This window comes from Pseudonaja textilis, chromosome 1, assembly GCF_049901715.1.
Source record: "Pseudonaja textilis isolate UNSWEBS1 chromosome 1, rPseTex1.2, whole genome shotgun sequence".
NCBI classification, from domain to species: Eukaryota; Metazoa; Chordata; class Lepidosauria; order Squamata; family Elapidae; genus Pseudonaja; species Pseudonaja textilis.
Window position 1 is genome coordinate 224,524,502 of NC_141990.1, and position 72,089 is coordinate 224,596,590.

General features: G+C 37.1%; 9 protein-coding genes and 1 pseudogene across 9 annotated transcripts; 9 read left to right on the plus strand and 1 right to left on the minus strand.

The window, feature by feature from the left end:
• Nucleotides 1–3,127: 3,127 nt before the first annotated feature.
• Nucleotides 3,128–4,032, plus strand: LOC113448817 (olfactory receptor 9G19-like). Its single transcript, XM_087936364.1, is given in 4 exon segments — nucleotides 3,128–3,223; nucleotides 3,226–3,269; nucleotides 3,271–3,599; nucleotides 3,602–4,032. Coding segments are annotated over 4 exon segments (900 nt in total).
• Nucleotides 4,033–16,367: 12,335 nt separating this feature from the next.
• LOC113448818 (olfactory receptor 5J3-like) lies at nucleotides 16,368–17,309 on the plus strand. Its single transcript, XM_026719626.2, has one exon. It carries the CDS (start codon nucleotides 16,377–16,379, stop codon nucleotides 17,307–17,309), a length of 933 nt encoding a protein of 310 aa, XP_026575411.2. The 5' UTR covers nucleotides 16,368–16,376.
• An 8,952-nt stretch (nucleotides 17,310–26,261) lies between these two features.
• Nucleotides 26,262–27,224, plus strand: LOC148128050 (olfactory receptor 5J3-like). Its single transcript, XM_087926757.1, has one exon. The coding sequence runs from the start codon at nucleotides 26,262–26,264 to the stop codon at nucleotides 27,222–27,224; it is 963 nt and encodes a 320-aa protein (XP_087782883.1).
• Nucleotides 27,225–31,878: 4,654 nt separating this feature from the next.
• LOC113448849 (olfactory receptor 5J3-like) lies at nucleotides 31,879–32,826 on the plus strand. The gene has a single exon (XM_026719663.2). It carries the CDS (start codon nucleotides 31,888–31,890, stop codon nucleotides 32,824–32,826), a length of 939 nt encoding a protein of 312 aa, XP_026575448.2. The 5' UTR covers nucleotides 31,879–31,887.
• A 6,181-nt stretch (nucleotides 32,827–39,007) lies between these two features.
• On the plus strand, nucleotides 39,008–39,940 carry LOC113448815 (olfactory receptor 8D4-like). The gene has a single exon (XM_026719622.1). It carries the CDS (start codon nucleotides 39,008–39,010, stop codon nucleotides 39,938–39,940), a length of 933 nt encoding a protein of 310 aa, XP_026575407.1.
• A 4,218-nt stretch (nucleotides 39,941–44,158) lies between these two features.
• On the plus strand, nucleotides 44,159–45,097 carry LOC113448850 (olfactory receptor 5J3-like). Its single transcript, XM_026719664.1, has one exon. It carries the CDS (start codon nucleotides 44,165–44,167, stop codon nucleotides 45,095–45,097), a length of 933 nt encoding a protein of 310 aa, XP_026575449.1. The 5' UTR covers nucleotides 44,159–44,164.
• Nucleotides 45,098–51,697: 6,600 nt separating this feature from the next.
• Nucleotides 51,698–52,636, plus strand: LOC113448851 (olfactory receptor 5J3-like). The gene has a single exon (XM_026719665.2). The coding sequence runs from the start codon at nucleotides 51,698–51,700 to the stop codon at nucleotides 52,634–52,636; it is 939 nt and encodes a 312-aa protein (XP_026575450.1).
• Nucleotides 52,637–53,301: 665 nt separating this feature from the next.
• On the plus strand, nucleotides 53,302–54,100 carry LOC113448852 (olfactory receptor 5G9-like; annotated as a pseudogene).
• Nucleotides 54,101–58,081: 3,981 nt separating this feature from the next.
• Nucleotides 58,082–59,121, minus strand: LOC113448854 (olfactory receptor 5AP2-like). The gene has a single exon (XM_026719666.2). The coding sequence runs from the start codon at nucleotides 59,119–59,121 to the stop codon at nucleotides 58,180–58,182; it is 942 nt and encodes a 313-aa protein (XP_026575451.2). The 3' UTR covers nucleotides 58,082–58,179.
• Nucleotides 59,122–68,309: 9,188 nt separating this feature from the next.
• On the plus strand, nucleotides 68,310–69,254 carry LOC113448813 (olfactory receptor 5AS1-like). The gene has a single exon (XM_026719620.1). It carries the CDS (start codon nucleotides 68,310–68,312, stop codon nucleotides 69,252–69,254), a length of 945 nt encoding a protein of 314 aa, XP_026575405.1.
• The last annotated feature ends 2,835 nt before the right edge of the window (nucleotides 69,255–72,089 follow it).

The following is a 72,089-nucleotide window of genomic DNA, read 5'->3' on the forward strand; positions in this document are numbered from 1 at the left end:
TTTGTATGTAAATAATACATTTTTGTATGTAAATAATACATTTTTATATGTAAATAATACATTTAATCCATTTCAAAATAAGATTTAAAAAAGGATGGTTGCTTTTTTTATAAATTCCTCCAAAACCAGGGACAGATTTTATAAAAATATATATTTTTCAAAATAAAAGTAAACATTTTCTGTAAATTTTTCAGAACAGTGTTTTGTTTCTAGACAAGATCACATATCAGGAAAGTTTGACACACAGAAGGTCAGAATGGGGCTAGCTGAAACCTACAGAGATTGTCCTGCACTCCGGTTTTGCCTTAGCCAGCCCTGCGTCAGAGCAGTTTGGAAGCTAAAAGTTGAGCTGGTCTCTAGGAGCCAAAAGTCTGGTGATCTTCTACCTGTTTGGCTGAATCTATGTCTATTGCTTATTGGGGAGTAAAGGGGGGGAAGGTTTTCTAAATTAATTGATTCAAACTATGGAGATATCATAGCTATTAAGACTACAGTATAATTATATTGACTTCCATTTTGACATAAAGTTCCAGTCATATGGACAAGGCAGACTCTTTGCCGCCCCTTGGAGACATGGAATCATAGAACTGGGAAGGACATTGGAGGTCTTCTAGTTCAATGCGTTGCCCCCAAGGTGTGAGTCTTTATACTATCCTAGAAAAATGGTTGTTCAATCTTTCCTTGAAAGCCTCCAGCGATGGAGCACCCATAACTCCAGGAGGCAAGCTATTCCATTGATTAATCATTCTCAATTCCCGAAAATTCCTTGTTTCCAGGTTAGATCTCCCTCTGATGAGCTTCCCCATTGCTTCTTGTCCTGTCCTCAAGTGCTATGGAGAGTAAATTTACACTCTCTTCCACGTTAGCCCTTTCATGTATTGGAAGACTGCTGCCTTGTCACCCCTAGGCCTTTTCTTCACTTAGCCATTCATCATATGATTTAGCTTCCAGGCTCCTTATATTTGTTGTTCTTTGCATACTTTCTAAGGCTTCAATATCATTTTTTTGTATCATGGTGGCCTGAACTGCTTGCAGTATTCCAAAGGCAACTTCACCAGTGTGGTGTAGAATAGTACTATCACTTCTCATGATCTTGATACTATTTCTCTGTTGTCGGAGGACTGTGTTGACTTCTTTGGCAGCTGCAGCATACTCCTGACTTAAGTCACCAGGACACCTAGACCCTTTCATAGGCACTACTGTTTAGCAAGGCACTGCCTGTTCTGTACCTGCACAGCTGGTTTTTCCTAATTGCAGGACCTTACTTTTCTCACCACTGAATTGCATCTTGTTGAATAGGGCCCAATGCTCAAGTCAGTCAAGAGCCTTCTGCATCTTGAGACTATCTTCTGAAGTATTAGCAATTGCCCCCAGCTTTGTGTCATCCCCAAATGCAATGAATACCCCTTTAATCCTCTCATCTAAGTCATTTATGAAGATGCTGAAGAGCACTGGACCCAAGACAGAACCTTGAGGTACCCCACTGCATGCTTCCCTCCATGTATATGTAGTTCCATTGAGGACTACACACTGAGTGAAGTTGATCAGCCATCTGCAAATCCATTAGGTGGTTTACCTCACATTGTTTCATCATATCAAAAAGTAGAATGTAGTCTACTTTGACAAATGCTGTACTGAAGTCCAAGTAATAGTATATCCACAGCAATGGTGGGATTCAAATATTTTTACTACAGGTTCTGTGGGCATGGCTTGGTGGGTGTGGCAGGGGAAAGATACTGTAAAATCACCATTCCCTCCCCACTCCTGCGAGAAGATTACTGCAAAATCCTATTCCCTCCCCACCCCACTAACCTGCTTTCCAGCTCCATTCTCCTGTGCAGGGCAACAAAAGAAGACCCAGCCAATCAGCTGGGACTCAGGAGGCAGAGAATATATGGGGGCAGGGCCAGTCAGAGGGGGTATTTCCCGGTTCTCCGAACTACTCGAAATTTCTGCTACTGGTTCTCCAGAACTGGTCAGAACCTGCTGAATACCACCTCTGATCCACAGTATTTCTTTGGTCCATTCATTTACTCACTTTATCAAAGAAGGCAATAAGGTTTGTCTGGCATGATCTGTTTTTAACAAACCCATGTGGCTTCTACTAATCCCCTTATTTCTTGGCAAATCTTATTTTTTCTCGGTTTTTCCAAGTAATGATGTTAACTTCTCTCTCTCTTTCCCTCCCCTCATCTCTCTCTCTGATGTATTGTTTTGTTTGGGCCTTTATTAACAGATAATCAGAGTTGGAAGGCACCTTGTAGAGTGTAGATCATCTAGTCCAACCCCCCACCCAAGCGGGAGACCCTACACCATTTCTGACAAATGGCAGTCCAATCTCTTCTTGAAAGTCTCAAGTGATGGCGCTCCCACAATTTCCAAGGGCCAGCTGTTCCATTGCTTGATTGTTCTCACTGTCAGAAAGTTTCTCCTTGTTTCTAGGTTAAATCTCTCCTTGTTCAGTTACCATCCATTATTCCTTGTCTGGCCTACAGGCGCTTTAGAAAATAGCTTGACCCCTTCCTCTCTGTGATCCCCTCCTCTCTGTGGCAGCCCCTCAAATACTGGAAGACTGCTATCATTATCTCGTGTATCAGTTTCCCAGGCATCCTAAACAGTTTTTCCCTCTAGAATTTCCATCCAAGGAATCCTTTCTATTCTCTCTTAGTTTGTGGAAGTCACTTCTCTTCAAGTCTGAAGCACTAATATAACTTTGTTCAGTTGCCTGTGCCTGCATTATGGTGAATTCTCTACATTATGGTGAATTCTAGTATGACTTGTTCACCCACCCGCAAAGTTCTTACCACTGAAATGTCCAAACTCCAGGAATCCTGAAGAGAAAAAAATGTACTAGTTGTTGAGAAGAAAGTAAGTTTCACTAAGCAGAAACAGAAATAACAGAAATGTTCAATTTTCCTTATTCAAATATTAATTGTATTCTTAGGATATAATCAAACATAGATGATTCCACCCCCCCGCCCCAACATTTTTGTGTGTGTTTTTAAGGAAAATGTGTAATCTTTGCAATTTGCATGTTAAAGTTTCTGTAGTATAGTACTTGGAGAATTTATGCTAACCTGATGAAATAACTGCAGCATATTTTTTTAACAATTAATCCTAATATTTCATGGAGAAAGAAAATCACACTATGTTGATGAAATTTATCCTTTTGGGATTCACAGACAACCAAAAGCTACAACTGATTCTATTTGTAACATTTCTATTAATATATATATAGCCAGCCTCACAGGGAACATTACATTAATGGCACAACCTCCATACGCCTGTGTATTTTTCCATTGGAAACGTATCTTTCCTGGATCTCTGGTATTCCTCTGTCTATTCCCCAAAGATCCTGGTAAATAGCATCTCTGAAGACAAGAGCATTTCCTTTGGAGGTTGTGCTGTTCAGTTCTTCTCTGCTGGTCTTGCCTACAGTGAATGCTATCTTCTTGCAGCCATGGCCTATGACCGATACGTGGCCATTACAAACCCACTCCTGTATGCCACTTATATGTCCAGAAAGTTATGCACAGGACTGGTGACACTCTCATATCTCAGTGGTTTCATCAATGCTACAATAATAACTATCAAAACCTTCATGTAGAACTCTGTAATAGAAAGATAATTGATTACTTCTTCTGTGACCTACCTCCATTAGTCAAACTTTCTTGTAATGTGCCTGAGAGCTACCAATCAGTGCTGTTCTTTATTCTTTTCTCTAATGTAATTAAACCCCTGGCACTTATTCTTGCTTCATATGTCCTCATTCTGGCAGCCATCTTGAAGATACGTTCTACTGAAGGGAGACTGAAGGCCTTCTCAACTTGTGCCTCTCGCTTAACTGCTGTCACTTTGTATTATGGCTCCATCCTCTTCATCTACTCACGCCCAAGTTCCAGCTATGCTTTGAAGAGAGACAAAGTTGTATCTGTCTTCTATACAGTTGTGATTCCTATGATAAATCCTCTCATCTATAGTCTCAGGAATGAGGAGGTAAAGAAAACTCTGAAAAAGAAAGAAATGAAATAGAAGATACCCTAAGAAAATATGAATGAAAACGAATGCTTACATTCATGTAAATTGTATATATTTGTAAATAATGCACAAAATAGTAGTATAAGATGAATGCCACAAACAGTTAGTGTCAAGATATTTACACTTTTTACTCTGAAAATATTAATATAGATTTATTCTCAGAATTCCTTCTACATTAATTGCCTTTTCTTTTTTTCTGTTTTTCTTTTAATTTTTTCCCCCAAATAAGCTGTTCTCACATAGAATATATTTCTTTTTTATCCTTTAGCTAGCCTGGATAATCTTAACATTCAGGGAGCTCTGTTATCTAAAGTCTTACTGCATGGTTCAAGTATGGCAAAATAATTGTTTCCATCATCTTCTCACTAAAACCCCAACTATTTTTCAGCACCAATGTTAACAACATGGTACTTCAACAGTAGATTAAGAGGACAGGAGCATATTGGATTTATAGGTCTATGGAGACTCTCAGTCATCTGCTCATGGTTGTCCTAAAGGTGCTTTTTTTCTGGACGTCCAGAAAATCCAGTTGCCTCTTGAAAAAGCACTTTGGGACATTGGATTTATATCTTCTCCTGCACCAATTCACTTCCCCATTCCCAGATGGCCTCTTTTTATTATTTTCTGAAAAGGAAATAAGCAGACTCAGAAGCTCTTAGGAGAAAGTATCTAATTTCCTGTCCATCACTGTATTTTTAAATTCAGGACACACACATACACACACACACACACACTTTTATAAACCTTTTCTTTTCTGCAGTTGTATAGTTCACTGACCTTTTGGTTCATTTTGGGGGTCCAGAAAAACACATGTTTACATGCTTGAAATTAAAAAGTTTGAAAATGAAAGTTACATTAAATTATTTTTGAATAGATTTGGTTAAAAAGCAGGTGACTTGATGTCAGCTGTGTGAAAAGCAGCCGTTCTTGGACCGCCCCATCTTCCCACCAGCTGGAAAAGGAGTCAGGTCAGGGCTTCCACGCAGAGGGATGACTTCCAGGGTCATGCAGAGGACTCCGCCATCCCATGGGGGTTCCTGATCCTCAGGTTTCATGTCCTCGCTAGACAAAGAGAGGACATGAAATTGCCCAAGCTGTTCTCCTAACAGTTGTTCCTCAGGATGGAATAAGAATTGGAAGACAAGAGAATTCATCATCACTGCTCCAGTTCACATTTTCTCTGCTACTACTTTCAATGATTTCCTATTAACTGCTTCAAATAAGTTAGATACTTTCTAAGAAACAAAATCACAAACACTGGGTGAGTGCCTTTAATCCTTAATATAAGAAAATGAATATCTATCTTTATAATCCTTAAATAATTAAAATAAACAGCAAAAATAAGACAAGGCTTTGGCTACAGAAAGTTTTAAAAGGACTAATGACTCAGAAACCATTGGAATTTTGGATTTGGAATATTAAGACTTTGAAATTAATCTTAAAGAATAAATTTGTTTGTGGGAAAAACTCTCTTTTATATCATAAACATAACAAGAAAAAATGAATATGGTTAGCAATATGGTTAATGGCCTATGGCCAAGGTCATGGGCCAATCACAAATTATTTCAAATTACTTTTTATCCATTTCATATTTTTCTACTAATATTTATTAATATGCTGGACTGTTATATTCTTTTTGGTTACCACAGCAGAATTTAATTATTCTTGCAGAATAATTATAGCTATCTTTTATTTCAGCTAATATATTTTTGCAACAGGATAGGAATATAAATTCAATGTCACCTATGTACTTGTAACTGTAATATCCAGTAAATATGAATCATTGTAGAGGCTAAAATGATAATAAAATGATAAAAATAAAAACAAAGGAGTTCTTATCTTCCTTGAACAAAACAATGTTTCTTAGCTCACTTTTCTTCTCTTTCCTCCCTCCCTCCCTCCTGCTTCCCCTTCTTACACCCCGCAGGATTCAGAACAAAGTTCTGCCCAGGTTCTTGCCAGTGGGGTGAAAATTTATGAACCCACAATAAGAGCATACATCACCATGGATGATTGGAGAAAAGGCAATGGGTATTGGCCTCTAGTATCAAACTTAACTGGATAAAGTTAAGGTTCCTGTGTCAGAAATCTAATGGGCTGAGTTTTGGATTGTGGAATGCTTGGTGTGCTGTCAGCTTGTTCTTGCTTGCAGCTGCTTCATTACGAACCCAGACAGTGTTTGAGTGCATTTTGGGTACTGCAGAACCTGGGGCTCCATGACCAAGCAAATGAAGTCTACCGAGAAGATTTAAAAGACTTTTGAATTGGATTATACTACCAAAAGTAGGTTGTGATTTTCATGGATCCTGCTCCAAAATGGAGGACATGGCAAGGAACATCTTTGCCTTGATTTGGCTGGTGCATCACATGCAATCATTCCAAGAGCAGGCTGTTCTGGCATCAGTTACTCAATTCCTTGGCAAGCCCAGAAGACTGCTAGGAAGGTGGGCAGACCAATCACAGCTCTGGCCACTGGAAATGCAGAAACTCGGGCCTGTCAAGGCTGTTGGAAGCCCAGTAGATCACTATGACCAAGAAGCAGTAGACCAGTCCCTCCAAGCTGGGCATCAGAGGTCTGGTAGACTAGTCCTTGCTTAGACTATCAGATGCCCCATTGACTTGTCCTACCTGGCTGTCTGAAGCCCAGTAGAACATCTGGTCAGCATCTCTGTGAGCCTACTAGACCAGGCTCTATTTGGGGAGGGGGGGGGTCAGGGATGCAGTGGACCAGACTAACCCTGGTTTCGGGGAGCCCAACAGACTGGCCCTTCTTGAGTCTCCCTGGATAACTGTACATCGAGCACTTTAAGTTCTTCAGCCTGGTAGAAGGAACCTTTCCATCAACTGACATAATGGTAGACCGCCATCTCTTGACCTCCCGTCCGTACATGGGTACCCGCTCTGGGTCCAAGGTGCTCACAGTGGTTTGGGTTGGCTGCTGGAAACCTCCCTCAAAGGACCCTGATCCGCCCTTCTGGACCACACAAAAGGACTAAGTTCTTGGGGAACCTACCCAACCTCACCTCCCCATCCGGGCCATCGCTGTGGACCATGGAGCTATTTCTGCCCGGTTCCGATAGAAAGCCGTTCTGGTGCCACCCATTGTACCCGCGAACACACCCGAAGAGGAGGACGGCCCTTTGCCGGAGTCCTACTTCGGGTACGTGCGGTCGTCGAGGGATACCTGGCTTCGACGGACCTTCCGCAAGGACGGGGTTGAGAACCTCTTGAGAGCGCCGATAAGGCAACCGTGCTCCCGCGTTTGGTATGACACGCAGGGTCCGTGGGGCAGGCAAATGTCGACGGACGCGCCCTTTAGAGCAAGCGCCGCCCCATTCTCATAAGGAATGGATGGGCAGGTGTTTGGTGTGGAGATCCAGTGAAGGGAGCTCCGCGGAGGTCGTTCTCGGACCGTCCCGTCTTCCCACCAGCCGCAGTGGCGCCCACGGGAAAGGAGTCAGGTCGGGGCTTCCCCGCAGAGGGATGACTTCCGGGTTTGTGCGGAGGACCCCGCCATCCCGCGGGGATTCCTGACCCTCGGATGGTAGGTGGGAGGGCTTTCCCCGACCCCGCCGTGAGCAGAAGCAAGGCACCTGCGGCCAGCCGCCCGCCCTGTGCACCCTTCCCTTCGCGCTTTCGGAGCGGCGGCAATCGCTTTGACTTTCTCTGGTCCTTCCTGTGGGGTGGGATCCCCGGGGTGGGGTGGGGGTTCCCCACCGGTGGTTGGGAGAAGCCCGGCTTCAGTTCGGAAGGCGTCTCCGATGTGGATCCGCCACGGCCTCAGTTGGCGGGCCGGGGCAATCGTTCTACTGGCTGATGCGACCCATTGTTGGGGAAGAGCCGCCGGTATGACAACCGATCACCCCCGGGTCGGTGTTTAGGCGGGGCGGGCTCCTCCCGGACTCTGCGACCATCTGCACTAACGAAGTGATAAGATCTTCCGCCCTGGGATCCGTGCCCGCCTTATCTCGGCTGGGGGCGTGAATCTGCCGTTGGCCCATAACCTCCTGCCCAGGGTGCAGCCACCCTTCTTCATGGGGTGGCTCGTGAGTCCCTGTGCGCTCGGCCATTCCAGGCTAATTTTGGGTGAGCAGCAGCAGTAGTGTGACCGTCCTGAATACCGCAGTCTCCTCTTCGGGTTCCCCCCTCCCAGAATTGGTGCATTCCTTTCAAATATCCTCTGCTTGTTGCAATACTAACAGATCGTTTTTTCTTTATTTTCAATCACTATATGTTTGTGATGGGTAAAATACCACGTTTATTTCCAGTAAACGTCTGTGGAGATTCTCAGTCATCCAGGTCATGGTTGTTTTTCAGGAGGCAACTGCACTTTCGGGTTATTATTTGAAGGTTATTATTATTTGGCTTCTCATCCAAGAAGCTTCTTCAGCTCTTCCTTATTTTCAGTAGTTCTGCAGCTGCTGAGTCTGGTTGCTCAGCCAACAGTCCTGAGTCCTATAGCCCATTTTTCATCAGAGGTCCAGGAATTCCAACACCTAACCTGGGAGACAATGGAGCCAGTATGAATTTCATTAATTTAAGTCTTACCATATTTTTTTTATGGGGAGACACTTTTTGTCTGACTCCTCTGATGAGACCTGTCCAGTTTGTTTGAATCTCTGGCATAGCTCTCACCTTCCTCAGAGTGCACTAGTTACACAACCATGTCAAGTGGGAAAGAATAATAATAATAATAATAATAATAATAATAATAATAATAATAATAATAATAATAATAGTAATAATAGTAATGATGATGATGATAGCAACAACCTTAACCCATTGGTGAGAAATGGAGATGAAATGTTCATCAAAATGAATCTAATCAGGGTCAGAAATCTGCACATGAGCAAGCTTTGTCATCTGCATGCAAACATTGAACCAAACCTTCAGTTTTTGGCAACAGACCATACCTTGCTGGCTAGTAAAACAAGCTTGGTGAATATGAAAGGGGGAAAGTGACTAGCTTAAGCAATTGTAATTGGCAATGCTTAATGCTTCGCAGAGACAGGCTGGTATTTTCATATCAAGTTCTTCATTCACTCAAAGTTCCTGTAGGAAACATTAGCATACAGAGTGTGAATCAAGTATTCCCTAATTCACTTCAATGAAAATCTTTAAGAACATTCTGCTCCATTCTGCTTTCCACGCAATATTGGAAAAGCTGTTTTTGAAGCATAGAACAGCAGGGCAGCTGAATATGGTTTCCTGGCAATATTTCAAGCTTACAGGGATGATAGGCAGAAGCATCGTTCTAGTCAAGCCTGTGTAATCATAAGATCTTGCAAAGGCAGGTTTACTGATGTAGTCTCGGGTCTTGGTGCTTTAATTGCACTTTGCCATGTCAATCAGAAGGCAAGAAAGAAGACATTTAAGCTACCTACAGTAACCTTATAGGAAAGACAAGCAGCATAAAAAGTTTATAAACAAACAAACTTTGAGAAGATCTCCAGCCATAACTCTTATTCATGAAGCACATAGAGACAAATGTAGCTTTACCCAGGTTAATATTCTACACCTACGATGGCGAACCTATGGCACATCTGCCACAGATGGCACACAGAGTCATTTGTGCAGACAAGTGAGCCCCAGCCAAACTTACCTGCACTGCACATGCATGCGCCTCCCAGCTGATTTATGGCCCGTTTGAGGCCGTTTTGCCCTTCCCGAGACTCGAGGGAAGCCTCTGCAACCTTGCAAGGGTAAAAAACAGGCCTTCCAGAAATACTGGAAGTGCCAAAACAGGTTCATTTTCAGCCTCCTGAGGCTGCAGAAGCTTCCCTCGAGCCTTCGGGAGGGTGAAAACAGCATCCCCTGGGCTCCAGAGGCCCTCCGAAGGCTGAAAATGGGCACTTCTGGTGGAGGATTCAGAACAAAATTCTACCCAGGAAGGTTTTTGACAATGAAATTAAACTTTTGGATCCACAATAAGTCCATACACCACCATGACTGTTTGGAGAAAAACACGACAGTGTGGAAACTATCTTTGGGTCTGTGTGCAACGTGTCTCTTTATTGAAATGCCCCACTCTTGTCGCTCAGATTTGTACACGACAGTCCCCATATCGTTAGTGGCAAAGTCATGAGCCAATGAATAATTTCAAATTCATTTTATATTTTTGCTTATAACATTAATTAACACGCTCATTTTGGTTACCAGAGCAGAATTTAATTATTCTTACAGAAATTTACTCGTACTTATTTTTTATTTCGGCTGTTATTGTAACAGGATTGCCATATAAATTCAGTGGTGCGTATGTATTTTTAGTACCCAGTAAATATGAATAATCATAAAGAAGCTAAAATGATAATAAAATGATTAAAATGAAAAAAGTTGTTCTTTTCTTCCTTCTAAAAAACAATGTTGCATAGCTTTCTTTTTCTACTCCTCCCTCCTTCCCTCCTTCCCTCCCTCCCTCCTGCCTTGCTTCCCTACACCCAGCAGGAAGGTTCAGAACAACATTCTGTCCAGGGAAATTCTTATAAGGGGAATTAAACTTCTGAACCCACCACAAGATTATATACCACCATGACTGATTGGAGTAAAGTTACTCCACTCTCCTTAAATTTATAAAAAGATCGCCACAATTTACTTTATTTAGGATTATCTCTGAAAATTACTTGGATATTCAATTTGGTTAACAATGCAAAGGCTAGCTTGTTAATCATCCAGGGCTGGCCTAGCTTTAGAAAAACTGTATCACAGGAACAACCTGGTTACCAACAGATTTCTAGGTGCAAGTGAAATCTTTGTTAACTCCAGAACTGTAGAGACCATCCGCTTTCTCAAGACTCCCTGCGCTAGGTATTCAAACCAGGAGGAAAAGTTCCTCCACTTCAGGTGTTCTGGCATATGACCCAAAGAAGGAAGCCTATTTTGCAGCCATCCTAACCTTAGGGAGATTCCCCGCCACCATCATGTTAGGATCACCCACCTTAAGTTGAGGGCCACCCACTGTCAATGGTCAAGAAAGTGTGAAGATACAGTGAAGGAATATATGAATAAAAGGATGATGGATAGAAGGACAGAAAGAGGAGTTCAATGCAGTTTTAGGCTGCATGAAAAGAGGAATAGCATCAAAATCATGAGAAGTGACGATACCACTCTATACTGCACCAGTGAGGCCATACTGAGTCTATACAAAAAGAATAATAGAAGCTCATGAAAGACAGATCCAACCTGGAACTAAGGAGAAATTCCTGACAGTAAGAACACTTAATCAATGGAAGCCTGATTCCAACTCCAGCTCCAGCTTGCTTCCTGGAGTTGTGCTGCTCCATTGTTGAATTATTCAAGAAAAGTTTGTGTTGGAATACATGTTAGAATGTATTTTGTATTGCAACAATTAGAGAAGTATTCAGCCAGTAGATGGCTGAATTTGAGTTTGTAAGTTTATTAGGTATAATCTATAATGAACAGTATAGCCTATGGTCCTTTAGTTCTTTTTTTTTTTTGGTAAATTTTATTTGAGTTTTCACAAAAAATACAAATAAAACATCTTTTTTGAAAGTAGCGTAATCCTGGGTTACATTTCTTCGTACAGGCACAAATTCAATTTCATGCTCATTTTTATGTTCTATTCCATATCTTATTACTGTTTTACATTTTCTGCATAGCTTCTCCCCTCTTTTAATTTTCTTAATTTTATTTTAATTATCACATCTCAATTCAAATCATTATATTTATATTTTTTGTCTGTCCTGTTTCAATTATTTATTATCTTTTCTCATTAAACAAAGTTTCTCCTGTAGTTACTGATTGGAGTATGACGCCTTTATATCTTTTAAATTTATCCATTTAACTCTTATTTAGGCTTCATTATATACCCTAAAGTTATAACATTCAATATAATACATAACGTCCATTTGGATTCTGCTTGGTACATTCTTAAAATACACACTATATTCTTAAAAAAAGAAAAAATTATAAATATATGTAATTAAAACAACACATTCCATTCCAATTCAATTCTATCATTAATGTTAATATTCATTAAAAACTTAACTTCTTTAACATTACTTTTCAATTAAATATCATACTTCTATGGGAACAATTATAAGCTTTCCATAATTAATTCCCCCCCTTCACTTATATTTTATAAAACATTAACTAATTAAAATGTTCCCATCCCTTCCAAATTCAATTTTCTCATTTATTTTATTTCACTTATTTTATTAACAAACATTTCACTAAATTACACTAACTATTTTATCCCTCATTTTAATTATACATTGTTTCCAATTTTCTAAAGTTATTTCTATTACTAATATAACAATACAATCTTATGTACCTTTACAGAATCCCTGTTTCAGTTAAATTTTCACCCATAGGTCCTGTTTCTCTATATCTTGTTCCGGTCCCTTGTAACTTCTTTTCCTTTCCTTCTTCCCTCTCTTCTTCTCTCTCCCCATTTTACCCCCTTGTCTCTCTACCTCTATTTCTCTCTTCTGTATTCCCCTCTTCTGTTGCTTTCCAGTATTATACTTATTTTTTGAATTATTTTTCTTTTCTTTGGTTGTTTTTTTAAGTCTTAAATTCTCCATTCTCTTTCTCCCCTTTCCTTTTTCTTCCCCACATAGAATTACTTGTTCATTAAAGATGGCTTCTTCTTTGTCCCAGTCTTCTTGTTTTGCAGATGTTTCTTGTTGTTTCTTATAGTTCCAAATCTCCATTTCTAAGAATTGAAAAATGAAGCCAAAAGAACCTCTCCCTTCTTGTGCATCTTCTTTATACCTTTTAAGTTCCATTTTCAATTCATCCAGAAGTAGTGCAATTGTATAAAATTTTAAACAACCACCCGATTAATTTTAGTCATTCAAATGCAATAACCAAGAATCCAAAGATCACCAAGTAATCCAAATACACACAAGCTGTTTCTTTTTGCTCTTTTTTTTTTCATTTTCTCTTCCTGGGGTTCTACTGTTTAGTTAGAAAGTTTCAGTTAAAATGTATCTTTTAGAAACCAGTCAGCCAAAACTTTCACTTCTTATCTTCCTCCTGCACATTCTTTTCTGGTCAAGTTCTTCTTTGAGGTGGCCATTTCTGACCACCGCTGCAACCGCCTTTGGGAAAGGGAGTAATGGCCAGCTGAGGAGGAGAGATGCGGTTCTCCTCAACCCTGCTGGCAGTCTCCCCCCTCTTCACCACCTCTATGGGGTGGCTTAGCCCCAAAACCAGCCGGCTCGGTGCGCTCCAGTGGTGAGCCCAGACCGAAACAGCGCACGATCACGGATTTCTGTCTATCGCCGAAGGAACTCAAACCAGAAGACCTCGGTTCTTTAGTTTTGAGTAGAGTTTCCTTTTACAGTTAAAACAAGCAGCAATGCCCATGGTAACTACATTTTATTTGATCTGTATGCAGGGGTGGGGTTCTACCAGTTCTATCCTATTCTATAGAACACCTTGTTAACTTTCAAAGCAGTTCGGAGAACCGGCAGTTAGACATAATCTCCTTTTGTTTTTTTCCACCCTTATTACAATATGCTTAGACTTCCTGTCTCCAGAGTTTCTGAGGCTTGACTTTTTTAAAGGAGAAGGGTTGTTTTAAGATTTTTACACTGCTGTTGGGAGGAAATACTTCCCTGGACAATCAGCACTTTGAAGAAATAATTGAATAACCAAAAAGGAGCTTTTAATGACAAGGAACCAAGATGAGTGACATTCAGCAAGGCTTGACTAGCTAGAAAGATTTACATTCAAGTGTGAGTTTACATACCCTTTCTGAGTTTTGGCCTAAAACTGGTTTTTGGTGAAGTTTAATCACCAAAAGTTTTAATGTGCTTGGTGATGTTTAATCCTGTGTTTATTGATAGGATAATTTTCCCTATTCAGCTTCAACAAGCAACAGCTACTCTTGTGATTTAATTATTTGTATTGTGTTTGAATTTTTTCCTGCCTCATGGATTCTTTTTCTATCTGGGGCGAGGGTCTTCCTTCACTGCTTTATCTGGGTGAGTGAGACCAGCTGGTATCTTTAAGTGGTGCAAATGGATCTAAGGATTGCTTTTCCTGGGTGTACTTTTTCTGGAGACCTCTCTGCTAAAAAGATTCACTTTATGAGCAAGACTTGGCTGCTTGATAATTATCACTGCATTTTAGCTATTTTAATTCCTCAAGGTGCTCTGGCACCTTGCCTGATCTGTAACTCCAACTTGCAGTTAATTTTAGTCTAATGTTTGGTATTTAGGGCAGCTTTTTGCAAGCAAATAAGCTTTTTATATTTTTCTACAAGTAATCCTTGATGTACAAAAGTTCATTTAGTGACCATTCAAAGTTACAATGGCACTGAAAAAAGTGACTTATTACCATTTTTCGCACTTATGACCATTGCAGCATCCCCACTGTCATGAGAGGCCGGGCAAGGAGAAGCGCCCCTTAACATGAGTGATGTTGAATTGGCCATGCCCACCCAGTCACATGACCACCAAGCCACACCCACCAACTAAGCCACACCCACAGAACCAATTGTTTAAAAAATTGAATCCACCCCTGTCTGTAGGGCTATACAATCAACAGAATTTCTAACAGGTTGAACAGACATTTGTCTGGAATGAAATAAGGTCTCTTGCCTTCGGCAGAGAGTTGCACTAGAAGACCTCCAATGTCCCTTCCAGCCCTATGATTCTATTTTTCTAAAAGAAGTTCAGATATGCAATCACTCATAAATAAAGATAATCCTCAACTTACAACAATCCATTTAGTGACTGTTCAAAGTTACAATGGCATTGAAAAAAGTGAATTATGATGCTTGGCAACTGACTCATAACTGAAATATCAGTGTTATATTACAGAAAGTGTAGAATATACTAGACAACCTACAACCTGCTGGGTTCTCAATGACATTTGGTGGCAGTTCTTAAAAATGATCTCCTCTCCCCACCCCCACTGTCTTTTCACAAGGCAAAATTAGGTTGACCACATATGTTATATCCCATTACCAGATGGGATATAATGGTCATCTAAAATAACTATGTATCATCAATAGAAAAATAACTGCAGTGGCAAATGAATTTCAATAATAAGTCTATATTTAATTTCCTAAGCAGATAAATAAAAAGCATGTGTGTAGGCAAAAAGAATTGACTTTCAACTTCCTGCTGAATTTCCCATTGACTCTGCTTGTGGGAAGCTGGCAAGAAACATGGAAAACACGTTTGCATGACCGCAAAGATGCTGCCGCAGCCACTATGAATAAAACTGAACATGTTGATGTTGTAGGTCCCAGATATTTTATGCATTCCTTAAATTAATGGATTTTCTATACCTTGTTTGTAAAATTGTGCTCTAATTCATCTTGGGCTAATTTGAGAGTACAAACAGATAAACACAATGAGAGCTTTAGTAATATGTCCACTTGCACACCCACCTGATAGTATTAATTACTTCAACTGTATTTTAACTTCTAAAATTTAGAATAAAAGTTTCAAGAAAAATCTATTAATTCAACGTCTACTCTTAGGAGCTTCCAGGTGAGGATATAAAAGTTACCATGCAGCTGCTGTTTCTAAAAAGCATTTATCTAAGAATAGAACTACCGAGGGAATACCAAGGTTTCCCAGTAGAAAATATTCCCTTGCAGAGACAGCCAAGAAAATGCTGCAACCAAATTAATAAGAAGACCTAGAGACAGCTGTAGCTGAATACATCTGGATTTCTACCCACGCAGAAAGGATTTCCTAAAGAAGCAACCCACCCACAATCAGCAAAGAAGGAATGCTTTAACCAATGAAGATGTGGTTGAGATCAGAGCAATTGGGTAAGCTGAGGATGTTTGGGGGCTTTGGGGTTTATCAGGATAATGTAAGAATCTCAAAATTGTTCTGTGTTAATGGTGGAGTAGCTATTCTTTATAGATGTAACTCCAAGTCTTCACTGTAAGGTCTTATTGTGGATCACAAATATTAGCTCCCTATTTTTATGGTATTTCATTTGGTCATTCTTCAATAATAATCACAAAGAAACATTAATGTTATAATAGGCTCTATCTCAGTGGGGGGATTCAAACTTCTTTGCTACCAGTTCTGTGGGAGTGGCTTGGTGGGCAACGTAGGGAAGGATACTGTAAAATCTTCAGTCAGAGGTGGTGTTTGCTGGTTCTGCGAACTACTCAAAATATCCTCTACCAGTTCTCCAGAACTGGTCAGAACCTGCTGAATACCACCTCTGCTGTATCAGAATATTGACAATGGCATACCCAGTTTTATCTTTTTAGAACTTAATTATTTATTCTATCTTCCAAGATCCTATTTCAGATTACAGAAAATAGCTTCTTATGTAGTTCAAATGTTAAGAGAACATGTAACATTGAGTGCTGCATTTCTTTTATTTTCACAGTGTTAATGGGAAATAGCACAAGGGTGACAGAATTCATACTCACTGGGTTGACAGAGGAGCCACACTTGCAGCTGATCCTTTTTGTGATATTTTTGGCTGTTTATGCCATCACCTTGATGGGAAATGTGGGCATGATTGTCTTAATCAGAACCAGTCCTCAACTCCACACACCAATGTACTTTTTCCTTACCGGCTTATCTTTCCTGGATACCTGTTATTCAACAACGGTGACCCCAAACTTTCTATCCAATCTTTTAAAAGAGAAGAAGTCCATTTCCTTTGCAGGTTGCTTTATTCAGCTTTACTTTTACGCTGTATTTGCCACCACAGAGAGCTATCTCCTAGCTGTAATGGCCTATGATCGCTACATGGCAATCTGCAATCCACTACTCTACTTCATCACAATGTCCCAAAGGAAGTGTGTTCAGCTGATAGCAATTTCCTACCTTGCTGGGACCATTAATGCTTCCATTCACACAATGGCTGCATCTAGACTGTCCTTCTGTGGCCCAAACATTGTTAAGAATTTTTATTGTGAGGCCCCTCCCCTTCTTGCTCTTTCCTGCTCAGATGTCAGTCTTAACGATCTACTGTTATTTGTATTTGTAGGGCTCAATATAACAGTAACAATCCTGACTGTCCTCGCTTCCTACACTTATATACTGGTCACCATTTTTAAGCTCCATTCTACTGCAACCCGTAGGAAAGCCTTCTCTACTTGTACATCTCACCTCATGGTCATCACCATTTTCTATGGATGCGGTAGCTTTATGTATGCACGGCCAAGCTCTAGGCAGAGTTATCACCTAGATCAAATGGCCTCTGTGTTCTATGTAGTGGTGACCCCCATGCTCAACCCATTAATCTACAGCATGAGGAACCAGGAAGTAAGAGGTGCCTTCAGAAATATCCTAGAAAGAAAATTTCAACACTTTTAAGAGCCAGTTGTTTTTTGTCAAAATTTAGTTCTACATAAAAGCTGCTCTAGTAGCAAATTGTTAGCATTGTGTCTCATTAAACAATAAATCACTCAACTGTATTTTTTTCCTATAGTTCTAGTGTTCATTATATATTTGCTTTTACTTCAAAATAATGTGATAAATACATTTAACATTTCTTTAAATATTATAAAATCATTGTGTCTTAAATGTTAAAACACAACAGTTTTATAATATAGGAAAATCTAGTTCTCTCTTCCAAAGTTCTTTTATATGATTAATTTTTCTTTTTCATTGTATATGAAATGATATTGTTGTCTTTTTCTGTAAAAATGTTTTGATCTAGCACATTCAAATCCATAGAAATTTCCAAGGCAGTTGATTTCACATAGCATGACTGTGACAAATACTGTAGCTGTATAAATTGCTATTTAGACATAGTTTTTTTAATCCTTCAAAATTCTAAGTTTGATGATCCATTTTTATAACATGTTCCAGAAATTTAATTTGTACTGTATCAGTGACTTTTCCTATAACTAATGGGGCCACAATGCCCATTATATATTTTTCCGAATGTATTATTTAATCCTATCTAGCAGTGGTGGGATTCAAAATTTTTTACTACCGGTTCTGTGAGCGTGGCTTGGCGGGATTGGTATGGGAAGGATACTGTGAAATCTCCAGTCAGAGGTGATATTTGCCAGTTCTCCAAACTACTCAAAATTTCCACTATCGGTAGAAAATATTGGACTAAAATCCGCATGTGGTTGGAAAAAATGACAAAGAAACACATAGATTTGAAACCGGAGGTTTTTTTATTGGGAATCTTACCAGATACATACAGTAAAGACTTGAAATATCTGATTGTAAATGTATTAACAGCGGCTAGGTTTGTATTTGCTAAAAATTGGAAAAATGAGAAAATACCATCATTACCATTATTAAGAAAATATTGGAACGTGCTGAGATGAGTAGATTGACATTTGAAATTAGAGAGCAAGAGGATAAACAATTTTATAAAATTTGGGACCTTTTCTATCAATGGTTGGATGATAAAATACAATAATAGAATATTTAGAAAAGATATCTTTGGTTTTTGGTTTTTTTTTTTCTTTTGTTACTTGACTTCACATCTATAAAGTGTTTTTAGGATAGATTTGGTATGATTATATGATTCGTTAAAGAATAAACTACTTAAATTATAGTTATCTTATAAAGTATGAATGAATAAAATCATAGTCAAATGATTTTCTAATAGTGATACTAGGATATATAAGTTTGGATTGATAATACGAGCTATTATGTAATGTAACTGTAATTGAGACTACGAAATGAATGCACAAAACTGATGAACCAACCGACACACTGCTTGTATATATGTATGGAAGAGAGCTGATGTTTTTATGTTTTGTTTGTTTTTAAAAAACCAATAAAATTGTTTCCAAAAAAAAAATCCACTATTGGTTCTCCAGAACTGGTCAGAACCTGCTCAATACCACCTCTGCTATCTACCAGTTGTTTGGTATTATTAGAAGCTTCACAAAGCTAGCATTTAAAGGACAAATATTTACAGCAATACTTTCAACAATATTTGTGTCACAGTTGCAATCAAAATTATTTTATCTATGATCCTGGGCAATCCATTTCTGGGTTTTAGACTAGCTATAGTACAAACCTTAGAAAATAAATCATTCCCAAGTAAAAGATAGCGGTATATTCATTAATTACAAAAGTCACAAATTTCAATTCAGCTCCCAGGTCAGTGACTTGTAGGATAACTCTACATAATCGGTGAACTGTCCTTAAATATCACATTTCAATTCTTACTATGTTACAGAGCCCCTGATTATGACATTGAACATGTAAACAAGCTAAATTCACTACTAACATGGGCAACATCCTGCCCACATGCTTTTATCTTTCTTGGTGACTTCAATCTACCTCATATTAACTGGATGCAATAATGTAGAAGACCATTACAACATATTTTTACTTGAAGTCAAAAGTGTCATCAAACTGTATGTACCAATAACAACTCCCAAAACCAGAAAAAACAAATTACCCAAAACAATAAGGAAGCTTCAATCCAAAAAGAAATCACTTTGATGCAAAACCAAATCTGGTCACGTTGCCAACTTCAAAAGCCGATACAAAAATTTATGCCACCAGATAAAGACTGAATGCACCAATTATCACATTAAACAAGAGGAAAACTTTCTATGCACCAATTCCACCCGCGCTTTCTACAATTTTGTAAACAACAAACTAAAAGACTCAAGGTCCATCCCACCCCTGAAAGGACCTAATGGTAAAGACTGCAACGACAACACCATTAAAGCCAACCTCTTTAACACATTCTTTGGCTCAGTATTTGTAAAAAATGGATCATGCCCAGTATTTCCTAGTTGAACCACAGACAACTACAAAGATCCAGTACACATCGATTTTACAGAAGACAATGTTGAAAAAGCACTACGCAATCTAAAACCATCTCTATCTATTGGACCGGACAGAATATGTGCGTACTTCTTAAAAAAGCTATCCACTGCCATAGCCGAACCTCTAAGCATAATCTTTGAAAAATCTTTCAGGACCAGCTCCTTGCCAAAACTATGGTAACAAGCCACAGTCATCCCCATCCTCAAAAAGTGAGAAACCAGCCTAGTTGAAAATTACAGACCAATCTCTTTATGCTACATCACCTGTAAAATCATGGAATCAATTATTAACCAATCCATTTTCCTCCACTGAGAGACAAACAACCTACTCTCTAATAAACAATTTGGTTTCAGGAAAAAAACAACTATCCTGTAATCTGCAACTCTTACACTCCAAAAACATATGGAGTACACAACTCGACCAGAGCAAAGCAATAGACGCAATCTACATAGACTTCTGTAAAGCCTTTGATTCAGTGATACAAGACAAACTACTACTAAAACTAAAATCTTATGGTATCTCTGGACACCTGCATAACTGGATAGAAGCATTCCTGTCAAACAGACAACAAATGGTCAAAATTGGGAGCGTCCTATCAAATTCTGTACCTGTCAACAGTGGTGTCCCCCAAGGCAGTGTTCTAGGACCAACTCTCTTCATACTCTACATAAATGACATCTGTGATCATATTAAGAGCAACTGCATTCTCTTCGCTGATGATGTAAAGCTATTTAACACCACAGACAATACTGCTACCCTTCAAACAGAACTATGTATCAGAATGGTCAAACAAATGGCAACTTCAAATCTCAACAAATAAATGCTCTGTCTTACATATTGGCAAAAAAAGTCATAAAATAAAATACAAGCTGAATAGTCAAGACCTTGTTGATGATCCAAACTCTGTCAAGGTCCTTGGAGTACTCATCTCTAATGATCTAAGTGCTAGAGCCCACTGTAACTACATAGCCAAGAAGGCATTAAGAATTGTTAACCTAACCATACATAGCTTTTTCTCTGGTAATATCACACTTCTAACTAGAGCATACAAAACATTTGCTAGACCAGTACTCGAATAGAGCTCATCAGTCTATAACCCACGTTATGTATCTGATATTAACACAGTTGAGAAAGTCCAGAAATATTTCACAAAAAGAGTTCTCCACTCCTCTACTCATTGCAGAATACCATATGCCACCAGACTTGAAATTCTAGACCTAGAAAATCTAGAACTACGCCGCCTTTGGTCTGATCTAAGTATGGTATATAAAATCATACATTGCAATGTCCTACCTGTCAATGAATACTTCAGCTTCAACCATACAAGAGCACACAATAGATACAAACTCAAGGTAAACTGCAACAAACGTGATTACAGGAAATACGACTTCAGCAACAGAGTGGTCGATGTCTGGAATACTCTGCCTGACTCTGTGGTTTCAGAGACCCACGCAGGTCAAATGTACATTTTTCAAGTTTGGCAAAAAGGTTGTTGTCCCATAATTTTTACAATACATTTCTGGCATGGGTGATATGCAAGAAGAGATCTTTGAAGTAAACTAATCTGTCACCTAAGTTCACTACAACAAACTTGGCTAGAATTTTTGAAAATGTGTCATTCATGCACCTACAAAAACAAGCTCCAAGTCAAAAGGCATAAGTGTATATTCAAACCTGTATCTTGTATAGAAGGCTGTTTAATACTCATATCTTTCTTTCATTCTGATTAGGTTGTAAACACTGCTCAAGTCTAGTTTTGTAAAGATGTGTGCCTTTGGTAGCCACTCAAGATCTGAGATAAGTGGCAGTGGATAAGGGTCTTTAATTATTACCCTATTTAGGTCTTTGTAGTCATGAATGGTATGCATTGCCCTCTCTCCCTCTCCCCCCGCTTGTGTGTGTGTATCTGTGTGTTTGAATGTGTGTGAGAGAGAGTTGGTAGGTGTCAGTGGTTCTGTGAGCATGGTTTGGTGGGCGTGGCATGGCTTGGGGGCATGGCGTGGCTTGGTGGGCATGTCAGGGGAAGGAATCCCCATTCCCTCCCCATCCCATAACCTGCTTTCCAGCTCCGTTCTCCTGTGCAGGGCAACAAAAGAAGACCCAGCCAATCAGCTGGGACTCAAGAGGCAGAGATGGGGGTGGGGCCAGTCAGAGGTGGTATTTCCTGGTTCTCCAGAACTGGTTAGAACCTGCTGAATACCACCTCTGAATCATTGTAAAGAAGTTAAAAACATAATAAAAAATATAACAATGAAAAAATGTTGTTCTTTTCTTCCTTCAACAAACAATGTTTCATTGTTTTCTTTTTCCCCTCCTCCTCCTCTACCACCCATCTCTCTCTGTCTCCCCCATACAAGCACGCCCAGCAGAGGGGTTCAGAACAAATTTCTACCCAGGAAGGTTTTTGACAGTGGAATTAAACTTTTGGATCCACAGTAAGTCCATACACCACCATGACTGATTGGAGAAAAGGCAATGGACTGGTCTTTATTATCAGACCTAATAAGATAAAAAAAAATGGGGTTGGGGTTCCTGTGTCAGAAATCTAGTGGGCTGAGTTTTGGATTGTGGATACTTGGTGCTTTCTCAGCTTGGTTCTTGCTTGCAGCCATTTCATTATGAGACTGCAGTCCATTTTAGGTACTGCAGAACCTGGGGTTCCATGACCAGGGAGATGAAATCCTCCTAGGTGCTTCAAAAGACTTCTAAATTGTATTATACCATTGAAAAAGGAGCAGGTTATGATCTTGGTTTTTCAAGAACCCTGCTTCAAAATGGAAGCCATGGCCAGGAGCATCTTTGCCTAGCTTTGGCTGATGGATCAGATGCAACTATTGCAAGAGCAGGCTGTTCTGACATCAGTTACTCAACTCTCATTAATTTGTAAAAAAATATTAACTAATGAGGATTACTTGGAAATTCAATTTGCAATGCATAGGCTTGCTTGCTAACCATCCAGGACTGGCTTAGATTTAGAAAAAAACTATATCACAGGAACAATCTGGTCATCCATACCGTTCTACGTAGAAGTCAAACTTTTGTTAGCTCCCAAATTGTAGAGTCCCCCTCCACTAGGTATTCCAGGAAGGAAAGTTAAAGATTCCTCCACTCCAGCTGCTCTGGTAGATGACCCAGAGAAGGAAGTATTTTTCATGGCCATTCAAATGTTTTCTCCTCCATCATGTTAGGATAACCCATCCAAGCTTGAGAGTCAATGATCAGGAAGGTGTGAAAATACAGTGATGAATATATGAAAAACAATAGATGAAGGATGGAAGGTTAGAAGGATAGTAAAAAGAGGATAAGTCCAAGAAATGGATTTCAAGGCAAGAAAAATACATACTGGTAGAATTCTTTCTTTTTGGTCTCTTGTAAAGTAAGGGATCTATAGCTATTATTCCAGGAAAAGGCATCTTAAAAATCCCTTTTCCAGGAAAGTGTTTATCTTAGACATGGGGACATTAGAGAATCTCATGATGTCATCAGATAAAGGATCATTCAACTGTTACAAGAATCAACTTTAATCAATTATTACCTTTACTATTATTCTTATCTTATGATGAGAAGTGGAGATGAGAAAACAGGTGGTCCACGTTCACTAAACAGTTCATTTAGTGACCATTCAAATTTACAATGGCACTGAAAAAAGTGACTTATGACCAATTTTCATACTCATCACCGTTTGTGACATCCCCATGGTCAAATGATCAAAATTCAGATGCTTAGCAACTGGTTCATATTTATGATGGTTGCAGTATCCCATGGTCCTATGATTACCTTTGGTGACCTTCTGACAAGCATATTCAATAGGGAAGCCAGATTCACTTAACCACTTTGTTACTAATTTAACAACTGTGATGATTCATTTAACAACTGTGACAAGAAAGGTCATAAAATGGGGCAAAACTCATTTAATGAATGTCTCACAACCACAGAAATGTTGGGCTCAATTTTGGTCATAAGTCAAGGGCTACCAAGAACTTTAAATAGAGTAAATATCTGAGATAATAAGAGATAATAAGAAACAAACAAATACAAACAAACATATACAATCACTAATAACACTGGGAACAAGCTGATGGTTGAAATCACTATGTCATAAAAGGAAAATTGTAGATGTCCATTGGCATATCTCAACTAACAATATTTCAAATGTATTGCAACTTCTCAAAAATAAGCTAAAATTTTCAATCAGAGTTGTTAATGGAACATTAAAAAGTTGCAATGTAGGTAAGAGCTACTTAGGGAATAGCAAGGTTTCCCAAAAGATTTAGGAACTCTTGCACAAACTAAGATCAAAAGACAACCAAGGAAATGCTGTGACCAAATTAAGATAACCTGGTGCTAGAAGATACATGCATTTCTTCCCAGAAGCAAAGGATTTCCTAAATCATTTCATATAGAAGTTTTCCACCTACGTCGAGAAAAGAAGAAATGCTATTGTAGATGTCACTGAGATCAGAGTCAATAGGTCAGTTCAGGCTGCTTGGGATTTTCTGGGTTTTATCAGACTAATCTGAATATTTAAAACTGCTAAAACTGCTAAAAATGCAGAAAACGTCCTTTATAAATATAATTCTAATAGAAACTACTCAGAAACCATTATAGCATGATTGGGAAATGGAATTATCTTCTTTTTCACTATTTTTCAGCTATTGTATATTCTATTCCTTCTCCTATATCCACACTGGAGGACGATTATTAAGCTGAATTTTAATCAGGTTCGATTTTATTTTCATTGAAATCATGATTCATTGGCCATGATAAATATCTTACTCTTGTTTGCATCTTTCCATTGGTCAGATACCGTATGATTCTGATTACTGCCTTCTTTCAGTTTCTAGAGAGCTTCTGTTCCAATGGGAAACAGTTCACAGGTGACAGAATTCATAATCAGAGGGTTGACTGACGATCCGCGTTTGCAACTCGTCCTCTTTGTGATTTTTTTTATCATTCATGCTATCACTTTGTTGGGGAATATGGGCATGATTGTCTTAATATGGATCAGTCTTCAACTCCACACACCAATGTAAAAACTGGTTAGGTCCAGCTTTGGACTCCATACATTTTCTTCTGTACATTTCTGCTTTCCTTTTAAGTTTGGTGAGGTTGCAGTATCATATGGGCTTTACTTAGAGGCAACTAATCAAAATATTTTCTTTCTTTCTTTCTTTCTTTCTTTCTTTCTTTCTTTCTTTCTTTCTTTCTTTCTTTCTTTCTTTCTCTTTCCTTCTTTCTTCTCCTTCATCAATAAATAGCCTTTAGTCAGTCTCAGGTACGTCATCTTTAATATATGACCATTCAAATTTCCATTATAACCCTTGAGAGATAATAAGAAACAAACAAATACAAACAAACATATACAATCACTAATAACACTGGGAACAAATTGATGGTTGAAATCTCTGTGTCATATAAGGAAACTTGCAGATGTCCATCGGCATACCTCAACTAACATTATTTCAAATGTATTGCAACTTCTCAAAAATAAGCTGAAATTTTCAATCAGAATTTTAAATTGAACATTGAAAGTTGCAATGCCGCTTCAATTTCTGTTAATGAAAATTAATAGAAAGTATTTGTCTAACATAGGGTCTACTTAGGGAATAGCAAGTTTCTCAATAGTTTTAGGAGGATCTCTTGCACAAACTAAGATCAGCCAAAGAAATGCTGTGATCAAATTAAGAAGACTTGGAACCTGGAGCTAGAAGATATCTGCATTTCTTCCCAGAAGCAAAGAATTTCCTAACTCACTTCATATAGAAGTAATCTTTTTTACATCCAGAAAAGAAGGAATGCTATTGTGGATGTCACAGAGATGAGAGTCAATAGGTAAATTCAGGCTGCTTGGGATTTTCTGGGTTTTATCAGACTAGTCTGAATAGTTTAAAACTGCTGGGTGTTAAAACCACAAAAAACTTTCTTTATAAACATAATTCTAATAGAAATTATTCATAAACCATTATACCATGATTGGGAAAGGGAATTATTTTTTTCTTTTTCACGATTTTTCAGGTATTTGAGGAACAGATTTCACTTTAAACATTCCATTGGTCACAGGACCAAATTTTTAGTTTTCCTTCATTGATATCCCTTTACATCACAAACTAGCCTCCCATCTTTTACTCCATGAAATTTGCTTGTTATTCAGTAATAATACGGAAGAAGAAATAATGTTATTGTCACACCATGGGAAAGTGGCTTTTCATTCCTCGTCCATGTATTTTTTCAGCATGTCAATTTCAATGCTTTGTATCTTTCGTCACATACAGAGTGAAGAAATCTACCCTGCGTGGATGTTCTATTCTATATTCTCATCCTTCTCCTGCATCCACACTGCGTGACCATGATTCTTAAGCTGAATTTTAATCAGGTTCTATTTTATTTTGATTGAAATCATAACTCATTTGTCATGATAAACATCTTACTCTTGTTTGCATCTTTCCATTGGTCAGATACTGTATGACTCTGATTACTGCCTTCTTTCAGTTTCCACAGAGCTCCTCTGTTTCAATGGGAAACAGTTCACAGGTGACAGAATTCATACTCAGAGGGTTGACTGATGATCCACAGTGGCAACTCATCCTCTTTGTGATTTTTTTAATCATTTATGCTATCACTTTGTTGGGGAATGCGGGCATGATTGTCTTAATATGGATCAGTCCGCAACTCCACACACCAATGTACTTTTTCCTCACTCACTTATCATTTATGGATATCTGCTGTTCATCAGCTATCACCCCACAGTTCCTATGCCATCTTTTAAAAGAGAAAAAAGTTATTTCTTTTGCAGGTTGTTTTACTCAAATTTACTTTTATGGTGCACTTTCCACTGCAGAGTGTTTCCTCCTAGCTATCATGGCCTATGACCGATATGTGGCCATCTGTCACCCTCTACTATACTTGGTCACCATGACCCAAGTAAAATGTTTTCAACTAGTAGTCATTTCCTACATTATTGGCCTCCTAAATTCTTTAGTGCATATCATTCCTGCATCTCGGTTGCTCTTTTCTGGATCAAACATCATTAAGAATTTTTTCTGTGAGGGTCCTGCACTATTACAAATTGCCTGTTCAAATATTAGTTTAAATTATCTATTGATAGTGATATTTATTGGCTTCAATTCATTAGCAACAAGCCTGGTGATTCTCACATCTTACACTTATGTCCTGATCACCATTTTAAAGATGCACTCTGCCAAGGCTCAGAGGAAAGCTTTCTCTACGTGTACATCTCACCTCATGGTCATCACTATTTTTTATGGATGTGGTACCTTTGTTTATGCACAACCTGGAAAGTCTCATTACACAAATCAAATAGCTTCTGTGTTGTATGTAATAGTGACTCCAATGTTCAACCCCTTGATCTACAGCCTGAGGAACCAGGAGGTAAAAGTTGCCTTCAGAAAAATTCTGGAAAAAAAGATTGCATTCCTTTTTTATACCAAACACCAAATACCCTTAGAACTACAGTGACATATATAAATATAGAGGAATATTTGTGTACATTAATAATTACCTGACACGTTTCTACTTGGAAGGTTACTTGAATGAATTTGTCTTGCTTTCATTTAAGGGAGTACTGGATTCATACAATTGAACATTTATGCAAGATACCATTGTTTTTTTCCTAAAATCAATTAATGGCATCCAACTGCTAAATGTTAATGATGCAACCTCAGTGAGCTGCCTGGGCCTATGTATACATGCAGTATACATGTCTGTATGTGTTTGTTTGTTTGTTTGTTTGTGTTTTTCTGTGTGCTCTGAATTGAAATTCCCATGATGATCACTCCGATTGGTACACAATATGGTTATGGACCATCAAGACAGAACTGCAAATTATTTCTTAGCCATTTCATATATGAATGTTTTGCCAATAACCATAGCTGTTTCTTTAATAAGCTGAAGGATTATGTTTTGTTTATTTTGGTTAGTAGAACAGAATTTAATTATTCTTCCAATATTTCACCTATACAATTAATTACTTTTATTTCAGCTAATGGATTGTTACAACAGGGTAGGAATTCAATGACACCTATATACTTTTTAATACCCAGTAATGATGTATCATATTAAAGAAGCAACTATTATGACAAAGATGATGTCCTTTTTTCTTCGTCTTCAACAAAAATATGTTGTATAACTTTCTTTTTCTCTTCCTTTCCCCCCTTCCAACAATCTCCCCTCCCCACCCCCAGCAGGCAGGTTTATGAACAAAATTTTAATGTGAGAGAAATTGTTGTAAAATGGAAGGGATCTATAACTGATTTTCCTCAGTACAATTCTGCTGTGCTCCTCACTTCAGTAAGCTTACCATCTTTGTAGTCTTTGTGGCAGCTATTCTGGATTTTTTCCCTATGCAGAAAAATAAAAACCAATCACCACTAGCATCCCTTTGAATCAGTCTTAAAATTGGACTATTTATAACTTTCTTATAATAATAACAGAAATACATGATAAATAATAACATCAATCAGGAAAATCAAACCAAGTGGAGGATATAGATGAACTCTTTGCTAATCAGTTAGCTGAGATGTGCAGAAATACCTGTGTAATAATGGTGGACTTTAACTACCTTGTATTAACTGGAAAACAAACTTAAAGCAAGTGAGAGATTGAACAGGTTTCTGAAATGCCTAGCTAACAACTTTGTCAACTAAAACGTGGAGGTGGGTACTAAGGGTGAGCTATACTTCATAGGGATGAAATGATGGAGGGAATGGAAGCTGTAGGAACTCTTGAGGAAAATGACCATGTTGTATTAGAATTTGCCAAAATGCAGGCACAGGTAATTGAACAAACTCAGAATAGTATTGTAGACTTTAAGAGAGTTGACTCCAGGAAACTAAGATTGAGAATAAGAAGGATTCCATGGATGGAAATACTAGAAGGAAACTTTTTTCAGGATGCATGGCAAACTCTGAAAACAAACAAACAAAACCAATATCACAGAGGAAGAAAAACAAAGGAGAAATAAAAACAAAGGAATGGTTGCACGGAGAGCTCTCTGACAAACTGAGGAATGAAAAGGACAAGCATGAAAGTGAGAAGAGGGATATATAACTAAAAAGAATACTAGCAAATAGCCCGAATTTGCATGGTTGAAATCAGGATGGCTGAGGTTAGGAAAGAACAAAGACTTGCAACAAATGCCAAAAATAACCCCCCAAAGTGTATTTCAATATAAAACGAACAAAATGATTAGTCCACTAATGGGAGGGCAAGAAGGTGGCATGTTTACACAAAAGGGGGAAAAATAGCCCAATCCATCAAAAGCAGTACAGTGGCAGAAAGAACAGGAATGCAGATCAAAATATGTTTAAAAATACCTATCTATGTTTTGAAAAAGTATGTAAGAAAGGCATTTGACAAAGTCAACCACAGCCTACTTCTTGCTAAGGTAGAACAATGTGGTACCACCAGCAGATGGATTTTCAGTGGACTGAACAACCGCACTCAGCATAAAATCCTTCATGGAACTGCATCTACATGGAGGGAAGCATGCAGTGGGGTACTTCAAGGTTCTGTTCTGGGCCTAGTACTCTTATACATATTCATAAATTATCTAGATCAGGGTATAGAATGGGAGCTAATCAGGTTTACACCTTTGAAGATAGGGTCATAGTTCAGAAGAATCTTGACAGACATGAGCATTGGGACCTATCCAGCAAGATGCAGTTCAGTGATGAGAGAAAAGCAAGGCACGTAGCAACTGTGAGAAGGATCTTGGTGTCCAAATGGCCTATCACTTAAATGTGAGCCAGAGTGTGATGCAATTGACAAAAAAAGTCAATGCAGTTTTAGGCTGCATGAAAAGTGGAATAGCATCAATATCATGAAAAGTGATAATACCGCTCTATCCTGCACTAGTGAGGCCATACTGAGTCAATACAAAAAGGATAATAGAAGCTCATGAAAGACAGATCCAACCTGGAACTAAGGAGAAATTCCTGACAGTAAGAACACTTAATCAATGGAAGCTTGATTCCAACTCCAACTCCAGCTTGCTTCCTGGAGTTGTGCTGCTCCATTGTTGAATTATTCAAGAAAAGTTTGTGTTGGAATACATGTTAGAATGTATTTTGTATTGCAACAACTAGAGAAGTTTTCAGCCAGTAGATGGCAGTGTTTGTAAGTTTATTAGGTATAATCTATAATGAACAGTATAGCCTATGGTCCTTTAGTTCTGAGGAGAGTTTCCTGTTACAGTTAAAACAAGCAGCAAAGCCCATGGCGGCTGCACATTTTATTTGATCTGTAGGGCTATACAGTCAACAGAATTCCTAACAGGTTGAACAGCCATTTGTCCGGAATGAAATAAGGTCTCTTGCCTTTGGAAGGGAGTTGCACTAGAAGACTTCCAATGTCCTTCCAGCCCTATGATTCTATGATTCTAAAAGAAGTTCATATATGCAATCACTCATAAATAAAGATAATCCTCAACTTACAACAATCCATTTAGTGACTGTTCAAAGTTACAATGGCATTGAAAAAAGTGAATTATGACGCTTGGCAACTGACTCATAACTGAAATATCTGTGTTATATTACGGAAAGTATAGAATATACTAGACAACCTACAACCTGCTGGGTTCTCAATGACATTTGGTGGCAGTTCTTAAACATGATCTCCTCTCCCCACCCCCGCTGCCTTTTCACAAGGCAAAATTAGGTTGACCACATATGTTATATCCCATTACCAGATGAGATATAATGGTCATCTAAAATAACTATGTATCATCAATAGAAAAATAACTGCAGTGGCAAATGAACTTCAATAATAAGTCTATATTTAATTTCCTAAGCAGATAAATAAAATGCATGTGTGTAGGCAAAAAGAAGAATTGACTTCCAACTTCCTGCTGAATTTCCCATTGACTCTGCTTGTGGGAAGCTGGCAAGGAACATGGAAAACATGTTTGCATGACCGGAAAGATGCTGCCGCAGCCACTATGAATAAAACTGATCTGAACATCTTGATGTAGTAGGTCCCAGATATTTTATGCATTCTTGAAATTAATGGATTTTAGGTACCTTGTTTGGAAAATTGTGTTCTAGGCTAATGCAACTTGGGCTAATTTGGGAGTACAAACAGATAAAAACAATGCAAGTTTTAATTATGTATTCATCTGCACACCCACCTGATCATAATAATTACTTCAACTGTATTTCAACTTCTGAAATTTAATAAATAAAATAATAGTTTCAATAAAAGTTTCAAGAAAAACCTATTAATTCAACGCCTACTCCAAGGAGCTTCCAGGTGAAGATCCAAAAGTTACCTGCCATTTCTAGAAAGCATTTATCTAAGAATAGAACTACCGAGGGAATACCAAGATTTCCCAGTAGAAAATATTCCCTTGCAGAGACAGCCAAGAAAATGCTGCAACCAAATTAATAAGAAGACCTACAGACAGCTGGAGCTGGAATATACCTGGATTTCTACCCATGCACAAAGGATTTCCTAACTCATTATACATAGAAGCAATCCATCCACAATCAGAAAAGAAGGAATGCTTTAACCAATGAAGATGTGGTTGAGATCAAAATAATTGGGTAAGTTTAGGGTGTTTGGGGGCTTTCGGATTTATCAGGATAGTGTAAGAATCTCAAAATTGTTCTGTATTAATGATGGAGTAGCTATTCTTTATAGACGTAATTCCAAGTCTTCACTGTAATGTCTTATTGTGGATAACAAATAGTAGCTCCCTATTTTTTATGGTTTTTGATTCGGTCATTTTCAATAATAATCAAAAAGAAACATTAATGTTATAATGTATCATCAGAATATTGAGATTGGCACACCCAGTTTTATCTTTTTGGAATTTAATTTTTTATTCCTTCTTCCAAGATCCTATTCAGTGGTGGGATTCAAATGTTTTTACTACCGGTTCTGTGGGTGTGGCTTGGTGGGCGTGGCAGGGGAAGGATACTGTAAAATATCCAGTCAGAGGTGGTATTTGCCGGTTCTCCAAATTAATCAAATTTTTGCTACCGGTTCTCCAGACCTGGTCAGAACCTGCTGAATGCCACCTCTGATCCTATTTCAGATTACAGAAAATAGCTTCTTATGTAGTTCAAATGTTAAAAGAACATGTAATATTGAGTACTGTATGTCTTTTATTTTCACAGTGTTAATGGGAAATAGTACAAGGATGACAGAATTCATACTCACTGGGTTGACAGAGGACCCACACTTGCAGCTGATCCTTTTTGTGATATTTTTGGCTGTTTATGCCATCACCTTGATGGGAAATGTGGGCATGATTGTCTTAATCAGAACCAGTCCTCAACTCCACACACCAATGTACTTTTTCCTTACCGGCTTATCTTTCCTGGATACCTGTTATTCAACAACGGTGACCCCAAAATTGTTATCCAATCTTTTAAAAGAGAAGAAGTCCATTTCCTTTGCAAGTTGCTTTACACAACTTTACTTTTATGGTGTATTTGCCACCACAGAGTGCTACCTCCTAGCTGTGATGGCCTATGATCGCTACATGGCAATCTGCAATCCACTACTCTACTTCATCACAATGTCCCAAAGGAAGTGTGTTCAGCTGATAGCAATTTCCTACCTTGCTGGGATCATTAATGCTTCCATTCACACAATGGCTGCATCTAGACTGTCCTTCTGTGGCCCAAACATTGTTAAGAATTTTTATTGTGAGGCCCCTCCCCTTCTTGCTCTTTCCTGCTCAGATGTCAGTCTTAATGAGCTACTGTTATTTGTATTTGTAGGGCTCAATATAACAGTAACAATCCTGACTGTTGTCACTTCCTATACTTATATTCTGGTCACCATTTTTAAGCTCCATTCTACTGCAACCCGTAGGAAAGCCTTCTCTACTTGTACATCTCATCTCATGGTCATCACCATTTTCTATGGATGCAGTAGCTTTATGTATGCACGGCCAAGCTCTAGGCAGAGTTATCACCTAGACCAAATGGCCTCTGTGTTCTATGTAGTGGTGACCCCCATGCTCAACCCATTAATCTATAGCATGAGGAACCAGGAGGTAAAAGGTGTCTTCAGAAGTATCCTAGAAAGGAAATTTCATTTTCAACACTTTTAAGAGCCATTGCTTTTTGCCAAAGTTTAGCTCTACATAAAAGCTGCTCTAGTAGTAAATTGTTAGCATTGTGTTTCATTAAACAATAAATCACTCGGCTGCATTGTTTTCCTAGAGTTCTAGTATTCATTATATATTTGCTTTTATTTCAAAATAATGTGGTAAATACATTTAACATTTCTTTAAATATTATAAAATCATTGTGTCTTAAATGTTAAAACACAATGATTTTATAATATAGGAAAATCTAGTTCTCTTCCAAAGTTCTTTTATATGGTTAATTTTTCTTCTTCATTGTATATGAAATGATATTGTTGTCTTTTTCTGTAAAAATACCTTGATCTCGCACATTCAAATCCATAGAAATTTTCAAGGCAGTTGATATTACATTTCACATAGCCTGACTGTGACAAATACTGTAGCTGTATAAATTGCTATTTAGACATAGTTTTTGAATCCTTCGAAATTCTAAGTTTGATGATCCATTTTTATAACATGTTCCAGAAATTTAATTTGTACTGTATCAACTACTTTTCCTATAACTAATGGGGCCACAATGCCCATTATATATTTTTCTGAATGTATTATTTAATCCTATCTAGCAGTGGTGGGATTCAAATTTTTTTACTACCAGTTCTGTGGATGTGGCTTGGCAGGATTGGTATGGGAAAGATACTGTAAAATCTCCAGTCAGAGGTGGTATTTGCCAGTTCTCCAAACTACTCAAAATTTCTGCTATCAGTTCTCCAGAACTGATCAGAACCTGCTGAATACCACCTCTGCTATCTACCATTATTAGAAGCTCCACAAAGCCAGCATTTAAAGGACAAATAGTTACAGCAATGCTTTCAGCAATATTTGTGTCACAGTTGCAATCAAAATTATTTCATCTATGATTCTGGGCAATCCATTTCTGTTTTTAGACTAACTATAATACAAACCTTATAAAATAAATCATTTTCAAGTAAAAGATAGCCGTATATTCATTAATTACAAAAGTCGCAAATTTCAGTTCAGATCCCAGTTCAGTGACTTGTAGGATAACTCTACATAATCTACTTGCTTGATGACTCCTTCCTTAATTTGACTAAAATTTAAATCTTCCCATTTTCCATTACCAGAAGTGAAAAAAATGCTACATTATTTTTATGATTCATCTAACTGAATAAAATTTTCAGGAGCAGAACTTCACTAAGAAATTAAATAAAATTACCGTAAAGATTTATTGTTGTGTCTATCCTTACTTACTTACTTTCTTAATCTTTACTGGAATAACAGTAACATTCTGATCCAGTCTGCTTTGAAAGAATTCTGCTTCCCAATGAGTTTGATTACCTGGAATTAATTCAGGTTTGAAAACTCAGCTAAAATTTATTAACTATGGCCTAAGTAGTCTAGATTATTTTAGAAACCAATTAAAATTAGAATCCTTACTATAATGTCGTTTTATGGAAACAACACAGGGCAAAACAAGGTGAATTTATCTTGCTCTGTAATTGGAGTCTTAACATTTCTGGGAGCAAGTAATAAAGAAAAAAAAATAGTACTTGTTATGTTTGCTGGTAGTGACAAATGTTAATATCTTGGTGATTTGCTCATACTAAATGAAAGAATGAGTATGGGTACTGTTGTCCTTGATTACAATTTTCATTTAATTATGGTACAAAGTTATAATTATGCTGAAGAAAAGTGACTTACAATTTGTGCTCAGAGTTAATGACTGTCAAACCACCCACCCACCCTCCATGTGACTGCAATTCTAGCACCTGGCAATTGGCTGACATTTTCAGGTAGTCCTCAACTTAAAATAGTTCATTTAGTGACTGTTCACAGTTACAATGGCACTGAAAAAAGTGACCTTATGATTGCTTTTCACCCTTATGACCATTGTGACATCCCCATGATCATGTGATCAAAATTCAGATGCTTGGCAATTGGTTCATATTTATGACCTTTGCTGTGTCCCAAAATTTGGTAATCACCTTTTATGACTTTCTGACAGACAAAGTCAATGGGGAAACCAGATGCACTTAATGACCGGGTCACTCACTTATCAACTGCAGTAATTCACTGAACAACTGTAGCAAGAAAGGTTGTAAAATGGGGCAACATTCACTTAACAAATGTCTCACTTGACAACAGAAATGTTGGGCTCCATTGTGGTTGTAAATTGAGGACTACCTAAACAAGGATTGCGGCATCTTGTGGTTACACGATCACAATAAAGTGATGTTCTCAGCCAGCTTCTGACAAGTAAATTCAATGGGAAAACTGGACTCACTTAACAACTGTGTCATTCACTTAACAACCACAGGTATTTCATTTAATAACCATGGTTTAAAAAAATGTATGAAATTGGTTTCAATCATGCGATGATTCATGTGACAACCACGTTGCTTAATGACCAAACTTCTAGTCTCAGTTATGGTTGCAAGTCAAGGACTACCTATCTATAAATTTTGCTATGTATTTATGATAGAGATTGAAAAAGATTTTAGTTTTGCGGGATCACGATTAGGTAGAAAAAATATGTCTTCTGAATCAAGTTGAATCATAAAATGATGGCTTAGCATCCCTATCTCCCCAAAGCATTTTCCTCTTACTCTCTTGTATTCTGCTTTTACATTGTCTGTTGCAAGAGATAAGTTAGTTAGCTATATTGGCCAAAAGTAACTTTAATGTAATTCCAGAAGAGTCCATGTCACAACCATATCCTTCTTGTAACTATGGTATATAGCATGTTCTACATTTTCCAAATACAGAGTCTGTTACATTTTAGGAGCAGCAGAGAAGGAAACTAATAATGTTTTGTGTCATTCTATAAAAAAACACAAACTACAAGATATAAGAGTCTGTAGGAACAAAGGAGTTCTCTTGTATTTTTGTATTTTACACAATTCTATTTTTACAGACTTAAAAGTTTCCTATGGCAGTGGTTCATTAAAAAAAAGAATAACATGAACAGAAACAAATCAGAACTAAACATAATAGTATTTCTGTTTTGGGTTGTATTATTCTCTATTAACACTAATGAGATCAGAATCTGCACTAGTGTAAGAATGCATCAGAGTCCAGAATCACTGGCAATTGGGCACATATAATTTATTATAATTATTATTATATATTATTATTATATTTGTATTGAATTTCTTCAGATACAAAGCCATTTCATTTGACAGAAACATCCAGGTATTCAGGATGTATTTCCTGATGCATGATCCCAACATGATCTCCTCCTATTGTTTTGTTTTGCTTTCAAAAATAAAAGAATAAAATAAAATAAAACAAGTATCAGGGAAATGGGAGACTAACTCATGGAGTGCCGTGAGTTCAATATAATATTTTATTAGTAAGTGTGGTTGTATACGGAAAGCCTCACTTGAACTAACTCAACAATGTATGGATCAAATTAACTCAGCTATCTGCTGGAAAGGTACTGTGATTTAAAAGATGTGGAAGTTAATAATAATCATTGTGTCCACCTGAATTGCCAAGAGACAAAAGATGGGCATTTACAGAATCTCTAAATTCTTTTGATCTACATGAACTAGAGTGGATGCTCCTTCTGGTAGGTGTCCTCATTGTTGAAAGGCATTTTTATTGCAAACAACTCTTTACTGAAAATGTCTTAGCTCTTTTCTGCTTAGTGGGCACTCTGGAATAAAAGGCACATAGAATAAGTAGTAAATTATCTGCCTTCCTCTCCTTCTCTGCCTGAAGCAACATTGTTCATACCTCCCATCTGAGGTGTCTGTTTGAGCAACACAGGGGTGGGAGGGGTCAGGGTGGCAGATGAAGGGTTGAGGCCCAGGGAACAATGCAGGTCAAATGTACAAGAGTATGAAATTTGCAAAACCTAACTCAGCATTACCAGGAAAACCAGACAGGAAGCACAACCAGATAGGCTAGTTCTACTTTATTGTAAGGCTACATTAACAGAATCTTGTAAGAGTGGTAAAATGATAAAAATCTCCCAATGCCTTTTTTTTACAGGCTGGAAATTAGGGAGGTGCCCTTCTGAGTTCTTTGCTTTGCTTTTATACATCTGCAGGCTGTGTCCTCTCTAATCGTATTCCCTGGGCAGCACTCCCTCCCCCATTTCCCAGGCACATTCCCATACACTATTACAGTTACAGATTTCAGTTTTAATTTATTTAACTAATTTATACAGTAATTCCAATGAATGCCCAACTCAGGCAGCGTGCTTCTTTAATAAATAATTTAGTAACAACAATGAATAAATTGAAAATGATAAAGAAAAATGTTTAAAGAACAACTGACAAGGACATAAACCCCCAGAAAAGACCATCAAACCACTTCTCAACCCAAAGCCTAAGGAAAAAAGAATTGGAGCTAGTCAAAACACATGAAAAGACTGTTCCACTGTGTGGGAAAAGTTTATGATAAAATATTATTAATAAATAAAGAAGAAGACAGAATGCGATCTCTAGTGAATATTACATTTCTCATTGAGAAATACTTCAAACAATTGCAATTTGGTTTACTGAATCTTGACTGTGTAATTAACACAAATCAGTAGATGGACCACTTTGAAGCACTTTGGGGATACATTCTCCAAGCCATTGTTTTTCTCAGTGGAATTCATTTCTGCATCCCTCTAAAGAGAATTTAAGGAAATATTATTGTCTGCAGAATTGCATAAAGCTGTTGAGTTACTGAAGATTGAAGGAAAGTATCTGAATTTCTTCAGAACAGCAAAAGGATATTTAGTATAAGCTTCAAAAACCTGCAATCAGGCTCTTGAAAAAAATACAGATATTTTAAAATGTGAAACATGCTATTGATATAGAAGAAAACAAGTGAGTTTGATTATCAAAAGGCTGTACAATACTGTACAACTATTGTATTTTGTTGATTTTGAGAGTTTGATTTAGTAGTTCACGAGATGACAACTTACTTCCAAGAGAACTGTTTGGATATTCAGGGGAGGGTTAGATCAAGCCAGCATGGCAAGGATGCAAATTGGTGCACAAGGTCAAGTAATTGTGTAAATATGGTTTTTTAAACAGCTCAGATTGCATCAGAAACAAAGGAGTGCTTGAGAGGAGAACTCAAGAAGACCTCAGGATTTGCAGATTTTTTTGCTTCTGTTTTGTTTTGTTTTTTAATCCTGAATGAATCAGAATATTTAAAAATTCAGTGAGCAATGAATTTACTCGTTTGGCATTGAAGATGAGGTACTTTGAGATGAAACAAACAAATGTTATGTTTATAAAGCTTTAGTGTTTTGTTTTTAACTGTGATTTTAGTAATGGGTAGTACAAAAAAGGCATAAGTAAAATAGAGCTGGCACTGATATGACAAAACCAAGATTAAAAAGAGAAGTGTGTTTATAAGTGAATCTTCAAATATTTTCATAGAAATAGTTCTTAGAATGTGGCCAACAGAACAACTATTTTATAGATTGAAAAACAATTTCTTTCTAGAGCTTATTATATTAAAGCCCAACTTGAAAGATATACAAGAATATATTGACAGTGGTCAATCATCTGTGACAGGAGAATCAATGTGGCTTTGCTATTCATAATTCATTTAATCAACACAAGAAATGAGAAACCCTTGGAATCCAAAGCTGAGCTTCTACAAGTCATAGATTATGTAGATCCAGCAGTGAACCAACAATACAAAATACACAGTTAATAGCAGTAAAAACCTTTCTTCAGTTAGCTTGCTAATTCTTTACTGCAACTTGTCAAATTGTCCTGTGAACAGAAATGTAAATGCAACTAATATTTCCTCTGATATTTGTTGGATGTCATCCCATGTTTAAAGGAGAGTAGGTCTACTCAAAGATTTCATTAGCATTCTAATGTTATTAATTGTTTTTCATAGTCCTGTGGTGAAATTTATTCATGGGCTGGAACTATTTTAATCACATATACGGTAGTAGGATACACTTAATCCATCCTAATAACCATGGCTATTTCATTGTAAAGCACCTCATTCTCAAAGTATGACAATCAGGTTGAAAGAAAATATCTGTGCAGACTGAATATTGCTTCCTCCAAACTGAATATTCATTTATTACTAGAGTTCTTCATTTAAAATGTTTCATTTTCTGTTTCCTTTGCTAGGATGTTAAAAATTGATTCTGATCACAGACTACATTACAAATATTAAAAAACAAACAAAGGGAAATTGGCTGAAATGTAACTATGATTACATGGGAAATAATACACCGGTGACAGAATTCATACTCACTGGATTAACAGAGGACTCACAGTTGCAACTCATCCTCTTTGGGACATTTTTTGCTGTTTATGCCATCACCCTGGTGGGAAACCTAAGCATGATTATTTTAATTAGGATTAGTCCTTCTCTCCACACACCAATGTACTTTTTTCTTACCAGCTTATCTTTTTTGGATATTTGTTATTCTTCCTGTGTTACCCCAAAGTTTCTATCCAATCTTTTAAAAGAGAAAAAGATTATTTCCTATGGAGGTTGCTTTATTCAGCTTTACTTTTATGCCCTATTGGCCACCACAGAGTGCTACCTTCTAGCTGTGATGGCCTATGATCGCTATGTGGCAATCTGCAATCCATTACTCTACTTCATCACAATGTCCCAAAGAAAATGTATTCAGTTGATAGCAGTGGCCTACTTTGCTGGGATCATTAATGCGTCCATTCACACAATAGCTGCAACTAGATTGTCCTTCTGTGGTCCAAGCATAATTAAGAGTTTTTATTGTGAGGCTCCTCCTCTTTTTGCTCTTTCCTGCTCAGATATCAGTCTTAATTATCTGTTGATTTTTGTATTTGTTGGCTTCAATTTAATAACAACAAGCTTGACTGTTCTCACTTCCTACGCTTATATCCTTGTTACCATTTTTAAGCTCCGTTCTACTGCAACCCGTAGGAAAGCCTTCTCTACTTGTACATCTCACCTCATAGTCATCACTATTTTCTATGGATGTCTTAGCTTTATGTATGCACGACCAAGCTCTAGGTCAAATTATAACTTAGACCAAATGGCTTCTGTATTCTACGTAGTGGTGACCCCCATGCTCAACCCATTAATCTATAGCATGAGGAACCAGGAGGTAAGAGGTGCCTTCAGAAGTATCCTAGAAAGAAAATTTCATCTTCAATAATACCCTTAAGAATCATTTCTCTTTGCCAAACTTCAGCTTTAGATAAAAGCTATCCAAGTTGCAAATGGTTTTTTTATTGCGTCTCATAAAATAATAAATCGTTATGCTGTGTAATTTTCCTAGAGCTCTGGTAGTATTATGTATTTGCTTTTAAGTTCAAAAAATTAAATTTGAACTCTAAAGAAGAGTTGTCCTTTTTTTGGGTAGCTATCATGCCCTAGTGATATCCATCAATTAGAAAGGAATGAAAGGCTCTGCTTTTCAGGTTTAAGACAACTTGCTGTGGCCAACTTGCCATGGACAACTCATCGGGGTCAATTTATCTCAGCCAACTCACCACAGGACAACTCACCATAGCCAATTCACTGCAGGACAACTTGTTCCGGGACAATTCAATCCTGTATTAATTGTTTCATTCAGTTACTTTTTTTATTAGTGACCATGCTTTCATAGAAATTATTGTAACTCTTGTATTTCTGGATTGGTTTTCTATTTTATTATTATTGTCCATGGTTCCATCTAAATTAATTTAACTTTTGTATTTGTTGAATTGTCCTGTGGTGAGTTGTTTATAAATAACTAAAGGACAGAACACGTAAGGAAGAGAAAAAAAAACAGAAAAATCGGCTCCCCAGAGTTAGAACAAAGCCAGCATTTTTAAAATTTAAACTGGGCTGCTCTTTTTGGAATATAATTATAAAAACAATTAGATATTTACATTTTAATTTTGTTATATTAGAACCCTAATAAAACTCCATTATTATTATTAGAAATCTAATAAGACTTTTACCAATAAGGAGATATCAAGAATAAAAGAAAAGCATGTTTACTGATTTAACTTTGCATGTATTATATCTCCAATGTAAGATCAACATTTCTATTGAGTCCAATAAACCCAAAGAAAAATATTTTATTTATTTATTTATTCATTCATTCATTCATTCATTTTTCACACTTCTTAACCTCCTACCTTTTTCAGAAAGTGGCTCTGGGCAGTGTACAGTTTTACCTGTTGCTCTTGTGTTATGTTTGTAAACATTATTCTTAATAAATGCATTTAATGCTTCTTAAAAGTTGACACTAATGATTTTATAATATAGGAAAATTCAAGTCTCTACTCCAATTTTTTTAATTGTTAATTTTTTTTCATTGTGGATAAAAGGAAATTGTTTAGTCTGTAAAAACTTTTATCTAGGGCATTCAAATCCATAGAAGTGTCCAAGGCAATTAATATATCTTGTCCAAAGAATAGTATAATAACAAATGTTAATACAGGCTCCATCTGATTCGAAGAATTTGCTAGGATATTTATGATGGAGAGTGGGATGGACTGCAGTTTTGTGTGATTATGATTAGGTATGCTGGCAGAAGAAAGTGTGGTCATATAAAGGATGGCTTAGAGTCCCCATCCTCTCCAAAGCATTTGTCTCTTATTCTCTATAATGGTTTTTGATTGTCAATTGTCAGGGATAAGTCAGTTAATTGAATGTGTCAAGAATCAATAATTAATATAATTCCAGAGGAGTCCTTGTTACGACCATATTTTTTTTTTGTAACGATAGTGTTACAACCTGTTCTACATTCTCCAATTAGATGTTCTTTTGTGCTTAGGAGTAGCAGAGAAGAAATTGAATAATGTTTTGTGTCACTCTGAAAAAAAATCACATACTATAAGATGTTAGTAGGAACAGATACATCCATGTATTTTGCATCTTATATTTATAGATGTAGATAATCTTTCAATGACCCACTAATAAAAAAAATGGTAGTATTGTCCAATATACTGTACTAATGAGGCCACACTTGGAATGCTGAGTCCTGTTCTTGTTGCCCCAATATAAAAGGGATGCTGAAACCCTAGAAATAATATAGAAAAGACCAAAAAAGATGATAAGGGTTCTAGTGGCTAAACTATATGATGAATGGTTAAGGAAACTAGATATGTCCAGCCTAACAAACAGAAGGATTGATATGATAGATGTCATCTGCTACTTGAGGGGCAGCCACAGGGGGAGGAGGGGATCAACATATTATCCAAAGGACCTCAGGACAAGGCAAGAAGCAATCGTGGAAACTCATTAAAGACAGATCCAACCTGGAGGTAAGGAGAAATTCTCTGACAGTATGAACAATTAATCCATGGAACAATTTTCTTCCCAGAGTTGTGGGTGCTCCATTGCTGAAGTTTTTGAAGATTGAATAGGCATTTGTCTGGAATGCAACCAAGACTCCTACCTTGTGCAGGGAGCTGGATTAGAAGATGCCCAATGTCCTTTCCAGCTCTATGATTATATGATTCTATTATTCTCAATACAAATAAATATATGCAATCACTCATAAATAATACTGAGAACTGGGAACAAGTCCATAGACAAGATATGTGTTATGTTATGTTATGTTATATTATGGAAAGTATAAACTATACAAGACAACCTGTGACCTACTGTATCCTCAATGACATTTGGTGTCATCTCTTGAACATGACATCCCCCTTCTCTTTCCACCAGGCAAAATTAGGTTGACCATATGGTTTATATCCCATTGCCAGCTGGTCATCTAAAATGACAATATATCATAAGTAGAAAAGTAATTGTAGTGGCAAATGAACTTCAATAATAAATCAATATTTAATAACCTAAACAGATGAATAGAATGGAATGCCTGTGTGTAGGCAAAAAGAAGGAATGAATTCCAACTTCCTTGACTTTCTAGTGGGAAGCTGACAAGGAACATGGAAAATATGTTCACATGACCACAGGGTGCTTCAATGGCATAACTTTGTGAATAAAATTGGTCTGAACATCCTGATGTAATCGGTCCCAGATTTTTTTTACACATTCTTTAAATTAGAGTTCTTTAAGTTTGTAAAATTGTGGTATGATTTGGACTAATTTGAGGTACACACAAACAAATAAACACAATGCAAGTTTTAGTTATGTGTTCATTTGCACACCCACCTAATCATATCAATTACTTCAATTGTATTTCAACTTCTTAAATTTAGAATAAAAGTTTCAAGAAAAACCTATTAATTCAACGTCTACTCTTAGGAGCTTCCAGGTGAAGATCTAAAAGTTACCATGCCGTTTCTAGAAAGCATTTATCTAAGATTAGAACTACCAAGGGAATACCAAGGTTTCCCTGTAGAAAACATTCCCTTGCAGAGACAGCCAAGAAAATGCTGCAATCAAATTAATAAGACCAAGACCCAGCTGGAGCTGAATATATCTGGATTTCTACCCACACACAAAGAATTTCCTAACTCATTTCACATAGAAGCAATCCACCCACAACCAGAAAAGAAGCAGTGATTTAACCTACTGTAGTATTGTAGTTATGGTTGAGTTCAGAGTGACTTGGTAAGTTGAGGATGTTTGGAGGCTTTCAGGTTTATCAGGATAGTGTAAGAATCTCAAAATTGTTTGCTATTAATGATGGAGAAACTATTATTTATAGAAACAATTCTATGTCTTCCTTCTAAGGACTTATTTCTTCCTTTCATTTATGGAATTTTATTTGATTGTTCTTCAATAATAATCATGAAGAAACATTAATGTTAAAATATACTGTATCATCAGAAAATTGACAATGGCATACCCAATATTATCTTCTTAGAACTTAATTTTTAATCCTCCTTCCAAGAACTTATTTGAGATCATGGAAAATAGCTTCCTATGTAGTTAAGGGAACATGTAACATTGAATATGATATTTTGTTTTCACAGTGTTTTTATAGATGTAATTCCAAGTGTTCACTGTAAGGTTTATTGTGGATAACAAATACTAGCTCCCTATTGTTTATGGTATTTAATTTGGTCATTTTTAAATAATAATTACAAGGAAGAATTAATATTATAATACAGTATATCATCAGAATATTGAGACTGGCATGCCCAGTTTTATCTTTTTAGAACTTAATTTTTTATTCCTTCTTCCAAGATCCTATTCAGTGGTGGGATTCAAATGTTTTTACTACTGGTTCTGTGGGCATGGCTTGGTGGGCATGGCAGGGGAAGGATACTGTAAAATCTCCAGTCAGAGGTGGTATTTGCCAGTTCTCCAAACTAATCAAATTTTCGCTACCGGTTCTCCAGAACTGGTCAGAACCTACTGAATGCCACCTCTGATCCTATTTCAGATTACAGAAAATAGCTTCCTATATAGTTGAAATGTTAAGAGAACATGTAACATTGAGTACTGTATTTCTTTTATTTTCACAGTGTTAATGGGAAATAGCACAAGAGTGACAGAATTCATACTCACTGGGTTGACAGAGGACCCACACTTGCAGCTGATCCTTTTTGTGATATTTTTGGCTGTTTATGCCATCACCTTGATGGGAAATGTGGGCATGATTGTCTTAATCAGAACCAGTCCTCAACTCCACACACCAATGTACTTTTTCCTTACCAGTTTATCTTTCCTGGATACCTGTTATTCAACAACGGTAACCCCAAATTTTCTATCCAATCTTTTAAAAGAGAAGAAGTCCATTTCCTTTGCAAATTGCTTTATTCAGCTTTACTTTTATGCCCTATTTGCCACCACAGAGAGCTACCTCCTAGCTGTGATGGCCTATGATCGCTACGTGGCAATCTGCAATCCACTACTCTACTTCATCACAATGTCCCAAAGGAAGTGTATTCAGTTGATAGCAGTGGCCTACGTTGCTGGGACCATTAATGCTTCCATTCACATAATGGCTGCAACTAGACTGTCCTTCTGTGGCCCAGACATTATTAAGAGCTTTTATTGTGAGGGTCCTCCCCTTTTTGCTCTTTCTTGCTCAGATGTCAGTCTTAATTATCTGTTGATTTTTATTCTTGTTGGCTTTAATTTAATAACAACAAGCATGACTGTTCTCACCTCCTACGCTTATATCCTAGTCACCATTTTAAAGATCCGCTCTGCTGCAAGTCGTAAGAAAGCCTTCTCCACTTGTACATCTCACCTCATGGTCATCACCATTTTCTACGGATGTCTCAGCTTTATGTACGTACGGCCAAGCTCTAGACAGAATTACAATCTCGACCAAATGGCCTCTGTGTTCTATGTAGTGGTGACCCCCATGCTCAACCCATTAATCTACAGCATGAGGAACCAGGAGGTAAGGCGTGCTTTCAGAAATATCCTAGAAAGGAAATTTCAACACTTTTAAAAGCCATTGCTTTTTGCCAAAATTTAGGTTTACATAAAAGCTCTTTTATTAGCAAATGTTTTTATCATTGTGTCTCATTAAATAATAAACCATTATGCTGTACAGTTTCCTTAGGGCTCTCATAGTAACTGTATATTTAATTTTGAGTTCAAAAAATGAAATTTTAAACAATTATCCTATTTCGTGGTAGCTATCATCCCTGAATTATTGTTATCAGTTAGACAGGGATAACAGACTCTACTCTTTGTTGTTTAAAAAGCAAGGAGCAGAGCATGGATGGGACAGAAAAATAGAACAGAGAGAATAAATTCTTCAGAGTTAGAACAAAGCTGGTGTTTATATTTGGTTTAATCCAGGCTGATTTTCCCTTTTTAATGTTCTTAGCTGGGTAGCAGTTATTCAAGCATATCAGACACCTATCGTTCTTGTGTACCTCAGTACCTTAGCAAATGCCACTTGGATCCAAATATAGTCATATTTGGTGAGGACAACTTTTATATGGTACAGAAGTTATTTCAGCTTGCTTTAACAAACTTCCTGAAATTACTTTTAAAGGAGAATTTACCCATTCCAAGGAGAAATAATCTGTAAACTCAGATCAAAACATGCTGTGATAAACAGTGGCACTGGGAATTTATGAATATGTTTGTAAGAAACTGACCACGGGAACATGTGAAAATTAGAAAGGAAATCAAAACCTTGTGTCTTTTGTGTAGGCAACATCTGCTTCCAAAAGAGCTTAATTTGTTGAATTAAGATCAGCAGCAACAAAGCAAGAAAACACAAAGGGACTTTGTAAGTCCCATTACACTGAGATAAAGATGACAAAATGATTCCAAATTTCTGGAAAACTTAGTGATTCCAAACTGATGAAGGCATTTAGCAAATCCTTGTGCACATCGGAAGGGAACTGAAAGGCAATTCATATGAATTGGAGAAAAGACAAAGCTGAGATTTTGCATGTTTCCCCCCTCCCACGAATGTTTCTGGACTTTGTCTCTCGGCCTGCCTATTCACAGCAGAATATACCCTTCAAGAAGGAAGGTTGTGTAGGTTTTTAAATGTGGAGAGGAAGGAGAGCGGGGGGGGGAGTAAACCAATAAAAAAGAACACCTTAAAACAATTAAAAATAAAAATACATCCTCCAATACTAAGCGAAATGCAAACCAATATTATTCAGCACTTGTGACATCTATAATAAATTGCTGCAATACAGTTTTTAAACAAGTTGAACCTGACTCGGAATTGTATTTTCTAGACTTTATATGTCAGCAACTGGCAGTTCCCTTTCCAGTAGGTGTCAACCCACAAGGAACCCCAGCTAATCAAATTTGGCAAATGGATGTAACTCAGTTTTCAACCTTTAAGCCATACTGTTATCTTCATACGTCTATTGACACTCATTCACACTTCCTTTGGGTTACTGCTTCAAAACATGAACGTACTTCAGATGTTAGTTCTCATAGCCTATCCTCTTTTGCTATAATGGGTCAGCCTTCTCAGTTGAAAACTGATAATGGCCCCGCTTATATTAGTAAGGAATTTCAAACCTTTTGTCAGAAATGGAATATTACTTTAGTGCACGGAATTCCTTACAACTCTCAGGGTCAAGCTATAGTTGAGTGAGCTCATTGTACTTTTAAGGCATTGCTTCAGGAACAATTACAAACTGAGTCTGGTCCTTACCATCTACGAAAGATTCAAAATCTCATTGCTGTAGCATTATATATTTGGAACTATTTAACCTTTTTAGATTCTCTTGCAGACTCACCTGTTAATTTGCATTTCGAACTACTGAATCTTTAGCAAGGCCTTTGGTAAAGTATCGCCAAGCTCCAGATCCAACCTGGAAAGGCCCTACACCGCTGATCACCTGGGGTCGCGGTTACGCTGCCGTGGAAGATCCTTCTATTCGACAAGCAGTGTGGGTTCCAGCGCACTGTGTTCGTCCGTATCATGGCATGGCATCAGGGCCTTCACAACCCGATTCCGGATTTCAATCTTCATCTGAACACGGAAGTCCGTCTTCCAAGGTCGACGCACCTGCAACCCATCACTTGGGGCCAGGTTAAATCTACTACATATCAAGCTCAACAACAACTGCAACAGGCCTCATTACCTCAGACTCCTGAAAATCTTGTTGCTGCTGTTTTTGCTATTATTACTGCTAACTCTGTTACCATTTTACTTTGTATTTTCTTGTTTATGGTTAATGGTGTTTCTGCTCAAAATGATACTTCTGTGGTTCGTCTTAACCCTAATTTGTGGGTTCGTCATGCCCAATACATATTTATGACCCATGGCACAAATATTACTTTATACTATGAGCCCCCAATGGCATTTGGTCAAATTTCTTTTACCCCTAACTTGATCATGTCTTCTATATTTATTGTCTCACAACTACAATCTATCTCACACTCCTGGCTATTTTCTACACCCCCTATGCAATTGAATTCTGTCCGTTGGCGTTACTTGAAAGTTAGTCAATTTACAAGGGGTCTGTGTTTCTGTTGTCACGCTAAACACATTTGGCTTCATAATTGGTCTGATTATGATGCTGCTCAGCACATATTTAAAAAGCTAGGGAATTATAGTTATTGTTCTGACTACTATTGGTTGACAGGTACCTTTAATTCTTCTTTGCATGGAATTAACATAGCTTCTGATATGTATCCTGACAATTTTCCTATTTTTAATGCCTCTGATCAATCTAATACAGGATCGATATGTGCTGGTTGGCAGCTTAAGGATCCTAATATGTGGTTCTTTTTTGATAAATATGCTACTAATGTTCATCCTCAGAATTATCAATGTGCAACTATAGGTTATTTTACTCTACCTGTTCAAATAGGTACGCTCCCATCAACTCGATAGCGGCGTTCCTCTCTGGGGCCTACATGTAATGATGAAGTCATTATTGACACACAATTGTCTTCTGGTTCTACATTTGGCCATGCATTGGCAGGGGCCGTTACAGGAGTCCTTACTCTAGGCTCTTATCCTGGCATAATTGCTCAAGAAAACAGACGATCTATTCTTGGTCTCACCTGCAGACTTGAAAAATCCATCAATGCTACCGCTGCTATTATTGGTGATTTGCAGCATGAAATAGAAGACTTAAATCAAGATGTCTTACAGCAGCGTTTTGCCATAGACTATCTTTTAGCCCATCAGGGAAGTTCTGTACGTTAGCTGGACACTGTGGATGTGCTGTGCATTTTCATTCTTTGAATAAAACTATTGAGGATGAGTTTGCCAATTTATAATCATACATTCAAAATAATATCCATGCTCATTACTCACCTTTTGAGGGGCTAACCAATCGGCTCCCTGATTGGCCTTGGCTCAGACAGTTTTTCTTTTATGCTATAATTATTATTATTGTACTAATTGCAACCTGTTGTTTTATTCAATGTATTCCAAATTTATTCGCATTGTTTCGTCCTGCTTCCCCCTCTCTTAATCCTCTACAATTGCGATACATTCATAAATCTTTGAATCCTCCATTTAAAATAAAAAAACAAGGATATGTAGAGTTGTAATTGCAGGAATGTTCCAGTCTTGGATGGCAAACCTCAGATAAAGAATGTTTCCAAGCAAATACAACTCAGGTAAATAAAGTCACTAATCTAAAGGAGGATTAGAGAGAGGAAGTAAACATATGTTAGACTTTAACTAGAGATAATTAATAGTATAGATTACTGTGCTAAACAGTAACGAAAGTTAAGCAGTAACCAAAGTTAACCAGTGATGGAGAATAACTAAAAATGTGTATAAATGCAAGACTAGACTCCAATAAAGATTATCATGATTCAGTTGTTCATGATCAAACAACTCGACTGCCTCATCATTACAACAGTCCCTAATAAGACTGTTTAACCAATATAAAATTCAGGCTATGTAATACATTTATATTATATTTCCAATGTAAGACCAACAACCAGTTTTCTTAAATATCCATTGAATACAATAAACCCCAAAAAGACTTTCAACACATTGACTTTTTTTTAAATTCATAAATACTATTTCAATAAATACATTTAATATTTCTTAAAAGTTGAAATCAATACTTTTATAATACAAGAAAATCTAGGTTTCTGTTCCAATATTTATTTTTATTGTGGATGAAATGGATTTGCTGTTTTAGTCTCTAAACAAAATCTTAATCTAGGGCATTCAAATCCATAGAAGTTTCATCCTACATTTCACAGCACATGGGTATGACAAATACTTTAATGGTTTATATTGCTATTTAGATATAGTTTTTGGAATCTTTCAAAAGTCTTGAAAGTTTGATGAGAATCCACTTTTATAACATGTTTCACAAATTTAATTTGTACTATATAAAGGGCTTTTCCTATATCTAATAAGGTCACCATGTCCATTACATATTTTTCAGAATGTACTGTTTAATCTATTTACCAGTTATCTGATATTACGAGAAGTTTTGCAAAGTCAGCATTTCAAGTACAAATTATTGATAGTAATAAATTCAGCAACATTTGCGTCACAATTGCAATTGAAATGATTTTATCTATGATCCTGGGCAATCCATTTATGTTAGACTAGCTATAATGCATACCTTATGAAATAAATCAGTCTGGACAAATAATGTGTGTTAATTAATTATCATTGTGTGTGTGTGTGTGTGTGTGTGTGTGTGTGTGGAAAAAGGTATGATGAAATACTATTAATAAGCGGACAGAAGTGATCTCTATTTAATGTTACATTTTCCACTGATAAATATTTTTGAATAGTTGTGATTCGTTTGACTGAACCTTCACTGTGTTATTAAGACAAGTTAGTAGATGGAGCAGTTTGAAGCACTTTAGGGAGATATTTCCCAAACCATTGTTTTTCTCAGTAGAATTAATTTCTGCATCATTCCAAAGAGAATTTAAGGAAATATAATTGTCTGCGGAATTGTATAAAGCTTTTGAATTGCTGAAAATTAAAGGAAAATATCTTAATTTCTTCAAAGGAGCAAAAGGATGCAACTACAAGTTTCAAAACCCTGCAATTAGAAGCTTGAAAAAATAGATATTATAAAATGTGGAAGATGCTGTTGAGCTGAAAGAAAACAAGGTGGGTCTGATAATCAGAAAGGCTACTATACAACTATTGTGCTTTATTCCTTATGAGAGTTTGCTTTAAAGTTCATGGGACGATAAGTTATTGTTACTTCAAAGAGCATTAACTGGATAATCAGAATGGCAAAAGCAATCTTGCATGGTAAGCATACAATCCGATCCCCCAGTTTTTTAAAAAAAATCAAGTAATTTCATAGTTCAGTGAGGAATAAATCTATTCATTTGGCATAGAAGATAAAATATTTTGAGATGGAACAAAACAAATGTTTATAAAGCTGTAAAAGTTTTGGTGTAATATGTAAGATTTTAGTAATGGGTAGTACAAAAACAATCAAAACATAGCTGGTACTAACATGACAAAAGCAAGATTAAAAAGAGAACTATTTTTACTAAGAAGTAATTCTTCAAAAAATTTCATAGAAATAGTTTTTAGAACTATTTGATAGCTGTTTTACAGAATGAAAAATAACATCTCTGTAGAGCTGGTTATATTAAAGGCCATCATAAGAGGCATACAAGAATATGGTTGACAGTGATGAATCACCTGTGACAAGAGAGTCAGGGTGGCTTTTGCCATTCATAAATCATTTAATCAACTCAATAAATAAGAAGCCTTTGTAGCCCAAACATCAGCTTCCACAAGTCAAGGAGCATGTAGATCCAGCAATGAACCAACAGAGCAATATAAAACAGCTCCTCAAGATATACTGTGAAAGGAATATTTCATATTTGCTCTGATAGTGGTCTGAGGTCTTCCAAGGTTTAAAGAAGAATTCCTCTCCTCAAAGATTTCAATAGCACTCTCATTGTTAATTGTTTTTAATAATCCTGTGGAGAAATTTATTCATGGGCTTTAATCACATTGAGTAGGCTATGCCTAATGCATTCTAATAACCCTCACTATATTATTGCATAGCACCAAATACTCAAAGTATGATAATATAGTTTTAATTTGAAAGAAAATATCTGTGTAGCTGTCAGTGAAGCTTCTTAGTCATCCTGGTAAAGTTACCTGAAAGTTGAGTTATGGCAACCGAACTTATTTTCTGTTGGTTTGAGCATTTTTTTGCTGTTCATCCAATTCTTAGTTACTTGGGCAGAGAATCTTTGGAATGTAGCAACTCCTCCTGCACAAACCTGAGGGGTTTCCTCCCCAAAGTGCATGGCAATAAGATCTCTGTTACCCAGGTGACATATTGCAACGTTCCAATGACTCTCTGCCTAACTAATTTGCTGACTGATGAAACTGCTTGGATGAGCAGCAAAACATCTTAAACCAATAGAAAATAAATCCTATTGCCCTGATTCAATTTTCAGTTATCTATGCAGACTGAATATTGCTTCCTCTAAACTGAATATTAGTTTATTACTTGACCTCTTTAACAAAGGTCTTTCAACTTCTGTTTCTTTTACTAGGAAGTTAAAAAATTATTTGGATCTCAGACTACAAATATTTGAAAAACAAATGAAAATTAACTGAAATATTGTTCAACACTGTTATTGTGATTACATGGGAAATAATACACCAGTGACAGAATTCATACTCACTGGATTAACAGAGGACTCACAGCTGCAGCTCATCCTCTTTGGGACATTTTTTGTTGTTTATGCCATCACCCTGGTGGGAAATCTAAGCATGATTATCTTAATTAGGATCAATCCATCTCTCCACACACCAATGTACTTTTTTCTTACCAGCTTATCTTTTTTGGATATTTGTTATTCATCATGTGTCACCCCAAAATTCCTATCCAATCTTTTAAAGCAAAAGAAAATTATTTCCTTTGGGGGTTGTTTAAGTCAGCTTTACTTTTATGGTCTGTTGGCCACCACAGAGTGCTACCTCCTAGCTGTGATGGCCTATGATCACTATGTGGCAATCTGCAATCCTCTACTCTACTTGATGATAATGTCCCAAAGAAAGTGTGTTCAGCTGATAGCAATTTCATACATTGCTGGAATAATTAATGCTTTCATTCACACAATGGCTGCAACTAGACTGTCCTTCTGTGGCCCAAACATAATTAAGAGTTTTTATTGTGAGGGTTCTCCTCTTTTTGCTCTTTCCTGCTCAGATATCAGTCTTAATTATCTGTTGGTATTTGTATTTGTTGGCTTCAATTTATTAACAACAAGCTTGACTGTACTCACTTCCTACACTTACATCCTGGTCACCATTTTAAAGCTCCATTCTGCTGCAAGCCGTAGGAAAGCCTTCTCCACTTGTACATCTCACCTCATGGTCATCACTATTTTCTATGGATGTCTTAGTTTTATGTATACACGACCAAGCTCTAGGCAGAATGATCACCTTGACCAAATGGCCTCAGTATTTTATGTAGTGGTGACCCCCATGCTCAACCCATTAATCTACAGCATGAGGAACCAGGAGGTAAGAGGTGCCTTTAGAAATATCTTGGGAAGACAATTTCATGTTCAACACACATGATTTGCTCAGGTTTAAAGAAGAAAATGTTTTTACCATTGTGTGTCTTTAAATATTAAACCACTATGTTGTACAGTTTTCTTAGGGCTCTAGTAGTAACTATATATTTACTTTTGAGTTCAAAAAGTTAAATTTGATCTCTAAAGAAGAGTTATCCCTTTTTTTAGGTATTGTCCCCTAATGATTGCTGTCAGTTAAAAGGGAATGACAAGCTCTGCTTTTTAGCTGTTTATAGACCAAAAGGCAGAGGACAGAAGGGAGAAAAAAAACCCTGAAAGAATAAGTTCTTCAGAGTTAGAACAAAGCCAGCTGTGGGGGTGGGGGTGGGGTGGGACTAATCCAGGCTGATCTTTTTGCAGTATAATTACAAGAACAATGAGACATTTTATTTTAATTTCTTTATATTAGAACCATAACAACACTATTTAATCAATAAGGAGCTATCAAGAATAAGAGCAAAGCATTTTTACTTATTTACAGTACATGTCCATGTATTATAAGAGCTGTGGTGGCGCAGTAGTTAGAATGCAGTACTGCAGGCTACTTCTGCTGACTGTCAGCTGACTGCAATTTGGCAGTTTGAATCTCACCAGGCTCAAGATTGACTCAGCCTTCCACCCTTTGGCAGTTTTGCCATTTATGCCATCACCCTGGTGGGAAATGTGGGCATGATTGTTTTAATCAGGACCAGTCCTCCACTCCACACACCAATGTACTTTTTTCTCACCAACCTATCATTCTTGGATATCTGTTGTTCATCATCTGTAACCCCCAAAACTGCTTTCCAATCTTTTAAAAGTGAATAAAGCTATTTCTTTTGCAGGTTGCTTTACTCAGCTTTACTTTTATTGTCTATTTGTCACCACAGAGTGCTACCTTCTAGCAGTGATGGCCTAAAACCGCTATGTAGCCATCTGTAATCCTCTATTCTACTTCATTATCATGTCCCCCCCAAAAATGTATCCAACTTACAGCATTTTCTTATATTGTCGGGATCATCAATTCTTTAGTACACACAACTGCTGCATCTCAGTTACACTATTGTGGCCCAAACATTATTAAGAATTTTTATTGTGAAGTTCCTCACGTATTAGAACTTACCTGTTCAAACATTAGCCTTAATGAACTATTGATGTTTATACTTGTTGGGTTCAATGTAATAACAACTATCTTGACCGTTCTTTCCTCTTACACTTACATCCTGATTACTATTTTAAAGGACCGCTCTGCCAAGAGCCATCGGAAAGCCCTCTCCACTCGTACATCTCATTTTATTGTCATTGCATTTTCTATGGATGTTATAGCTTTATCTAGGCACAACCAAGCTCCAGATAGTCTCACCATGTAGACCAAATGGCTTCCCTATTTTATGTAGTAAATCTCTTGATTCACAGCCTGAGGAACCAGGAGGTCAGAACTGCCATCAGAAAAGCCCTGCCAAAAAAAGCTGTGTCCTTTTATTTTTAAATCAAACTGTTAACAAAGAACATTTAAATGAGATATTATTGTATTTCAAGGACTACATATTGGTAAAAGAAACCGTTATATAGGTGTACATTTTCTTGTAACACAATAGTCTGCATGCCTACTCAGAAAAAACTTCCAAGAGTTCATTTTGGCTTACTCTCTGTTGTGTGTATATAGAATTCTAACTTGAATTCATTCCAGTTGGAAATATTTATATAAAATTATATTGACCTGTTAGTTTTTGAAAGCAATACATATGAATTAATCATTTTATGTTTACAACTTCTTTTCTATCATACATTCATATTTTTATTTCTTCAAGTTTAGGTAGCAGAGAACTATAATTTTACCTTATGGTTTCATAAGTTTTAAAATTATACGTATTCTACTTTTGTTAGTTTCATTACCAAATGCTGTAACAATGGATTTAAAGGATATGATTTAAAGGATATCATCTAGGATATTCCATAGGTTGCTATTCTTCATAATAAAAATATGGCTAATTCCAGAGGGGTATCTGAAAAACAGCCTTTTGGTATCACATTTCTCTTTATTGTCTCAATAAATTATATTTAGCCAATAATCTTACAGCATTGATTTAATAAAATAAAAGATTCAGGTAGGATTCTTCTATCATCATCTGTGATATAGAAATTGTTTTACCCTGAACTTTTTCTGGGATGCTTTTCACTTTCCTAGATTAATTTCTATTTTCTAGTATTATCCCATTCAAATATCATTATCTTTTATATTAATAGAAAATAAAAAGTCCATCAAAATATCACCCAACACCTCATTTCAATCCTGAGCTATAAATATTCTCCTTTATTGATCTCCTTCTCCTTAAGGTTAAAATATTACTCCTTACTTATTTAGGAACAGTACCTACAATATTTCTAGCAATCAGTTTAATATGTTTTTACTTAAAGGATGAAATGGAATTAAAATAAGAAATATTTCCCTTCTTCATCCATTTTTCTGTTTCCAACTTTTTAGCTGAAAATCTTGCAATTATTTCAGGATAGCCTGATCCAGTAGCTTACAAAAGCTAGATAAATCGGTTTCTACAATTACAGGGTTCCTTGCCATTTTTCTCACAGAGCTTTCTGAAGTTTTTGGAAAAATAATTGTGTGGGAGGTGAGAAGAAAGCTCAGGTGAAAAAATTGTCACCTGGATATCAGAGTTCTTTGTAACATACTGGAGATGGTGATCTAAAGGATTGCGTTATCAGAATGTTATTTTCAGCAATAAATAGAAGATACATTTATGTAAAATGGAGATGACATCATTTTAGATGTTGCTGCTCATAATATCACTGCTGAGGAAACTAAAAAGCAACAACAATTGCATTCCACAGATCCAAAGCAACACAATTGTAGCACCAGTTGGACACCATTCTCAAACACGTGTCACAGTAGCCTGTGGCAAGTTTGAATAGCTGTCTGTCTGAAATCTCTCTTCTTGCCTAACCTACCCCCAAGACTGAGGATGTAGCAACAGTGTAGAAGATATGTCTGGAAATATAGTTGTTTATATCTCCTTTCCACATATTTATAGATTACATTTAATTAAACAGTCACGGTTTGATTTCCAATTATATGTGCTGTCAGGGTTCCAAGTAATGCCTCCAACAGAATTAAAACTCCAAGGCACGTTTCTTCCTCAAAGTCTAAATTTATTTTTTATTTTATTTATTTGATTTGTCAATCACTTACAAGATAATAGATATAAGTATAAACATGAGTACAAATACAGGAAATAGATATGAATAAATGGGGACCATAGGACAGGGACAGTAGGCACGATGGTACACTTATGCACGCCCCTTTACAGATCTCTTAGGAATGGGGTGAGGTCAATAGTGGATAGTTTGAGATTAAAGGAGTGTGGGGGTTAGAGGATATAACAACAGAGTCAGGTAGTCCATTCCAGGCATTGACCAGTCTGTTGCTGAAGTCGTTCTTTCTGCAATCAAGTCTGGAGCAGGTTAGTGGGGTGGGGAGGGAATGGGGATTTTACAGTATCCTGCCCCTGCCATGCCCACCAAGCCACACCCACCAAGCCATGCCCACAGAACTTGTAGTAAAAAAAATTGAATCCCACCACTAGCCAGCATATCTAATCATGATCAGAAATGAACTTCAGGCCAACCTATTCTCCATCATAAATATCTTAACAAAATAATTATTCCAATCAGCCCATCACTGAGCTACTAACAATTATCAGTACCAGAAAACATTACAATTGCTTTTACTTTTTTCTTTATTCCTTGTTCCCAGAAATGTTAAAGAACTCAGATTACAGAGCAAGAAGAATTCACCTTGTTTTGCCCTGAACTGTTTCTATAAAACTGCACTATGATAAGGATTCTAATTTTCATTGGTCTCTAAAATAATCTAGTTTACTAAAATCATGTTTGATCATAAGGTTCAGCTGAGTTTAAAACCTGACCAGCTGATCACACTCATTGAGAAACAGGATTCTTTCTAAAGCAGACTGGATCAGAATGTTATTGGCAATTCCAGTAAAATTTAACAATAGACATAACAATAAATCTTGTTCCTATTTACGTGACAGTAATTTTAGTTAATCTTTTAATGAAGGTCTGCTCCTGCAAATTTTATTCACTTAGAATAGATGCATGATATAAAATAGTTTTTATTGAATAGAATACCATAAAAGTGGAATGGCATTTTCTTCACCTACAGTGAGGGAGAATGAGATTTGGCATTTAGGTTTTAGTCAGAGTATGGAAAGGAGTGAGTAAAAAGTTATGTGGGGATGTCCTACAAATCATTGAACTGGGATCTGAACTGAAATTGTGATTCTGTAATTAATGAATATGTGTATCAACTTTACTGCATTTGGGACTGACTGGAATGGAGGTTTGCTGGAACACCGACAGTGGCTATTTTGGGTTGGGACTGATTCATTTCATGACATTTGTGTTACAGCTGGTCTAAAAACAGAAATGGATTTCCCAGGATCTTTGTTAAATAAAGATAAAAACATTCTGATTGCAACCTTGGCACAAAAATTGTTGAAAGTATTACTGTTGGTAATTAGTCCTATAAACGTTGGCTTTGTGAAACTACTGAGAATATCAAATAACTGGTAAGTATGTAGGTTAAACAGTACATTCTGAAAAATGTGTAGTGGTTTCATTAGATATAAGAAAAAGCCTTCAGCACAGTACAAGTACAGTATAACATCTTTCTGGAATGTGTTATAAAAATGGCTTAGCATCACACTTGCAAGATATTTGAAAGATAACAAAAAGCTATAAGTAAATAGCGATATATTCAGTTGTAGTATCTGTCACATTCATGCTATGTTTAATTTAATATCAACTGCCTTAGAAATGTCAATGGATCTGAATGCCCCAGATGAAGATTTTTTTTAGAGACTAAACTAACAATACTGCTTATCCACAATGAGAAAAGTAAATATCAATGGTGTAACAGAAATTTGGAACAGAGAAATTGATTTTACTGAATTATAAAATCATTGGTTACAACTTTAAAAAAATGTTAAATGTATTTATTAAGAATAGTATTTATGAATTTAAAACAAGGTCAACATATTAAAATTCTTTTTTAAATTTATTGGACTCTGGATTTTTTTTTGTTTTTACAATTGGAGATATAATACATGCAAAGATACATCAGTAAAAATGCTTTGCCCATATTCTTGATAATTCCTTATTGATTAAACAGTCTTATTAAAGTAATTAAAATGTCAATAAGTCTTTATTCTTGTATTTATATTTCAAAAAGTTCAGCCTGGATTAAGCAAAATATAAATGCTGGCTACATTCTACCTCTGAAAAACTGATTTCCCTAATCTTTTTACTCCCTTCTGTGTTCCACCCTTTGGTTTGGAAACAATTAGCTACAAAAAGAAAATATGAGATAATTCTTCTTTAGAGTTCAAATTTCTTGAACTCAAAGGTTTTTGAAGTCAAAGGTTCATATAGCTACTACTGGAGCCTTAACAGTGTTTATTCAATAAGTCAGAATAATATAAACCATTTGCTACTAAAACAAATTGATCTAATTCTTAATTTGGGTAACAGCAATCATATCTGCTGAGCATCAACTTTTCGTCCTAGGATATTTCTGAAGGCACCTCTTACCTCCTGGTTCCTCATGCTGTAGATTAATGGGTTGAGCATAGGGGTCACCACTACATAGAACACAGAGGCCATTTGGTCTAGGTTATAATTGGATCTAGAGCTTGGCCGTGCATACATAAAGCTGAGACATCCATAGAAAATGGTGATGACCATGAGATGAGATGTACATGTGGAGAAGGCTTTTTTACGGCTCGTGGCAGAGCGGATCTTTAAAATGGTGACCAGGATATAAGTATAGGAGGTGAGAACAGTCAAGCTTGTTGTTATTAAATTGAAGCCAACAAATACAAATACCAACAGATAATTAAGACTGATATCTGAGCAGGAAAGAGCAAAAAGAGGTGGACCCTCACAATAAAAACTCTTAATTATGTTTGGGCCACAGAAGGACAGTCTAGTAGTCGCAGTTATTGTGTGCACAGAAGCATTAATGAACCCAGCAATGTACGAAATTGCTATCAGCTGAACACACTTTCTTTGGGACATTATCATCAAGTAGAGTAGAGGATTGCAGATTGCCACGTAGCGATCATAGGCCATCACAGCTAGGAGGTAGCACTCCGTGGTTCCAAATAGTGCGTAAAAGTAGAGCTGAGTAAAACAGCCCCCATAAGAAATACTTTTCTTCTCTTTTAAAAGATTGGATAGAAAGTTGGGGGTGACAGATGAGGTGTAACACAGATCCAAAAAAGATAAGCTGGTTAGGAAAAAGTACATTGGGGTGTGGAGAGAAGGACTGATCCTGATCAAAATAATCATGCTTAGATTTCCCACCAGGGTGATGGCATAAACAGCAGAAAATGTCCCAAAGAGGATGAGTTGCAACCGTGAGTCCTCTGTTAATCCAGGGAGTATGAATTCTGTCACCTCTGTGCTGTTTCCCATGTAATCACAATATCTATCTACATAAAAGTGCAGATTGGATATAACATACTATTTGTGATTAAACTAGTTTCTCCCCATGAGTACATTTCTCCACAGAACAATTAAAGACAAGTAATAACCAAGGGAGTGGTGCTGAAATCTTCAAGTTGAGGAACTCTTTTTTAAACCTAGGAAAACATCAAAAAGATATCAGAGCAAAATATGATTTGTATTGACTTTTTATTTCACAAGATACTTTCAGAAGCTGCAGTAAAGCATTAGCAATCTAAGTGAAGAAAGTTCTTACTGCTTTCAACTGTATATATTGTTTTATTGATTCGTTGCTGGATCTACATGTTCTATGACTTGTACAAGCTGATCTTTGGACTATTTGGGCTCCTCGTTTCTTGAGATGATCAAATGAATTCCGAATAGTGAACATACTAACTCTCATATCTTTTATGCCTAATAACAATGATAATACTTCACTAAACTTCTAAATTTTGTAATATATAAACGGATTTTTTTTTAAAGGAGCAAATTTTGAGGTCTTCTTAGATTGCCAATCTTCCCATGGTTTCTGATGCAATATGAGCTATATAAAATGCCATATTTAAAAATTTAAATGACCTTGTGCATGACATACAGGCATGATCTGAACCTCCTCTGAACATACAGTCAATTCTCTTTGAAGTAACAACTCGTCATCCCATGAACTCCTAAAACAAACTCTCACAAACAATAAAATACAACACATGTATAATTGCCCTGTGTTTTTTATTATTAAAACTCACTTGTTTTCTTGCAGCTCAACAACTTCCTTCACATATTAAAATATCTGTATTTGTTACAAGTTTCGAACTGCAGATTTTTAAAACTTACGCAGCTGTAAAAACAGTTCAAATATTTTCCTTCAATCTTCAGTAACTCAACAGCTTTATACACTTCTGCAGACATTAATGTTTCCTTCAACTCTATTTGGAATGATGGAGAAGATAATTCTACCGAGAAAATATTGGTTTGGGGAACATCTCCCTGAAGTGCTATAAACTGCTCCATCTACTAATTCGTGTTAATTACAAAATGAGGATTAAATAAATCAAATTGTAACTGTTTGAAATATTTACCAGTGGAAAATGTAGTATTCAGTAGAGATCACATTCGCTCTTTTGCTTTGTTTATTAAAAGTATTTTATCAAATCCTTTCCCCACACATGTTGTAGACAGGCAGTGCCTTTCAAAAAAATGTTATTTTTATTATTACTTAAAATAAAAAAACATATTAACAAAATTGTTCAGAATAGTAATAGAATCATTCAGAGAAAATATTTAAAAACATATACCGAGCTGGAGAGGAGTGATTTTAAACACTATTTAATAATGGTAATATCTTGTTGATGTAATTTCACTAGGAGTTGAACTCTGAAAGATGCAGATCCTGTGGAGATGGCTAAGGCGCAATCTTTTGGTGATTGTAGGTGAAAACCAAGAATTTATACTTTAGGCCCTGAGAAAGTGACTGGGTTCTTGCGAGCTGTGGGTGTATCCACTGGCATTTTATATCCATCCTGCTCCTGGGTGATAAAGATCTCCCAGAATGTATCATGTGGGAAATTTTTCCTTGAGTGTAGTATGGTTGCACCTGCCATTTTGGAGACTGTGATCTTTACCATTTCAGTAAATCGTCATTAGACTCAATTGTGTTAAATAATTTCTAGCAGCTCCAAGGTGCTTGGATGAAGCAGATTATCAGGATTCTTTTCAGTCAAGTTTAACAACTGGGCACTGTACAGAAATATCACTAATCATGATTGTTCATAACTTCTGGTGGGACCATGATGAAGGTGGTGCAGCTTCCTCACCCTCTGTGATCCCTTGTCAAACTTGAATTCCACCAACATGGTAACTTATGGGAGCTCAAGGATGTAAGTGTTGAATATCAGGCTGCAGTGATTCCTCTTTCCTTTTGGCCTTTTCAGACAGTATTGTGGGGGAAGAATGAGAGAAAGAGAGATCTTGCCTAGGAGACCTACTTTGTGATTACCTCAGAATTCAGTTCTTTCCTACTCCTGATCTATATCTACATTAACCAGTGCATGAAGTCATGCATTGGCATGGGACAAGATATCATCAGGATGCTGATGATACTCAATTCTATATCTCAACCTTGGATCTCCAAGTGATGTTGTCAGATATTCCCTGGAACCATTTCCTCTCAGTTCCTACTCCTATCCTTTGGAACAGAATATTTTTTTTATTGAAGATGCACATTACCTGAGTTGTGCACTCATTTGACTGAATGTATAAATTAGTTAAATCAGTAAAATCTGAAATCTGAAACTGAAACTTCACTGTAACACTGTGTGGGAATGTCAATGGAAGATTGGGAGGAGAAAAGAGATGCTGCATAGAGAGTGATCAGATGAGAGAGGATATAGCTCTCAGATGCATAATGGGCAAAGAAAGAAAGGAAACTCACTAACTTTGTAGGGTATGAAAAGGACAGTGGAAATTTATACTGGCAGACATACAAGATTCTGGTAATGTAGGCTTACAATAATCAGAGATGGTATTCAGCAGGTTCTGACCAGTTCTGGAGAATTGGTAGCGGAAATTTTGAGTAGTTCAGACAACCGGCAAATACCACCTCTGACCGAAGATTTTCCAGTATCCTTCCCCCACCATGCCCACCAAGCCACGCACACAGAACTGGTACTAAAAAAAATTTGAATCCCACCACATATGAAGTGAACATGTTGACTATCCTGAATAGCAATAGCACTTAGACTTGGTGCTTCACAGCCCTCTCTAAGTGGTTTTACAGAGTCAGCCTATTGCCCCCAACAATTTTGGGTCCTCATTTTACCCACCTTGGAACGATGGGTCAACTTTGAGCCTGGTGAGATTTGAACTGCCAGATTGCAAGCAGCCAATACTCAGCAGAAGTAGCCTGCAGTGCAGTACTCTAACCATTGCACCATCGAGGCGTAATACCTATTGCCGGTTTCAGGAGTCATGATATATTGTAGCCCAGAAAAGCAGAGCTTGTGGCAGAACAGTAAGATGTGAGATATGGGCATGCAAAAGTGGGAGGAAAAAGCACTGTGTGTACTTGTCACTCCTGAGAAAGTGCTTCATATTTGTCACAGATCACTTGAAAAATCCGGTCTACCTGCTGGCCAGGGCAGCTATGTGTTAGCCAGTAGGTAGACTGAGCTAAAAAGATTTTCAAAGGGTCATGTTCAAGAAGGGCAGGGGTGGGAAAACTGGTAGCTAATTTTCTCCTTTATAATTACTGGTTCAGCAAATTGGTAAATCCCACACCTCACTACCCCACCACCTCACCCCTCCCAGAAATCCCCATGTGGCCCTTTTTGGAGGCCAGGTAAGTACAGGGCCTGGGTGGAGCCTGGGGAGGATGAAAAACAGGCCCATTTCTGGTCTCCAGAGCCCAGGGAAGGCCATTTTTGCCTCCTGGAGGCTCGATGAAAGCCTCTGGAGCCTGGGGAGAGCGAAAATGGCCCCCCTGTCATGGTTCAGGAGGCTGACTAGGCCACGCCCACCATGGCCATGCCCACCCACCAATTAGGCAGATAACCAGTTGCTGAACTTTTTGAAGCCTGCCCCTGGCTAAGTGGGATGCATCTTGGCCGCACAAAAATCAGGCCAAAAGGGGTTTGAACCAAGCCAAGTCCACAGGCTTAGACAATGGGTAGATCAGACCAATGGCATAATTCTTCTAAATAGGATTTTACTACATGATGTGTGTTCCCAAATTAGTTTGTGAATGCAAACAAATCTACTATAGTTTCCGCTTCCATCTCATTTGGAAGAACCCATCTGCAGTATCACACTAGGGTTGTGTGTTGGGTGGTATAGAAAGCTTGGCAAGTCATTCTGAAGCAAACATACTGAAACTATTATGTAAGCAACAAAGACAAAAGCATTTCTTAAGTGTTGGGAATAGAAACAGTATTAAGAAATGCCCTGAGACCCTGGGTACAAAAGGGAAAGGAGGAAAAGCACAGTCAAACTTTTAAGATTCTGTTATTATAAACTACTGTGAAATTGCGTTCGCACAAGACGCTGACACGACACGGAACTTCTTCAAACAAAGCAGTTTATTGTTACGATTCTGCAGAAACGGGTTCACATCCAAGGCAGCGGGATGGAACACAGAGCCAAGCCAAGCATACATTCTTATACTCCCAATACACAAAAGCGAGATACAATGTATCAGCAATACGGAACATTCTGTTGCTTCATCTATCTGGAGCTTTGCACGTATACCAGTTAAACAATCCTTGTTCTTGTTTCTCCGAAAAACCGCTGAGGTTGCTTTTTGAAACACACACACATACACACAGTGGAAAAGTACAAAATACAAAATGGAGAGCTTATCTAAAATGGAGTTACATTGGTTCACTTCTCACACTACCAATAAAGTATTATTTTAGTCTTCCTGTGAAATTCATTTTCAGATCTGGTCTACCTTGCAGGATTGGCAATTGCATTGGGTCTCCAAATTCCTTAAATTGATCCTGGTCACAACTAAATTAATTCAGCTTGGTAATTTAGCAGTCTATCTTTCTCTGTGGCCTAAATATAGATGCAGCATTCGCTTTGTATTTATTTCATTCTGAAAGAAGCAAATTAATAGCTATCATTCCTTTATCTATGCTGCTGAGAATAGGAAATCCTCTGGGAGGAGGACCCAAAGTCACAAATCCACCATGTAAAGATTTATCTCTAATGATAAAAGCCCATAAATAGGAAGGAGCTTCAAAACTGTGCTTAGTGAGATGTAGTAGCAGAGCTAAAGCAGACAGGAGGATATATGGAGGGAAAGAAATATGTCTTTCCATAGAATTAATATTAAAAGAAAGAATGTAGGCCCAGAATTGTTGTAAATATTTATGAGACTCTCTAGCTTTATCAGAAGCAGAAAAAGGGGGGGACAAGCTGTGACATAAATGGTAAGTGTAAATGATGCTAATTGACTCTAAAAGAACAAACGAATCAAACAGGCAATCTCCTTTTCCTCATCCATAGGATGGAATGAAAGATAGGAGAATTTACAGCATGCATCAAAGGCAAACTCACCATTAGGCCTTTAGATGTTTTATATTGTACTTGGGAAGTGTTATTTCCTCCCCAAACAATTAAAATTGATTCAAAATTAATTTGCAGCACAGAGGTATTGCAAAATTCTACCTTCGTTTGTGTCATTTGACCAGGGTCTTTGATAACAGAACTTGATAGAAAAGTGGAATTTAGGACGTTTTGATGCAAAAATGAAGAGTTATAGAATATTGGCAGGTGCTGTTTCTCCTACAGTGGTGAGGAAAGCAACACCTACTGAAATTCCAACTACTGGGCATTAAAAAAAAGTGTGATAACATTTGCCTTTATTGCCTTATTGGGATAAATTGATAATTTTAATTCAAAATATGAAGAGAAAATGTCTCTTACCCTTCCTTTCACAAAAGCATTGAGAGAAATAATACCATTAGACATTAGCACTGTCCTTTTAATAGAGAGTAACTAAAGTAATGCATTCTTAAGCAACAGCTATTCTTTCCATGAAACTGACACAGTTTTATTTGAGTTCTGTTTGAATGTTTTCTTTTCTATAATGTTCTAATGTTTATAGAAGACAGTTGAGGACCATTTTAACATGAGCAATGCTACTGGCTTTTAAAAATGGCAAGTTCTGCTTTATAAAGTCACTTTCAGGATTATGCAGAGTACATTTTGTGTCTTGTGTCCACATCAGTGTTTGCTTTCCCTTGGCCACAGATCAAGCAAAAACATGTCCTATGTAAAGAGGTAAAGCTTCAGAAAGTGGTTTTAGATTCTCTCACTAAATAATTGATGTCTTCTTTATTACTAGAGGGGCTGCCTTTTCAAAATATTTACCTTGTAATTTTTTTTTGCTAAATTAATATAAAACTAGTCCTAACTTTGGACAAAGTGCTATAGGGAAGTATTAGCATGATATGCCTCCAAGATGCATCCAAGATGTCTCCAGGGAAGCATTAGCAAGATATTGGAGATACCCTGAAATCTGACCCATGGATTCTAAATTAGTATAGTGCCTACAAAGAGTGATGGAGATATTGAGGGCAATGTCAATGTTAAACATTCTATTGTCAGCTCAGCTCAGTCTTGTAGAAGGAATGGAAGAAGGGATGTTGCATGGCATTATTGGAGAAAAATTCCTTCAGAATCCCAGAACCATCTATTCCAAATTTGAGTCTTAGTTCTTTACTTGAAATGAATCAGGTATGGCCTGAAGAAATGTGAGGGGAGAAGACAAAGAGAAAAGTCCAAAAACTTGCTCTTAGATATTTTCAATAACAATCACAACATGCCCATTTAAAAAGAAATTGGTCTCAACATTAGTTTTTAAACATGAATGTGAATGTCAGAATAAATAAGTCTTTGCAAAATATTCCTTTAACAATCTAATTTGAGCAATGTCACAAACTTTGCAATTCCTTAAACCTATGGAATAATTATGTTACACAGCAGTCTGAATATTTAGTTTCTGTTATTCCATGTTAAACTGTTGTCATCCCACCAGACTTTTCAGAGGATTCAAGAGAATTAATCCTATGAGATCTCTCAGATGAAAAAAAATGCAATGCTTAAAAAAAACTAAGAGAAACCTGTAGTGACTATGCGATGATGAGTAACAATTTGTCAGAACTCACACTGCACTTCAGCATTTGCTTGCTCTAAAGACTGTTATCTGTTGTTTTTTCTAGAATGGATTAGCAAGGCAACTCCTTTGGAACATGTACCAAAGTAGTTCCACTGATTTATAATGAGATAAGCACAAGGCAGGAACTAAGATCCTTCTGAACATATTTCATACTCAGTTAAAATTCATGAGATAGATCAGCTTTGGCTTGGAACATCACTGATTCAGAACTGGAGCAAATCTCTCTCCATAGATATAATAAAAATAAAAGACTACACGGAGATATTACAATCAGTCACAAGAATGCTTATGAATGATTTTTGTTGCCATGATTTAAGTTGCAGCCATCTCAGATGTCACCCCACAACATCTTCCTCAGAGGAAGGTAAATATCAATGTCCTTTCTTAGAGAGCAAGCTATTGTGCTCTAGCTGTGGCATCTGTAGCTGATTCCATAATAACAGGAAATATTTATCCAGTCAAGAGCTGCATGGTCCTTTTAAAGTGGATTTTTTTCCTCTCTCCTTTGTGATTGATTAGGAAAGATTAAGCTGCAAGATTTCACATACCTATGCTATACCTGGGGGGGGGGGGGATATGTGCCATCGCAAAACAACAGGAATGATCATAGGAGGTTGCAAAAACTACGGGTGGAGTTGCCTACAAGAAATGGTTTGCCTATCCATACCATTGCCTACAAGAAATGGTTTGCCTATCTATACCTTCGGATGAGGTTAAGCATGGGCAATTTTCATAGAGTAACAGAATTGTAAGGTTGGAAGAGGCCATACAGATCATCTAATCCAACCTTCTGCAATGTGCAGGAATACCAATTCAGCCATTGAGAAGTAGCTGTTTAGCCACTTCTTAAAAACCTCTAGAAATGGATAACCCACAACCTTCATGGTTTGACTGTTCCAGATAACTGCAACTTCCACCTGTTACTTGGGCTCTTAGTTTCTGCATGAGAAGTAGTTCCTGCCCATTTTTCTCTGCATTTTCTTGAATATACTTGATCATTTTCCTTCAGTCTTCTTTTCTCCACACTGCAAACTCAAGTTTTCTGCAATCTGCGGATATATTTGGACCCGGGTGTGACAGCACACATCAATTGAAGAGAAATGCTTTTTGATGCCATTTTCTTTTAGGAAACAGATAGATGGGCTGTAGTGATACCTGTTGGGATAGAGTAGTCTTAGCTTTAAGCAAAAAGAACGCATTATCTTCTATCCTATTCACTAGTAATGATTTTTAAAATAAAATGTTAAGAGCCTCTAATAATGAACTTAAGGACCATTATCAGTGAGCTGTTGGACAGTATTGTTTGGTCTGTTGTGTAGATGCTTGTATTCAATTCAATTAAGCATAATCTAAATACATGAAAGCTTCCCTTTCATTCCCTAACAACATTCTTCATTTCAAGGGCAATGCATTTTCAAACATTTAAAATGTTAAAAATTGACAAGTGGCATCTGTGTTCTAAATTTTGCAAAATCAAATTGGTTGAAGTTTGTTTATTGTCTATTTATTTCCACTATGTTTTTGTGCCAGTACTATGATGAGTGTGAGCTCTTTGATTTTTCTACATATGCTTTTTGATCTTGATGTTTACTACAATGTAGACAGACCTGCAAAGATTTATTTCATACTGAGAAGAGGATACTTATTTATTTTGTAATATCCTACGGTAATAATGATGCAACAGTGGTAATACAATCAGATAAACATATACAAAATGGTCATTAATATGAACTAAAACTGAAGGGAAAAATGAGCCCTATAATATTAATATTGTAATAACTAAATTCATTAACATATTTAAATCTAGACTATATGGAAACATGGTGTTCCATCTTCTTATTTGTACATTATAAAGACATGTTCAAAACTCATAAAAGAACCCATCTATCAATTCTACAATTGAATACCAGGAGCATACTTTTTAAAAAAATTGCTATAGGACAATTTTCTTTGCTGAAGTCTTCATAAAATGTTAGATTCCATGTATCTGGAGTATAATTCAGCATCACATTTACATCTTTAATTATTATATGTGTCCCTAGGTTGTTTTAACATATCTAATAAATTGCAAAGAAAAGGAGCATAAAAGACAATGAGCAATAATAGCTATATATTTTAAACTCCTCAACATTTTTAGATTTACCGGCGTATGAGTCAATCCGTCTTTGGGTAGAATGTGCACCTGGAGACATAGTGGAGCTTTGGCATCACAAAGCTTTCAAAAGGAGGAGGGAATACTTTCCTTCAGAGGAAAGCCCAAATTAAGAGTGTATGCAGTTCTGGGGGGGAGGTGGGTAGAAGTTTGAGGTAGCTTCATCCTATCATCTTTCAGAATATATCTACTAGATTAGAAGGTTATAGCTACATTAGCAACCTTCTGCCCATTAGTGGCAGGCAAGTAAAAGATTGGATTGGATTGGATTTTCCTGTGGGCTTGGACCTGACAATCTTCTTTGTCTTACAGGCTTACTGAACTAATGCCATGGCCCAATGGAATCAAACCACAGTATCAGAATTCATCCTTGTAGGATTCACAGAAAATCCAGTGCTCAGCACCTCTCTTTTTGTGGTGTTTCTAGCCATCTATGTGATCACTCTTCTCGGAAATCTAGGGATGATTGCACTGATTCATCTTGACTCCCATCTCCAAACACCTATGTACTTTTTCCTTAGCAACCTGTCCTTCTCAGATCTCTGTTACTCTACTGTCATTGTCCCTCAAACCCTAGTGAATTTCTTGGCTGAAAAGAAATCCATTTCTTTCATTGGTTGCGCTGCTCAGTTTTACTTCTACGCTGTGTTTGCCAGTGTAGAATGTCTCCTGCTAGCTGCTATGGCCTATGACCGTTATATGGCCATCTGTAACCCACTATTGTACCCTACTGTCATGTCCAAGAAGGTTTGTATTTGCCTGGTGCTGGCTTCCTACCTTGTGGGTTGTGCCAATGGCATGGTACACACAAACACTACCTTTCGCCTTCCCTTTTGCAGCTCCAATGTCATAAACCATTTTTTTTGTGATGTACCTTTAATTCTGAAGCTTGCCTGTTCAAACACCCAGCTCAACCAGATTCTGCTTTTTGTCATCTCTTCGCTGATAGGACTGTGCTCATTCTTCATCATCCTTATCTCTTATGTCTACATTATCACTGCTATCCAAAGGATCCACTCAAGCGGGGGAAGGAAGAAGACCTTCTCTACCTGTGGCTCCCATTTGATGGCTGTTACCTTGTTCTACACCACCATTCTTTTCATCTACCTGAAGCCTTCCTCAAGTGACGTTGAAGCACAAGACCAAGTTGCTGCTGTCTTTTATACAGTAGTGATTCCTATGGTAAACCCTGTCATCTATAGCCTAAGGAATAAGGAGGTGAAGGAAGCACTGAAAAGAATAGTGAGAAAGAAATGGGTTTCTGCTCAGGCATAATAACACTTCCTCATACTGAGAATTACAAATTGCCTTGGGCACTGAACAGGGTGACTTTCTTCCAAGAAAGCATATGCATAGAGGATTGTGTTGTATATCCAAGACATAACTTATTATTTTGAAATATTAAAGGAGAGAAGGGGGGAATGTTAACTTTTAAATATCTGCTTAATGAGAGATTGTGTGGAATTATGCTTCTAGAAGATATGAAAAAAAAAACTGTGTAGAATGAGAAAGTGAAAGAAGCTGTGGCTAAGAAAAAATGCAAACAAAGGAACCATTGCTGAAAAAAAAGTAATGAAGATACACTGATATAATGTTTATAAAGAGAAAAACAGGAACTGAAATAAAACAAGGAATAGTTAAGAATGGTAAAGAAAGGGGAAAGTGCACTGGTTTGGATGGAGAGAAGGAGGAATGGGATAGTGGGTAGTGAGGGAGAAACAAGAATCCTCTAGGAATTCAAATTTAAAATTATGAAATTATTTTGAATGAAACTGGAGGAAGGAAATACTAGAAGAAACGTTTTAGAGTTCTGTATGAGAATGATTCCCCCTACATTACTGATATGCTGCTTCATTGTGCAAGGAGGGTGCGACAGAATGTTCCTAGGAGGGAAGAGCAGACAGCTCCAGTTGTATATAGCCTTCAACTTACAACAATTCATTTAGTGGCCATTCAAAGCCACAACGGCAATTAAAAAAGAGACTTATGACTGTTTTTCACACGACCTTTGCAGCATCCTCATGATCGTGTGGTAAAATTTCAGGTGCTTGGCAACTGGTTCATAGTTATGACCGTTGCTAGGGCCCAAAGTCATGTGATCACCTTTTGCGACCGTCTGACAAGCAAAGTCAATGGGGAAGCCAGATTCACTTAACATCCGTGTTGCTAACTTATTAACTGCAGTGACTCACTTGACAACTGTGACAAGAAAGGGTCGTAAAATGGGGCAAAGCTCGCTTAACAAATGTCTCACTTAGCAACATAAATTTTGGGTTCAATTGTGGTCGTAGGTCGAGGACTACCTGTATCGTCCCAGAAGGGTCACCAGAATGTGAAGGTCATCCCAGCTGCCAAGTGGGCCCCTGTATAGGGATACAAGAAGATTCTGGAGGAAAATGATCCTCTTTAGCAACAACAGCACATACATCATTCGATGCTGCACAGGAGAAAGTAATGGTAAAACCACCCCTGTAGAAAACCTCACAGATTGACAATATAAAATGACTGGTGATATAATGCCAGATATGGGCCCCCAGGTTTTTAATCATTTTAAAAGGTGCAAAATTGCACACCAGGGATATTTGGCGGCATGATTTTAGGTCATTACAGGGAGAGATTGAATATATATGAAGTAGATTTGCCTACCCAAAATCATACCACTGAAAAACCAATCATTTTCCTGCTGGATCTCAGTGAGGTGATCTCAGCATGCTAGAATGTCACAAAGGAAACAGAGTTGACTGAAGGTGTCCTGCAGATTGCCTACATTGGCGTAAAGGGAAAGCATTATTATTCAGATGAAAAAGAGACTTAAGGGTATACTCCTCTGCCTCCATTAAAAGACAAAATCACTAGACTGATTATCTAATGTTCCTCATCTCCCCTATCTTATGGATCAACTCAGTTGCCTTGGTAAGCATCCATCACTGCTATAATCCCCATGTTGCAAAATGATCAGACAGCAATGTGACTCAAATGCCTAGTGAAAGAGCTTGCCTGAAGAGAGCTGAATACAGCCTAAGAAATAACAGCATCGTCCAAATATCACCCAAGAGTCACAGAATGCCAAATTGGGTAGTCAGTCAGTCCAAATGGCTGAGTCATGAATAAGATGCAAAAGCTCAGAAATCAAAAAGGTATCTCCAACAAAGACTGTGAGCAAGGGAGCTATTTAAATCTCTGTAGCCAGCTGGCTGCACTTACATATGTCTTGCCCTATGTTTTGAGAGAAGCCTCATTAAGGAATGTTGCTCTGCTTACATCTCGATTTGTCTAGACCTGGGTCTTAGGGGTTGGGCCTCGTCATCTGACTGCTCCATCTGAACAGAAGATTACCATGGTTGATCATCCTCACTTGAATCCTGGCTTCCTGATTCCTGAGACTGACTATCCTGAAGGACAGGCTCAGCTGGAGCAACATTGTCAGATTCCAGGTCAGAGTCAGTCTCTGAATCATGGATTATAACAACTGCTGTGTTGACTGAGTAGAGCTTGAAAGAGACCACGTAACAAAATCTTCCTCTTCACTATGATATTTCTGTATCACAACAACATCCACTTGACCTACTGAAAGAACTACCATCTCTTTCTTTGCCATATGATAGCAATGCCTACTGGCATAGAAAATACCACCATATAATTAACTCAGAGTCTTTCTGCTACCCTCTCTGATGCATGTCATAAGCTTCCTTTTTTGTTACTGTGACTTTGTGCTTGTTTGGCTTAGGTTATATATGCCCTACTAACATAAAGCAGCATTGATTGGTGCCAAAATAACAGTAATTCAGAAATAATTTACATCATTTTAATAATGACTTGTTATGCGGGTGTTATAAATCACTCGTGGGGAAATCACTTCAGTGCATTACCCCACCCATTATAACTTATGAGATGTTATAGGAAAACAGAGTTTAAATACCTTGATTAATTAACAAGGTTGGGGTTTTCCAAATTGTGTTCTGGGAAACCCTAGGATTCCACAAGAACTTGATGAGTTGCTTAATGGACTTGGGGGTAGGGGGAAGTTCGATTAAACACAGCCAGGAGCATTGATAGCAATTTTTCTAAGCCTTAGAGGAGAATGTTGGCTTATTTTCTAGATGGACCTTT

Bases quoted from the DNA above. Each gene is read 5' to 3' on its own strand.
- LOC113448818 (XM_026719626.2), top strand. From the start codon at position 16,377: ATGGGAAATAGCACAAGGGTGACAGAATTCATACTCACTGGGTTGACA.
- LOC148128050 (XM_087926757.1), top strand. From the start codon at position 26,262: ATGGGAAACAGTTCACAGGTGACAGAATTCATACTCAGAGGGTTGACT.
- LOC113448849 (XM_026719663.2), top strand. From the start codon at position 31,888: ATGGGAAATAGTACAAGGATGACAGAATTCATACTCACTGGGTTGACA.
- LOC113448815 (XM_026719622.1), top strand. From the start codon at position 39,008: ATGGGAAATAATACACCGGTGACAGAATTCATACTCACTGGATTAACA.
- LOC113448850 (XM_026719664.1), top strand. From the start codon at position 44,165: ATGGGAAATAGCACAAGAGTGACAGAATTCATACTCACTGGGTTGACA.
- LOC113448851 (XM_026719665.2), top strand. From the start codon at position 51,698: ATGGGAAATAATACACCAGTGACAGAATTCATACTCACTGGATTAACA.
- LOC113448854 (XM_026719666.2), bottom strand. From the start codon at position 59,121: ATGGGAAACAGCACAGAGGTGACAGAATTCATACTCCCTGGATTAACA.
- LOC113448813 (XM_026719620.1), top strand. From the start codon at position 68,310: ATGGCCCAATGGAATCAAACCACAGTATCAGAATTCATCCTTGTAGGA.